Source organism: Panthera pardus, unplaced genomic scaffold (genome assembly GCF_024362965.1).
Source record: "Panthera pardus isolate Hobbes unplaced genomic scaffold, ASM2436296v1 HiC_scaffold_25, whole genome shotgun sequence".
NCBI lineage: Eukaryota > Metazoa > Chordata > Mammalia > Carnivora > Felidae > Panthera > Panthera pardus.
This window is the reverse complement of record NW_026526821.1, coordinates 200343-266181: the sequence shown is the minus strand read 5'-3', so window position 1 is coordinate 266181 and position 65839 is coordinate 200343. Positions and strand designations below refer to the sequence as shown.

At 45.5% G+C, this 65839-nt stretch overlaps 1 protein-coding gene and 1 long non-coding RNA gene across 5 annotated transcripts; both read left to right on the top strand.

Annotated features, from left to right (window-relative positions):
* Positions 1 to 9394: 9394 nt before the first annotated feature.
* On the top strand, positions 9395 to 31322 carry PCMTD2 (protein-L-isoaspartate (D-aspartate) O-methyltransferase domain containing 2). 3 transcript variants are annotated; one of them, XR_008417653.1, is made up of 7 exons: positions 9395 to 9542; positions 14205 to 14535; positions 18213 to 18315; positions 19341 to 19512; positions 25166 to 25289; positions 26429 to 26518; positions 28471 to 28580. XR_008417653.1 is itself a non-coding variant. In XM_019426209.2 (7 exons), the coding sequence occupies exons 3-7, from the start codon at positions 14229 to 14231 to the stop codon at positions 28848 to 28850; spliced, it is 1086 nt and encodes a 361-aa protein (XP_019281754.1). In that variant the 5' UTR covers positions 9396 to 9542; positions 13943 to 14031; positions 14205 to 14228; the 3' UTR covers positions 28851 to 31322. The 3 variants fall into 3 exon arrangements, 2 of the variants coding, with proteins under 2 accessions (XP_019281754.1, XP_019281753.1); XM_019426209.2 differs by lacking the exon at positions 26429 to 26518 and adding an exon at positions 13943 to 14031 and having other exon boundaries at positions 9396 to 9542; positions 28471 to 31322; XM_019426208.2 differs by lacking the exon at positions 26429 to 26518 and having other exon boundaries at positions 9397 to 9542; positions 28471 to 31322.
* Positions 31323 to 41381: 10059 nt separating this feature from the next.
* On the top strand, positions 41382 to 61749 carry LOC128773425 (uncharacterized). Of its 2 annotated transcripts, XR_008417652.1 has the most exons (4): positions 41713 to 42249; positions 48924 to 49080; positions 61241 to 61358; positions 61472 to 61749. It is a non-coding gene; the product is annotated as an uncharacterized LOC128773425 (long non-coding RNA). The 2 variants fall into 2 exon arrangements; XR_008417651.1 differs by lacking the exons at positions 41713 to 42249; positions 48924 to 49080 and adding an exon at positions 41382 to 41683.
* The last annotated feature ends 4090 nt before the right edge of the window (positions 61750 to 65839 follow it).

The window sequence follows — 65839 nt, the reverse complement described above, 5'->3', positions numbered from 1 at the left end:
TCTCTCTTTCCTTTCAGTGTCTACAGCGTGCAGGCCTCTGAGGCCTGGCCTCTTTTCTTTGGGCAACGTCTATGGCTCCCTCCTCCCGTCCTCCACTGGTCCCTCTTCTCATCTGCCTTTGGCCACGGGGCCTATTCTTGGTTTCTGCCCCACCCTGCACCTGCTGTGTGCTGTCCTCCTGTGTGCTCCGCAGAGGCTGCCCCAGTCCGCATCCTGGCCTCTCTCCTTCCCCGAATCAACATCCCTACCGCTCATGTCTGCCGTGTGCAGACTACTCCCACACTGCTTTCCAAGTCTGCTTTTCCCAGTTCTAGAACCTTCTGGGTCTCCACTTGGATGCTCCACAGGCCACAGGACATGTACCCAAGTGACCACAACAGCCCATCTGCTGCTCCTAGCCTGACCCTCCCTGGGCCCAGCAAGATGCCAATCCTCATTAGCTGCCTGTCCTGATTCATCCAGCTGAAGAGATCGTGGCCACATGGAAGCTACCAAGAGGGGCCACAGTGTCTGTGGTGCCACATGGATGTGGATGTTACCATGGAGCACCAGTCGGGTCGTGTGTGCCCCCCAGACGGGGCCACCCAGGGGTGCTGCCCTAATGAGGCCAACGTATGACTTGATGAAGAACAGGCGGGTATTAGGGCTACATCCAGCTGTGCAGGGATGCATGCATGGTGGCATCAGCCATGCCCTGCCTACCACAGGGGACGGGGTGGACTCAGTGACTACTGAACTCCAAGGGAGGTCCTCCACAGAGGTATCCATTTGGGCTGGTTCTGGCTCTGAGGGTTGCTCACACCCCCAGCAGCTTCTTGAGCCAGTATAGGTCTCAGGGGCACGCCTGGAGCCCCAAGGAATCAGAGGAGCTGGTGCAGTCTCAGCCCTGTGGGGCCATCCCCAAGCCTCCCGCTTCCAGGATGAGGGGCCTAGGGGGAGGGGCAGGGGAGCCCACGGAGCAACCCTGCTTCTCACATAGGATCCTGGAAGTGGATGTGGAGGACACAGGTGCAGCTCCCTCTCCAGCGCCATGCCAATGGACCCCCTCGTTGGATCCACCCATCTCTGCTCACTGGGTACCTTCTGCCAGGCTGGACACATTTCTGCCCGTGTCTTTCACACACTGTCAAAAATGTTTTCCTCGTGTTCAATTCTGTCATGGCTCTCTCTGTGGCAGTTGTCAAAACAGCAAAGGAGAAACCTGGTGCTGTTTATGACTAAAGATGGTAAGGAGTCCACCCAAGGCTCACCTGCTGCATTGTGAACAAGCAGAAGAGCTTGTAAGTCCTCCAACACGCCTCCCAGGGCCACTGCTTGCGTCCCCACACAGAGCTCGATAATCCAAGACACCATCAGGCACCAAACATAGAAGGGCTCAGTCACAGCTGAGTCACCCCACATAAAACCCTACCTGGATCAGCCCTGAGCAGGTACAGGAGAGAAGTAATGACAAACCCACCTCTTGTCAACGACTGTGGTGCAGGCACTAGGATTGTCCCTGTCATACACACCAGAAGGCTGAGGCCCACCAAGCTGCTCAGGGTCACACAGAGGACTGGCTGTGTTGCCAGGATTTACACCAGCCTTCTGGTCCCTGGGGTCTGTCCTCTTCAAGAAGAGGAAGGGGTGCCAGCTCAGCTGAACCCCATGTAGCAGTCAGACCCAGTGGGCACAGAGGAGCCATAGGAGAAGGAGCTACTATGATCCCCAGGCCAGTGGACAGAGAAGGAGCCACCAGGAAGAATCTGTCCAGGCACAGCATGGACAGATAGGTCCCCCAGTCTCGGGAGAGTCGTATTGGCAGATACCATTGCCTCCCAGGATGCTCTGACCATTCCCTAAGGTAGCTGGGACTGGACAGAGACTCTGAAGCCTCCTTGAGGTGGAGGGGGTTCTCCAGCACTCCTATGGCTCCTCCTGCCTATGGGGCTGAGCAAGGTATACCTGTCCCCGAGGGGACCTCTCCTTGCCCCCATCAGCCTGGGCTGGCCTGCCTGGATGATTCACTGTCACTGTGCCAGCCAGTGCTTTCCCACAGGGCAGTTAGGCTTATCCAAGATCCGTTTCCTACACTCCTAAAGGCAGTTTCTTCCCATGTATACATTTTCAGTCCATAGCAGAAAGAACTAAGGTGTGGTCCTTGTACTGGGACCACAATCTCCAGAATATTCCTGATCATTCCCTAGCCATCACCACGCTTGTACCCTCCCTGGAGGACCTCTTACCCTCATATTGTTCCCAGAGGGTATGACAGCTAGCTGCCTGACCCCATCCCATGTGCTGGCCCTCTGTGTGATTTCTGCTGAGCTCAGGTCTGAGGGGGGCCCTGGAAGCAGGTCTGGGATCACGGGGAGAGACCCCCAAGCACATTTCCTTCTTGTAGAGCTGAATCTGTGGGGGCCTTTTTGGAGTTTGGAACCCCTTGACATTGTTTGAGAAATTATGTGTGCATGTGCAGTGACGGGATTGGCGGGGGATCTTTCTCCTGATCCACAGCCCTCCCACACTCTTGAGCAGTGGGGAGACTTCTCAGCTCACAGTCCCAAAGTGTCCTATGAATATGATACTCCGGTGGCCATAGGTTAGGGGCCACGTCTCGCATTGAGTAGCCCCTGACAAGTTGACTCTCTGTGCTACAGTTTCCTAGTAAGTACAGAAGGAGGGGCATATGAAGACTTGAGACATGTGCATTCACCACAGTGGGGACCCAGTCATTCTGAAACAGCTGAAGCATTTGAATGCCCCCACTCCCCACCAGCTCAGGGTCCCTGAAAAGCTGTGTCAGAGGCATCAGTGGCAGGGGCTCATGATGATGGTGGTCTGCTTCAGGCCTCAAGGCTCACTCCATGCTCACAGAATTCTGATCCAGACACCATCCATTTGCCACCCTACCATGCTCAAAGTGTCCTGGGGAAGCTTTCAACGGTCCTAGGGCACCCCTGGGTGGCTACTGGTATGGGGGGAGGGGCTGCTGCCACCACCCTGCATTTTGAAGCCCTGCGTCAGGACTGGTGATCTCCAAACTTTGTTCAAGCATGTAAACTGTTTAGATGGAATGTCACACAGAGTCCCTGTGCTATTCTGGCCAAGGTTGAGGGTCAGAACTGGTGTGGCCTGAGGGAGATGTCCAGCCCCCTGGGGTAGGTTCAACCAGATGTCCCATCAGAGGGTCTCTAGCTACCTCCCTCACCAGCCAAGTACAGAGCCTAGGAGACCAAGTGGGGAGAAAGGGCCAAATACAGGATGTGTGCTCTGTTGGGTGGGGGGTGGGCAGGAAGCATGTCTGCAAAAGGCAACTGCGTGGACGACAGTTAGAGGTGCTGGGCAAGTCCCCTTTGTGGGGGCTCCCGGTTTCTGACACAGTAGCACTGGCAGCAGCTTTGTTTGAGTCAGAGGCCATCTCACGCCTGGGAACCTTGAGCATGCCACTTCTGTGCTTTGGTTTTCTTCTCCGTAAAGGGGTCCATAGCACATGCTACTGAAGGAGGGGAGGAGGAAGGTGGAAAGGGTTAGCCCAGGCCACAGGTCATGCACTATCCCCTGACGCTCTGAGGACACCCTTGAACCCACCTCCTCTTCCCTGCATCTCCCCATTTATACCAGTCATCACTCCCAGCTCCAAGATCTGCCTCTGTTAGGTGCTAGCCACCCCCCAGGGCCCTCCAAGTCTAGGTACCTCTCACCCGGTGCCCGAGGATTGAATACATCTGCTGCTGTCACCGCTGTTAGCAACTGGTCTGGCCTGCCAACAGCTGCATTCAGAAGTTCTGAAGTTTGGTCTTTCCAGACTGGCCTTCCTTCTCCAAGGCTGCTGCCCACCCATGCTTTCCCCTGATGCCTTTCCTCTCGTAAGTCACAGGAGCCAGGGAGGAGAGTCGGAGGGGCTGGCAAAGGGGGAGGAGACCCTTGAACCCTAGGACTCATAGCTTAGGAAATGTGGCTGTCCGCTCCTCAGGAAGCTTCCACCCCAGGTGCCCTGGAGGCAGGGCTCTGGACCCTGGGCTGACACTGCTTCTTCATGTTATCTATCATCTATCATCTATGTATGTATGCATGTATGTATCTATCTATCCTCTATCTATCTATCTATCTAGAACTGGGGTGGGGAGGGGATTTATTTTATGGAATCTGCTCACTCAATTGCAGTGGCTAAGTCTGAAATCTGCAGGACAGGTGGCAGACTGGAGACCAGGAACAGTTGATGCTGTGGTTTGGTGTCCAAAGGCCATCTGGAGGCAGAATTCCTTCTTCCCTGGGGAATCCCAGTCTTTGCTCTTAGGGCCTCAAGTGCTTGGATAAGACCCACCCCACATTATGGAGGGTAGTTTGCTTTACTCAATGTTTGTTGATTTAAATGTTTTTTTAAATTTTTTAATGTTTGTATTTATTTGAGAGAGAGAGATAGAGAGCGCAGAGCGCATGCGCACAAGCGGGGGAGGGGCAGAGAGAGAGAGAGAGGGAGACAGAATCTCAAGCAGGCTCTGCACTGTCCTCGTAGAGACCAACACCTGAGCTGAAATCAAGAGTTGGACGTTAAACCAACTGAGCCACCTGGGCCCCCCTGATTTAAATGTTAATCACATCTAAAACATCCTGTCAGGCATCTAGACTCTTTACCCAAACATCTGGGCACCACATCCTAGCCAAGCAGATACATAAACTTCAGCGTCGTTCTTCATCAGACCTCTTCCCTGTGCCCACACATTACTAACTTTTTTAAGGTGGTTTGTTCTAAGATGACAAATTATCTTTAGGCCCCTTCTCAATCATTTCACATCTAGGAATACATTGGAGTTCACCAGCACTTTCAGATAACCTCAAAGTGCGCTCACCTGCACAGCACACGTAGCAGAGAAGCCGTAAGGTGTGTCTGAAACTGGTTAATTCCACTTGCTGGCCACAGATGGCTCACTGTGAGGAACAACGGTGTTTGCCCTTTTTGGAGGAGAGTGTGGATGCTTTCAACACAACAGCTGTGCAGGGGCGACGCCTTGTGGCATCTTGTGACCTGCCATCAACCTCGTCTGTACTTCTTTGTTTATAACGTGTCTTTGTTATCTGGGTGTTTAAAATTTTTCTTCTCTTCATCATTGGTTTTGAGCAATTTGATTATACTCTGCCTTGCTCGTTTCCTTCATGCTCCTGTGCTGGGGGTTCATTGAGATGTATAGTTGTCAACAGATTTGGAAAATTTTCAGCCTTTACTTTCTGAGCTATTTTTTCCTGTCCCATCGTGTCTTTCCTTCTTTCTGGGACACTAATTACATGTATTTCAGGACACACGAGGTCACCCCACAACTGCCATTGGTGCTGTTCGTCTATTCTCTTTTCCCTTTTTATTTGGGAGAGTTCTTATTGCTGTGTCTTCAATCCTTTCTTTAGCAACATCCAGTCTGTTGCTAATACCATCCACTGTATTTCTCAACTCAGACATTGTAATTTTTATTCCTAGAGGTTATATTTGGGTCTTTTTAGGTAAGCTCTGTGTCTGCACTTAACTCCTCATTATGCCTCGCCTTTATTTTCCTGACAATTCTAGGAGTGCCTGGGTGGTTCAGTTGGTTAAGTTTCTGGCTTCTGTTCAGGTTGTGATCTTGTGGTTCATGAGTTCGAGCCCCGCATTGGGCTCTGTGCTGACAGCTCGGACGGAGCCTGGAGGCTGCTTCGGATTCTGTGTCTCTCTCCCTCTGCCCCTATTCCACTCAAAATTAAACCCACATTAAAAAATTAAATTTACATTCCTCACAATTCCAGAGTGGATACCAGACATTGTGAATTTTATCTTGTTGAGTGTTGGACATTTTGTTTCTCGTGAATATTCTTGAGCTTTGCTCCCGGACACAGTGGCCAGGACACATTTTGATCTTTCAGATCTTTCTCTGATATGTTAGGAGGGGTCTGATCAGCGACGGGTCTGCGGGGAGCTCTGACTCACTCCTGAGGCAAGATCCTCCTGTGTACTCTTCTCACTGTTCCAGAGACCAAGAGGTTTTCCAGTGTGGCTGCTGGTAACCGACATTACTTTCTGCCCCGCTCAACTGTGGGCAGTGTCACCTCTAACCCTTTTGGACAGTTCCTTCCCTGGCCTTGGGTTGTTTCTGCACACACGTGTGCTGATTAGTTCTCTAACTGAACACTTGATGGGGACCTGCTACAGGTCCCCAAGTCCTCTATGTATCTTTCTCCCCACCTGTAGTCTGCCCTGGGACCTCTAGTTACCTTGGTCTCCCTGCATTCTCAGTTTCGTCTCCTCAGCTCAGGGAGTCCTCCCGGCTCCGCTAGGGATCCCCTCCTCCCTGCCACTGCAGGCTGAAGACTCTCACAGCAGTGAGATGGGGCAATTGTAAGGACTCGGCCCTTTGGTTTCTCGTCTCTCAGGAGTCACTGAGGTTTGTTGCACAACGTCCAGGTTCTGAGAACCGTTGCTACACATATTTGTCCATTTCTTGGTTGTTTCAGGCACGAGGGCAAGTCCAGTCCATCTTGGTCAGAGTTTCAGAGTTTCTTGGCACATTTCAGTTAGGGATGATGAAAAAATTCTGGAGATGGATAGTGGTGATGGTTGCACAACCCTTAAAATGCACTTAATGCCGCTGAACTGTGCACTTGAAAGTGGCTCGAATGATAAATGTTATGCTCTCTCTATATCACCACAATAAAAACATTTTTAAAGCTACCTCAGCCAAAGGAAGTATTAGTACTGTACTTTGAAGATAACAACACAACCCACTGCCTGTGGCTCCAGCCGCAAGTACCCAGGTTCACCCCTGCCTCAGGCCTCTACGTGACCTTCCCTGTGCCAGGGGACCCCTCCTCTAGGTATGCTAAGCACGAGTGGCCCACAAATCACCCATCCCAAGTGCATACCCTTCAGTAAGCCTTCCCAACACCTGTCAGGGACACCCCACAGCTCCCCATGGTAACATCCTGCACACTGGAAGAAGAAAGACAAGCTCATCCAACTGTAGGTTGGTCTGGTGGCCTTTGCAAGGCGCTGACACCTCCATTTTACAGATGGGGAAACTGTGAGTGGATTGGATGCTGTCAGGAAGCAGAGGCATCTCAGAGATATGTGTTAGGAGGGCAGGGCAGGGGGAGGCTCATCTGTAAGTGATGAAGGAGCAGGGGTCACTGGTATTGGTTGGGACAGAACATATTGAGATTCTGTGGGTGACACAGGGGCCTTGTTTTGGTCTGTGCTTGGGCACAGTTACGTTTTGTCTCACTGTATCATAATGGAGCTCCTCTGCAAGGTTGTCTGGGTCCAACGGGAGAACACACGGCCTTGCTGTGAGCGCCAGGTGAGCTTCCAGTGTCAGGGACTGCTCTTGTCATTCTCAGAGATCATACCAGTATCTGCTTCACGGAAATAATCCACATAAAGTGCTTAGCGTGACACCCTATGAAGATTAATCCTGATGGTATATGGATGGTGGAGTTGACATGGAACGGGCAGGGAATGATCCTGGAGAGCCAAGCAGATGGGTCTTATGGCTAGGTAGAAAAACAGAGGGCTCACGTGATCAGACCGTGCTTTAGGAAGACCACTTGGAAGAGAACAGGGAGGGGTGGTGAGAAAGCAGGCACGAGGCCAGTTAAGACATCATCCTGGTGACAGGTGAGACATACAGGAGACAAGACAGGGTGGAGTATATGGAAGGTGTGACCCCTGACAGTGGGGAGAGGGTCAAGGAGAGCGGTGGGACCTCTGTAATTTGAAGCCAGGGTCAAGGTTGTGAGGCTGGTGGCAAGCCCTCTCCTCCATGGCAGCGATGCTTGTAATTGTTACATAAACGGGGTGGCTTGCAAGGCTAGGTTCAGAGGAAGGGTCTGCTGCTCAAAGCTCATTTGGAAAGGCACACGTGAGGTCGGGCTGAAGTGAAAGGAAGAGTGGGAGGAGTGTCGCAAAGCTTACTGGGTAGCTCTGCAGGTGGCTCACAAAGGGACACGTGGCATCAAGGTGGCAGAAGAGGACAGGCCCCAGGGTGGCTGGGGCTGGTGAGGGGAGGCAGCGTTAAAGAAAGTACTGCCAGTGGATCTGAACACAGAGCCACGAGGTCCCTTTCGAGATGCAGAAGGATCTTGACTCGTGTTCGGCGAAGGTATCTCCGGCTATTCTCACGTGGAGGGCTTATCGGGCAGCCCGTGCAGGGTCCGTGTCCCTGGTCAACAACATCTAAAGCATGATGCCGTGGAGCACAACTTCCCTGCTCCGAGATCACGTCCACCTTCAACCCTCAGCGGCTTGGCCGCCTACGTGGTGTCCCACGGGCCCCAAAGCTTAGGTTCACGAGGACAACCTTGACTCACCTTGAGACAAACAGAGGAGACGCACCCCCACTCTGCGCTTTCTGTGTGGGACGCACATGTGGGTGCACACACACCCTGACTCCTCCAGGTCTGCAGGGTCTGCAACCACACTCTCCTGTCATCCAGCACATGGCCCGCCCAGCATGCTTTCCTAGGGGCAGCTTCCTCCTCCTTCCTCCAGTGCAGTGGGAAGTTCATATTGGCATAATGTTCCCTTTGATATCACTCCTATTCATATTACTCAAAAACAGTTCCCTTTGCCTCGAAGGACCCAAAGAAATTTGACCAGTGTGCCCCCTTGCCCAAACTCCATCATCCTCTAGGAATGAAAACCTTATGACAGTAACTTTCATTTCTTGAGAATCTACTGTGCTGGGTCTTTGTGTCATTTGGGATGTCTTCAGTTGTCTGTTATGGAGATTGCTATGTAAACCAGCTCCACAACATGAGAATGTACGGGTTCACGGTTCACTTTGTGGGACAGAACTTACATGGGGTCTGTTCCAACTCTGCGTTTCTCTGCGGAGGCCCAGAAAAGAGGTGAAGGGTTTGCCCAGGTGCAGGTGTGGGAGTTGGCAGCCTACTCAAGAGGAGTAGGGGTGGGTGGGCCGGGGGCCCGCTGTGGCCTCCTCTCAGGTGTGGGCACGGCAGGCGGCTCCTGTCCACGTCTGCTTTCCCCGATCTGCAGCCATCGGCCCCTCTGTTGGCACAGCTGGATCCTTCTTGTCCTGCAGACCTTTGCTCCAATGTCCCTTCCGTGTCCCCCAAGCAAGAGTAGTCACCGCCTCGAGTTACTGTGCATCACACAGCGTTTTCATTTCTTCTTCACCGGTTAGCCCTTCCTTGCTGGGTCCCTGCATGGTGGAGCGCGGACCTGCACTGTCCTTTGTCCTCACCTGCAGCTGTCCTTTGACCGACCCCTCCCCAATATCTTCAGGCCCTGCGTCTCTCTCCTGCCTCGCACGCGCCTCGAGGTCAGTCTGCTGTCGGTCGGAAAGTCTTCCGGCGGAGACTGTGCCTGGGCCCACCAGCCTCGCCGTCGCCCCTTTAAGCGCCAGGCGGGGGCGCACGCGCAGTCGGGCCGTTGCGCGCACAGGCGCGGTGGGGCGGCTGATGTTTACGGCGGCAGAGGTCGGGGCAGCGCAGCCGGGCCGCGGACGGGCGAGGGGCGCCCGAGGAGCTGCTGGTCGCGGCCCAGGCGGCCTGATCTCGCGGGCCGGCCGAGCCCGGAGGTAGAGCCGCCGCCACCGCCGCCGCCCTTGGCCCGGCCTGCGGCCTGCGGCGGGCGGCGGCGTCTCCCCCCGGCCCCTCCCTCCTCTCTGTCTCCCCTCCTGGCTCCCGGCCCCGAGCGCCTGGACCCCTCCTCCGGGTGGCGTCCCTCTCCGCTCCGGCGTTCTCCTATCCTCTCCCCGCCTCCCCGGCCGTCTTCCCTTCCTGTCTCCCCTCTCCCCGCTCCTCCGGCGACTCCCCCCCGCCCCTCCGCGGGGTGTCTCCTCCTCCCCCCAACCAGCGTTCCCCTCCCCGGGGTTCCCCCTCCCACATCTCTTCCTCCATCCCCCAACCCGACCCGGCACCTCCCCTCCAAGGAGCCCAGGTCCCTTCATTCCCCTGCTCCGCTGCCCGGGCGGGTGGGCGGGTGGGGGGGGGGGGTTGTCTCGGGGTGAGCCTTGCGGTTCGCCCTCCAGCGTTCCAGGGCTTCCCGGAGGTCTCCCACTGCCCGTTGCTGGCGCGCTTGGATTTGCTTGACTCTACAGACGTGCAATCTAATCTGTCCCTAGTTTACTAAGCAGCAAGCGCTTGTAGTTCTAAGGCAAGTCAAGGTTTATCAGGGTTTAAAACAGATTCTACCTTGGAGCTTTTCAGAAGGTGATCGTCTAGGGGCGTCTGGCTGGCTCAGTCAGTTGAGCATGGGTGTAGAGATTACTTAAAATTAAATCTTTAAAAAGAAAAAAAAAGGAGGTGATAGTCTGTGACATGGTTGGTTGGCCTTTCCAAGCCTTGGGGATGCTAGAATTGGCACAGAGCCCTGGGACTTCAAGGCATCTGAAGAAGGTCTGTAGCTGGGGAGGGAGAACTTGCTTGGGGTGCCCGAGTTTTGTTTTCTTCCATGGGATGTGCCTCTCAGGTGGATGTTTGCTCGAGTGTTGTCCTCAAAAAAGCTATCTACATCTCTGTCTTTCCCCTTTGTTCGTCACAAACCTGTAATGGTTTTCTTCTTTCTTTTTTGGCAGAGGGGTGGCTGAAGTAAACAACTCTGTTTTGGGTGTTGAGTAGACCGTCCTTCAAGAATTAGTGAAGTCAGGTTCCTATAAACAACTCCCAACTTGTGGCTCTGCTTGGGTGAAGTAGAGCCTTACAGGTGGAATGAGAGGGGACCTCTGAGGTGATGGGGTCAGTGCCTTGACCTCTTGGACCCCCCTCAGCTGTACCTAGCCTGGGATGTCTCTGGGGGTGAGAGGCTCTCCAGGTTCTGAGAACAGTGCAGTACTTGGAATCTAGTTGTTAGAAAGCTTTTCTGTGTGTTCAGTAGAAATGATCTCCATCTGATGTGTTCTGCCCCAGTTGTTATCGGTCCGTGAATATTGTATATGTGGCAGCCTTTCAAGTATTTGAAGAAAATCCCTCTGTATGTATTCCTTTCGAGAGTTTTAGTTTTCAAGATGAGAAATCTGTGTTTCTTTCATTATTCCGCCAACAGGAGGTGTGGTTTTAGGTCTGTTTTCTGCTGGTCTCAGCCTATTAATAACCAACGCAGTTGGACTGGCCCTTGTGGTTATTACGATTGTAAGACACCTTTCAGTAATAACCATCAGGAAACTTTGAAAAAAACAAAGGTTTATTACTTACAGAGCCTGGAAATTTTGTAGCATACCTGGGGCCGCACAGTGAAGTGGGAGGCTGTGAAGAGAGAGATTGAGGGAGCACAGGCCTGGGTTCTGCTTTTATTGGAGTCGAGGGTGAGGGCCTAGGGGTTTCTGAGGCTTGATCTTTATTGGGGAGTTTACAACCAAACTTAAAGCCTGGGAAGAGAAAAGATAAGTGGCCCAAAAGGTCTCATCAAAATCAACTAAGAGCTGATCTCAAATAGAGGATACTCTGGGAGGAGGTGTCCTGGTTCTACCTCATTGAGTGGCAGGAGGCAAAATGTTTATTCCTCACCAATCTAAACTTAGGCACTGGCATTACGGACAAGAAAAACCTCTCACGGCTTACACTGCAGGGTCCTTTTCCTTCGCTCATTTTGCGTATGACATTACCGTGTCCATATTTCCCTTAAGAAGGGATATTCAGGTTGGAACACGACTCTCCATGTGTAGTCTGACAGACCCAGTGTAGACTGGAATCCTGAGCCCCCATCACAGCTGTGCAGCTGTGTTGACCCAGCTATAGCCTCCTTGGTTGTCAGTCACGAGACCTTCCCATGCCTGCTGCTGCTTGAACCATCTTCCTCGCTGTCCACAGGCAGTTGATTTTGGAAGGAGCACTAGGAGAGTAAGGTTGTCCTGTTGGCCATTTACCCCAGAGTAGTGAATTACGTTGAGAATTGCAAGTCACCTGGGTGGTCAGTAATAAGCAGTGATTGTATCCAGTGTGAGGGAGGCAGGTTAGCAATATCTAACCCCATATAGATGGTCCCATGCATCCTGCCGGTGACAACAGGTAGGGTTACCCCATAGTTTTTAGTCTGTCATCTGGGGCAAAGATTCAATGTGTTTTGTGTTAAAGAATGTTTCTCCCTTGAGAAGTTTTAAAAGCCGCTTTGGGTGTGGGGTGACAAACGTAGGCCTTTGGCTAGACAGTCCTGAGTTTGAATTCTGGCCTTCTTCTCACACACGGGTGTGTGATCATGAGCAAAGTAGCTGCTCAATTTGCCTCATCATGTTGTGAAACCAAAAGGAGCTCCAGTGGCTGGCAGGTGGTACCTGTAAAAAGTTGTAGCTCTTTTTAGTAAAAGGCTAGCTTTTGCATACTTTCAAAGTGAGGAGAAGTTGAAAATAAATGATAGATTACTTAGTGGGAAATAAAATATACCCAATATATAGTTTTTGCTTTCTGGAGATAGAATGATGATACTGAGGTAGAATGATAGAACATTGTATGCAGGGTTAGAGTCACCGTGGAGTATATGTGGTTTCCAGGCCTTTTCCTAAATAGACCTTTAAGCAGCAAATGCAACTCCACTTTTAAGCAGTGACCCAAATTTTCAGATGACTGCCCCAGACTAGAGGTGTAGACTGTCGCCTCAGCACTAAGTGGCTTATCCAAGATTAAGCATGACCTCATTAGCACTCTCCCTGCAGCTGACTTTGCTGGCTGTGGACCCTAACCCTAACAGTGGCTCTGAAACGAGTTGAAATGGGGTGAAAGTCTAGTAATTGGACCACCCCAGTGCTTTGGAAAGTATGACCTTCAGCTCTAAAATCTTGATGAAGACGAATGATCCCAACCATAAATGGAAGAGCGTTTGTGCTAAGCCCCATGTTTTACATATTTTGTGTGTGTGTTGTGAGAAGCGGACGATTCGTTGTGTGGTCACTTGTTTTTATTCCTGGAAAACCTCTCCCGGCGCGGTCGCCAGCAGTGTGCGTGTGCGTGTGCGTGGAGTCTCTACTGCTGATGGTTGTCGTTCTGCTGTTAGAAATGCAGACGACTGGGGGGGTGGCGGGAGGTGAGGATAAACCTTGTGATCATAAATTATGATATAGTATCAGGAAGTTGTCCTGATGCGGAGAATGATGTGGAGAATGTGTCTTCGCGAAGTCTGGTGGTTTCTGTTTTTCCCAACAGTTTTATGTCAGATGTTTTGTAAAACGTTACCATTTTATGTGACGTAAAGTCATTCTTTTCAAAATAGTTACGTGGAGTAAGTATAAAATTGGAGAAGATATTTTTTGTGGTTGGGAAAAGTAAGACCTCCTCAGCTGGGAGAATGTTATCCCTGAATTAGATGGAGGAACATGGTATGTAGGGGGTCACGCTTTTGTCTTCTTGAAGGCAGCTGGGAGGAAAGTAAGCAGCGGACCTTCTGTTGGTCCGAGGTGGAGAGGTTGCCGAGCATCCACTGCCAGAGGGGGTGTGGGACTTCTAGTGGCAGCTGTAGCCTGGAAACAGATTTTGTACTTGTTACGATAAAATGTCACCATTCATCCAGTCGGGTGAGAGAGTTTTGTTAGTGGTGTTTTTGCCTGGAATTTGTACATCCAGATATCCGAAAGAACAGACTGAATGGATCGCTTGCCTTGATGTTTCTGTGTATGTGGGGGTGTAGAGTTGTCAGATAAAAATAGGACACCAGTTAAATTTTAATTTCAAATAAGAATGAGTAACTGTAGTATTTGTTGTTCACCTTAATTTCATTCTTTTTTGCTTTTAAAGAATGATTTACCAAAAGTGATCTACAACACTTGAAATATTCAAAGAGAAGCTGATATTAGTGTGATTTTTTTTTTTTTAGACATATCTGTGTTCTTTTGTGTTTATATTCAGTGACTTTGTCTTGTGTCCCTGTTAGGGCAGATCTATATTCAGGATAATTTCAGTCCTAAATAGCTGACTTTGTAGATTGACAATTTGTACTGAAGTATCGAATTCATACTTAAATGATGTTTTTCAGTGGTCAAATATGTTTTAGGTACCTCAGGGTCATTTGGATTCATTGGATATTATGAACTACAAACTTACTTCTGGATGGATACAATGGAATTTCATACATAACTTTTGGTTTGTTTTTAACCTTCTGAATTTGGCATCCTTGGGGTGGGGTGGTGGGTGGGTACCGACAAAATACATTCCACGTGTATTATTTTAGAATGCGAAATTGGTGTGTTATTGGAAACTCTGTTGGGCTTTTACCTGTTCCGTAAACAGCTCTTTGGGAACTTTTTCCGTTGCAGTATTGCCTGAGTGTGGTCTTGACGATGGGAGGTGCTGTGAGTGCTGGTGAGGACAACGATGAACTGATAGACAATTTGAAAGAAGCACAGTACATCCGGACTGAGCTGGTGGAGCAGGCTTTCCGAGCTGTCGACCGCGCAGACTATTATCTGGAAGAATTTAAAGAAAATGCGTATAAAGACCTGGCGTGGAAGCATGGAAACATCCACCTCTCAGCCCCGTGCATCTACTCAGAAGTCATGGAAGCTCTGGACCTGCAGCCAGGCCTCTCCTTCTTGAACCTGGGCAGCGGCACTGGCTACCTCAGCTCCATGGTGGGGCTCATTCTAGGTAAACCTGGAGAGAGTGTGGGGCCTTGTCTCCCGGCACTTGGCCTTCTGAGCACTCCCCCCCCCCCGCTCCCCGGGATTGTTGACGCACAGCCATTGGCCGGGCTGGTGGAGGGAGGCCGTTGAGTTTTCTGCGGGGACCCCTCCTGTTCCCATCCCCTCCCACCTGAAGCTCCGCAGTCCGTTCAGCGCACCCTCCTTCTGGACAGCACAGGACCTAGAGAATTCCAGTGGGACCTTACAGTGATTTCCTGATTAACACAGTCACACAGCCACAAGCCTGCCTTGTCTCTCTGTCTGTAAACTGAGACTAATTAAGTTTAAAGTTCCCTGGAAGTTAAAATTGTTCCAAGCAGTCTTGCTTTGCTTTGTTTTAATGCTAAAAGAGTTAATACCTGTAGGTTTTTCTTTGTAAATAAATTCCAGGGATGGGAAGGACAAGTTATCTTATTTGAAGACATTTTGCCTCTTTCTCCAAACAAGTTGTGAGACTGCACATGGGAATTGGCATTTTTGTTGTTGAAACAACAGGGCTGGCTGACAGTTGAGGGCTCAGGTGTGGGTTTTTTCACTCTGAGTGAGGTGGAATGAGTAGCGGGAGCTAACCTCGCTTTAAAAGATTGCTGTGAAGAGGGGCTGGGGCTGGAGGGTGGCATCTGGACCACAGGCCCCAGGTGCCAGGCGTCGTGACGAGACCCGCTAAGGAATATCAGGAACGTGCCTGTGCGCACACACCTCTTGGTCAAACTGGTGTGAGATTCTTAGTTGGAGATTTCAGGCGAGAGCCATCGCCGTGCAGGCCACAACATTGTTTCTTTGCGGTTGTTACAGACAATCTTAGCAGTAACAGTTGGTATTCACGGGTATGGAATGAAATTTTTGTTTTTTGGTTTTTGTTTTAAATGTTTATTTATTTTTGAGAGCGGAGTGGGGGGAACCGAGGATCCGAAGCAGACTCTGCTGTCATCATGGAGCCTGACGTGGGGCTTGAACTCACAAACTGTGAGATCATGACCTGAGCCGGACTCAGATGCGTAACCAACTGAGCCACCCCGGCACCCCAAGATTTTTGGTATCTTTGTAAGTTTATAGGCTTGGGAATTTGGTGATGTTTTGAGACTGATCATTTGACTTCAGGCTATAGATTGGTATCTTCAAATTTTTAAATGTGGTTTTTTGTTTTTGTTTTTTTCCTTTTTTAATGTTTGTTTATTTTTGAGAGAGCATGTGAGTGGGGCGGGCGGTGGTGAAGCGCTCTGCGTTGACAGCATGAAGTCGTGAACTTTGAGATCGTGACCTGAGCAAGTCTGACCCTTAACTGACCGAGCCACCTAGGCGCCCCTTGTTTTGTTCTTTAAAGCTGAATGATTTTTGCACGCACTTTGTCTTGGATTTAAACTGCTTTGCACAGGACCCCGGGTTATGTGTCATTCTGGTATTATGAAGGGCAGTTCCCTTCAGTGGAGCAGAAAATGGGGGAGCTAAGGATGATACGATATTTGGCGGAGAGGGGGATGGGGTATCATGTTGACTAGGTTAGAAACGCCATTGAAAATAACTAAGAGCCTCAGGAAAAGAGGGCATATGGTAAGCCTGAGGTGACCTGTTGCACTGGACGTTCCCTAGAAGTCATAAAGAAATGGCTTGTGTTCTCTGAGTCCCCCGTTTGCTGGGAATGTAACTAGATGTCGCAGTGGGGAGAGAGAGACCTGAAGGGGGGGGGGAGTTTTGGGGGGCTGTAGAGGACACTGTGTACTGCTTGGATGTATCTGAGGGAGGTGACTGGAGAGTTTCCTTTGCTGCACAGACATCTTGGATCTGCAGGGAGGAGGCTGCGTGCACTGGACCGATACCTCTGTCCCGACGGCACGTGTCCTGGGCCTCTCTCCAGCTCATCCGGCCTTTAGGGTTGCTTCAAGCACATCGCTCGAGAGCTGAAGGCCATGCTGGCCACCCAGTACTTGCAGGTGTGAGGTCTGGAGTCTTTCATCTGACGTTTTTGGCCTCAGCTGCCCTTCCACCTGGCCCTGAACTTTCTGCCCTTTCTGCCGCATTCCTGTCCCACTGACCCAAAAGCGCGGTGTGATTAGGGAGTGCAGTGCCCTCATCAGGGGCCTTGTGGTCTGGGTGTAGTGCCACGCCCTCGGTGTGTCGTCCTGACTGTTGCTCTGTGTCCCCCCTCCCCTCTCAATCGTCTTGTTATTGGGGTGGGTCGGGAGCTATGGATTAACACTGTGTTTGGTGTTAAGCTTCTTGGGAACTATGTCCCCTCTGTGTTACTAGAATGAACTACTTAATAGGTGTTGACAGAGGGGCGGATGAAACTAGGACGACTGGGAAGGTAGAGAAAGGTTTTCTTGGATTCCGGTACAATGCTGCCAGCCTGAGAGCAGTGGGGGTGGAAGTCAGCGACTGGGCAGAGGGTCTTGAAGTTAGATAATTTGGATTTGATGTTGTAAAGAGTGAAAATGCGACTTCTCAAGTAAGGTGTGTTTTAATGAGAGAATGTTTTGGCCGCAGCTGTGTGTATGACAGGTGTTGAGAGAAGAGAGTCGCAGGTAAGTTGTCCAGGTGGAGGAGAGGGAAGCCTTGGCTTGGGATGGCTGTAGTGCCGTCAGGGGACCAGGGAAGCCCAGGTGGCAAAATGTAACGGTACGGGTGTGCGGATGGTTGCTGATTTTCCCGGATTTCTGTTGGATTGTGGTGTTCGGTGCTGCACTGTGACTTCAGTATATCTGCCTAGTGAATAAGGTATTACGTGCGCCGTTGGTTTTCACACGGAGGCTTTTAATAATGGCAGTGTGACTTACCTCTGGTACACAAACGGGTGTGAGGTGTGGGGCTTGGTGAACCTGTACGTAAGTATTCACGTTCCTGCAAGCACAAAGTTCCGAATAGAATCGGCACCCGGTGGCTGTCATGCTGCCCCTCCCCCTCCAGAAAGGAGAGCACTCTTTGGCCCTCCGTGATCCCAGATGAGTGTTGCCCGTTGCTGACCTTCCTATAAATGGATTCCCACAACAGAGACTCCCCTAGCTGTCTGTGTCCGTGGATTTCATCTGGAGGCAGTTCAATACGGAGGCAAAAACTTTATCGTTAAGTGGGCGTCCACCTTTTCTTACAGCTTTATTTCCAATTACTGACAATTTTCCTTTGGTATAAAAAAAATGTTTCATTGTGACTTGGTTATAGTTTTATTTTAATGATGATCAAAACCTATTTGTGAGGATTATTAAAATTTTCATGTCTGAGTAGGGCGACCTCTTACGGCAAATAGGCCTGTGTCCAGTTTCATTTGGAAATACATTTTTCTTCTTCAATTCATTAGTGAGATCTTGAATTCCTGGTTGCAGATCTTGTTGTTTTTTTTGTTTTTGTTTTTGTTTTTTTTACATCTTCAAATGATTGAGAGCAGGGAGGCCCAGGCTTTGGAAAGGTGTGGAGTTAGTAATGTCAAAGAAACGAGTATTTACAACGTGGCGAGCATAGTCTACCCTGCATATTTAAAGATTAGCTTTTTGATTTAGGTCCAATAATGTGGCAAGACCTCAAAACCTTGCAAATTTCTTCATGTAATTATACGTGCTGAATCTGGTGCATTGCAATTGAAAAAATAGAAATAAAGAGTAAGAATTTTTGCCCTAGTTCTAAAAGTTTTCTTATTCTGAAACCTTTTAGGTCCTTTTGGTGTGAACCACGGGGTTGAACTCCATTCAGATGTAATAGAATATGCAAAGCAGAAGCTGGACTTCTTCATTCGAACCAGTGACAGCTTTGACAAGTAAGATCAGATACTAACTAGCCTTGGGTTGGTGTGTGAATTACAATTTAAACTTTTGATTCGTTGACAGAAACGAGTTTATTAGTGTTCGGATACCAGCAAATGTGATTCAACTTTGGCAGGAGAATCAGGGGTATATGTATAGCTGTTCTAATTATTTTTTGTTTAAAAAAATTTTTTTTCTTTTAACGTTTATTCAGTTTTGAGAGACAGAGTGTGAGCAGGGGAGGGGCAGAGAGAGAGGGAGACACAGAATCTGAAGCAGGCTCCAGGCTCTGAGCTGTCAGCACAGAGCCCGACGTGGGGTTTGACTCAAACCGTGAGATCATGACCTGAGCCGAAGTCCGGCTCTTAACTGACTGAGCCACTCAGGCACCCCCTGTTCTAGTTGTTTTGTAAATATTTTGTGGTTTTGAGGGCTTTAGGTTTTTTTTTTTTTTTTTTTTTTTTTTTTTAACTATGATACCAGGGCAAGACTGATTTTTCACCAACATAATAAGAGAAAGGAAATAGAATATTCATTTTGCTCAATTTTTGTGTTTCTGACACAGATAACGTTTTCATCTAATAGTTTCTAGAACAGAATTGTTGCATTTGTCTTTAAGTAGTATATATAATTACCTCTTGCCATTTTTAAATAAGGCATTAAAGTTCTTATTTTAGAGTTTACCATTTTTAGAAACACCAAATGTATTTTTCTTTCATTTTACTCGTTTTTAGTAGATCCTAAATAAGGTAGTCTATAAAAACGGAACAAAGACTGTGATGAATGGAGGTTGGATGATTTAAGCTTGGATCGTGCTTATGGCATTCACTTCCATAATATTTTGTTTGGAATTTCTTGGATTCTGTTAATTAAGAGTATAATTCTTTTTGGAAGTCTGTCTTCTAGCTTCTGGCTCTGTGAATTGCATTACCTCACTCTAGGGTTGTTCAATGAAAAACTAATCCGTGGTTAACATAGATTTACTCTGTAGACTTGTAATGTGATCAGTTCAGTTACAGAAAACATTTTTTGCTTCTAGATTTGACTTCTGTGAACCTTCCTTTGTTATTGGCAATTGCCTGGAGATTTCTCCAGATTGTTCTCAGTACGATCGTGTGTACTGTGGGGCTGGTGTGCAGAAAGAGCATGAAGAATACATGAAGAGTCTTCTCAAAGTAGGGGGCATCCTTGTCATGCCACTGGAGGAGAAGGTCAGATCCCTTTCATAACTGACGTGTTTAACTATGGGCCAAGTTCTGTTCCGGGAAGTTTACATACATTTTTCCTTGTATCCCTCAACAATTCCATCCATTTCACAGATGAGGACCCAGGCAGGGACAGGGCATAAAAGCAGCCTAGCTGGGGCCAGGGCAGACCCAGGAAGGCACCCTGGAGCCTGCACTGTAAGCCCTGCGCTCACATCCCTCTGCCTCCTCCTGTTTTCCTTCCTCTCTCCCACCTCCCTTCCCTCCTCCACAGTTATTCTAGTATGCTTATTCTGTTGTTAGGCTCACACATAAAAATTACTTCCGTAATTCTGATTGTTAGTCTGATTGTTTGGTTCTGTGACAGTGAGCATTCTACAGGAGTCTCTTCCTTAGTATGAACCTTGTCTAAGTCTGCTATTTGGTCATGTTTCTGTGTGCTGTGGATATTGTGCTGCACTGAGGCAAACAGATTGTAAGAAATGAGCAAGATTAATCAAACTTGAGTTGGTCCTAAGGAAGAATGTCTCCATCACAAAGAAGTAGGAAAAATGGAAATGATAAAAATGGGAGATCGTGCATTTTTGTGTGATTTTCTGCAATTTTAAAATGTTAGCATTTATTTTGTTTAAAAAGTAATCATTCATTGTAGAAAATCCAGAAGATATGATAATTAAGAAAAACTGCTTACAATCCCACCCCAAGTGCTGTTAGTGTAGGATTCAGTAATTCCTGAAATTACGATCAAGTAATTCTTAGTGTTTTCGGATGGTCAGCTGGTGTTCAGATTTTCCTGATTATCTCAGAATTTATTTGAATGGTTTATTTGAATAGGGTTTAATTTGATTATATCTTTTTTTTTAATTTTGTCAGTTTTATTAAGGTTCAATTCACATAGAATAAAACTGAACAATTTTAACTGTATAATCCATTGAATTTTGACAAGTGACGACAGAGGTAGCATACAACGCAAACAACATATAGAACATTTTCTGTTGCTCCCCCAAATTCCCTCTTGCCCTCCTTTTTTTATTGAGATGTAATTGATGTATTAGTTTCACGTGTGCAGCATCATCATTCAACAAGACAATTATGTTTTCATACTGTGCGTTTGTAAGATATATTTGAATGTGCTCCAGATCCGTTTATCAGCTTTGGGCCACGTACAGAGCGTTGTGTTCTCCAGCAGAGCAGTTCAAACAGCAGAGTTCCCAGACCTGTGGTATCAGTAACTTTTCTGGAGGCAAAAATCAACTTACAATGCTGATGGAATTTGTGAGAAACATTTGATTTGTGTCTTGCATTTGGTTGATATCTTGCTCTCTCCTTTTTAAAGATTTTAGTTTTACGTAATCTCTGCACCCGACATGGGGCTTGAACTCACAACCCTGAGATCAAGAGTCGCATGCTTCACCGGCTGAGCCAGCCAGGCACCCCTGGTTGATATATGTCTAAAGTGTTTCTTATCTATAACTTTTTTTTTTTTTTTTTTTTTAACTTTATCCTTGCATTTGTCTTATAGAGTTTCCTACAGCCTGGATTTGGAGATTACATATCTCTGTGGTGGTATCTTACATATTTCTTCTCTTCTCTGTGTTCGCTGTAAATTGCTAATTGGATCCAAAGACTTGCTTAGTTTGCAGTTTGACTCAACTTTTGGTGGGGAGGGAGGGTGCGAGAATACTTACCAGGTATTACAGTGTATGTCCATATACACTCACATCATACCCGATGCCAGCAGTGCAAATGTGGTCCTGATCCACTATTTCGTTAAGGGATACAGGATGGTAAATTCTGCTCCCATCATTTCTCATCATTTAGTACCTCGAATACTTTTTTCTTTCTTTTTTTTTTTTTTTTTATTATTTTTTAATGTTTGTTTATTTTTGAGATAGAGCGTGAACGGGGGAGGGGCAGAGAGAGGGAGACACAGAATCCGAACAGGCTCCAGGCTCCGAGCCCTCCGCACAGAGCCCAATGCGGGACTCAAACTCACGAGCTGTGAGATCATGACCCAAGCCGAAGTCGGACCCTCGACCGACTGAGCCACCCAGGCGCCCCACTTTTTTCTTTTTAATTTTCATTCTAATATAGTTAACGTAACAGTGTTACATTAGTTTCAGGTGTATGATACAGTGATTCAGTGGTTCATACGTCACCCAGTGCTCCCTGAGATAAGTGTACTCTTCATCCCTTTCACCGGTTTCCTCCGTCCCCCACCCACTTCCCCTCTGGAGACCATGAGTTTGTTCTCGAACAGCCTGTTTTATATCCTCCCCACCCCCTTCCTTGTTGATTTGTTTCGTCTCTTAAATTCCAGATATGAGCGAAATCATGGTATTTGTCTTTCTCTGACTTGGCCAGATCTCATTCTTCTTCATGGTTGAGTAATGTCATTTGCAAATACTATCTTCTCCCATTCAGTAGGTTGTCTTTTAGTTTTGTTGGTTGTTTCCTTCCGTGTGCAGAAGCTTTTTGTTTCCATGTAGTGCCAACAGTTTATTTTTGCTTTTGTTTCCCTTGTCTCAGGACATGTATCTAGAAAGAAGTTGCTGTGGCCCACATCAGAGACGTTACCATCTGTGCTCTCTTCTAGGATTTTTATGGTTTCAGGTCTCGTGTTTAACTCCTTAATCCATTTTGTGTCTTTGTGTCACCTTCAGTTACTTTCATCAGTGTTTTATAGTTTTCAGAGTACAAGCCTTTCACTACCTTGGTTAAGTTTATTCCTAGATATTTCATTATTTTTGGTGCAATTATAAATGGGATCATTTTCTTAATTTCTCTTTCTGCTTCATTGTTATTAGTTTTTAGAAATGCGGCGAATTTCTGTACATTGATTTTGTATCCTGCAACTTCATAGTACCTGGAATACTTAAGGAGAAACACCCTCATCATTTATTTGGTTACCCTAGGCACACTGTGGAGGGAGAGGCTGATACATTCTGATTCTTGACTTTTGTTTACTAGTTTCCTCAATAATCTGGTTCTCCAGCATCTGCTGAAGGTGGTGACTGGTAAGATTTTATTTGGTTTTTAGTGTCGGTGTGAATTAATGGATATAAACGTACTTAATATCTTACTCGTGCCACCATTCTCAGTGAAGCTTAACATGTCCTGTCTTGGCCCGTGGGGACCTCTCCAGCTTGGCTCCTGGGCTTGGATACAATTTCAGTAGTCTGTGATAGTTTGTTACTTTCTGGTAAGAAAAGATGTTCCACACCCACTTTGTACACATATGTATATTTCTTACAACAAAGTTGGAGCTAGCCATTTCTGAGGATCTCTGTTAATTTTAAGTTCAGTGGGAATTGGTGTTTAGAGAACACAGGTGGGGCCTTTGTGGGAATCTTTGATGCTGGGCGAGTTTTTCGGTGGAACTCTGGAGCTAGGAAGTTCTCTCACACACACACACACACACACACACACACACACAATCTGATGTTTTTTGTTGGTTTGGTTTTTTTGGACATAAAATACACCATGGATTTATATTGGTACTTCCATCTTGAAGTCAGGGTGAGAGGGTTTTTCTGACTTCTTCGGTCTGCCATGCTTGAAAGTCCCAGTCCTCGACTACGCGGCTCCTTGTTTATCCACAGCATCGGCACCAAGAATTTGATTTCTGAAACTGGGTCAAGATGTGGGCGGGGGCTTGGGGGGTGGGGAGCTTCTTTGGCCCTTATATTACACTAGGGATGTAGAAATTAACATGTTTTAAAGTCACTGGAAATAATGCTTTCCTGTGAGGTTATACCATCAGCCTGACTCACAGCTCATTTGTTTTCAGTTTTTAGGGATTGCCGTTTTAGGTTTTGTAACTTGGTAAAACATTTATAAGATTCCAAAGTTTAAGTAATGAATACTCACAGAATTTTTTTCCCCTCTGTGTTCCCTCTACTTCACCTGTAGGTAACCATTTTGTTTGTTTTTAGTTTATGTGTTTATGCAAAAACTATATAAGCAAACACAATTTTTCATACGTGAAGATATGCACACTTTTTTTCCATCCCTATCCAGACATATGAAATGGGAGTTGATAGTTTGTAAGTTTTATACATCATTTATTGTTCATTTTAGGTATTTGGTGCTCAATATAAGTACAAATTCTTTTTTGTCCTTATTTTGTTCATTTCAAAATGTTTCTTGGTGGCGTATGAGAATGTGATTTTTTGATGGCCAGTTCGGTTCTTTCTAGCTTCTTGCTGTTTCCAAGCAGTGCCGCTGTGACGAGGCTGTGCATATCCATGTTTGTGGATGTTCTTAGTCTTTGTCTATACCCATTATACCCATGACCTCTTCCGGGTGCTTGATTGGAGACTCTGTGTTTTGACTTTGGCCAGCTGCCTTTCCAGCAGCTTCGCTGTCAGCAGCAGAGGAGAGGAGCCATCCGTCCCCTTGCTGACAGTCCCACCTGCTGTTGCTGTCATTGCTAGTAGATTGTTGTATGTGGCAGGGCTGGATGTCCCCATTTTTGCTCTTCTTTCTCAGAATATTGTTTTAAGTACATCTTTACTTATTTTAGAAATCTTTGTTGCATCACAGAAATACTTCAGACCTTTTATCGGAATTGTGTTACATGTTGAATAATTTGAGGATTATGGACATATTTTCAGTATCTGTCTCCTCGTCTGGAATGTAGAACATGGATTTACAGTTTTCCTGAAGGGTTCACACATTATTGACGGATTATATTTAAATGTTTGGTGTTTAGCATAACTGGAATTTCTCCTTGAAAAAAAGTTTTTGAAGAAGAAGTTTATGCTGGGGTACAGGAATGTGAGCGACCTGTTTACCCAGTACATGGCCACTTAATGCTTTCAGTTCCCAGATTCATGACATAGAATCTTAGTTTTCAGAAGCTTTGCTGGCTTAGATATTTTTAGACAAGAGAGCATATAATCTCAGCATGCCAAAGCTGGGCAAAAATAGTACTGTCACCTGTTTGGGTCGTTAGAAACTGGTTACACAGAACACACAGGAGGGCCACGTGGTCTAATTAGGCTCTTCCTGTGCTTCTAAGACTGCGATTCACTGCAAATCTGTGTGTTTTGGTGGTGATGTCACATAGAAATTTACATAAACACCGTAGTGAGGAGAAGCTCCAACATACCCAAGGTGGCATGGTCCCTTCAAGGAAGTCCTGGCAGAACTGTAACAGTAGCTTTTGTTTTGTGTGTGGTCATGTTGCAAGAAAGTCTTTTTATTGTTTCTGTTCTGGAAACAACAGCCTGGTATCCAGTCTAAACTGAAGCATTATAGGTGGTCATGAGTGTCTGTAATGACTTTGACTTTAGGATGTTCCCCACCCCCCCTCTGCCCTACTTTTGCCCCCAACAGGGACTCTCGCAGACAGCCCTGGGAAGTCATCTCATCTGATTGTCTCTTCTTGTTACCCTTTGACTTCTTTTCTCTAACGTATGTATTTCTTGTTAACAGAAATTCGGTCTAGAAGCTTTGAACATATTCAGGCGAAACATATTTGCAAAGATTTTAATAAGTACTGTGTACTTCCTGCCACATCACATTAGGGGCCCCTGATGTCAGGTTCTTTCATTGTTAGCGTATCTGTGTTTTTTTAGTTTACGTGTAGGAATGATTAAATATAAACTAACAGTAGCCAAATTTTTTGAATATTCTCATTTTCTCTTTGGGATAGTTGACTAAGATAACACGAACTGGTCCTTCTGCTTGGGAAACCAAAAAGATTCTGGCTGTTTCTTTTGCTCCTCTGATCCAGCCCTGTCATTCAGAGACAGGAAAATCAAGACTTGTCCAGTTACGTAAGTACAAAGATCTTCACTTAACCTTTCAGATCTTTTAAAAAATCTCGTTAGAATTTGAAGAGAAAGAAAAATTTTAAGGAGGCTTTTAATATTAAAGAGGATTCTGAAGCCTTACAGTTTTACAAATGGTTTTTTACGTATTGTAAAAATCATGATCTGTTTTTAGCCTGTTTTAGGTTATTTTGGCCTTCTTTTAAATCCACAGGAGTTATTTCTGGTCATGCCATTGGAAGCAGAAGACTCCCACAAAAGGGAGTTAATTCTGCTACGTGGAAAGCTCTTCCAGAGAGAGTGTGTTCCCAGTACCGTCGAGCCAGAGGGCTCTTGCTGAGTCATGGGACCTTGTCCTCCTTGGGCCCACCTCATGGGCACACGTCTCAGCCGGCTGGCTGGTGTGTGGTGGGAGGCTTGCTGAGGAGCATTGACTTGACTAGGCCTGTGCCTGCAACTCCTTCAGGATGTAGACCCAGAAGGAGCAAACATCGGGGCTGGCGTTCATCCAAATACTGTTTTCTAGTTTAAACAAATTTACATAGCAGTGAGAATTGCAAATGACTTATTTAAAATGAAACTATTCAGCATGGTTTCTGCATTCCGATCATTTAGAAAATTCGGAAAATGTACAAAAAGGAAAAATAGTAACCATGATCTTACCACCCAAAGGTAATACATGTGTTGGCAAATTCCTTGCAGGATTTTTTTATTTTTTATTTGTGAGGAATCGTTTATCGAACAGTAATGCTCCGCCTTTGTCTCTGCTAAGTGGAGGTCACATGCCATAGATGCGGTCCTTGAAATGTAACAAACAACAGTAGAATATAGACAGTGCCTGAGAGGGGCCAGGGAGGGTTTGACAGAGGATGGGACCTTTCTTTGTGCTTGGTCTTTCTGGGTGAAAATGAATTCTCTGAAGAGAGAAGAAAGGGAGAAAAAGCATGAGCAGAGGCCGATGTGGCCCACTCCCCGGTGTGGTCTGAGTGAGGGTGTACAGGAGACGCCAGCCCAGTACGTAGGTTAGACCTGAGTTTATCATGTGGGCTGTGGCGAGCCACCAGATAGTAGAACTAAGAGATGTGGGGCATCTGCCTTCTTGATTACCCTTGTGGCCGGCTGCAGGGTGATTTTGTCACATGCAGGCTCTCTGAAAATCCCACCAGGATAAGCTAACATTGCTCACAGTTGGCCGGAGCACTCCCTTCCAGAATGCTACCTGAGTAGCACCAGAGGTGAGGGCATAGTTGGAGTATCTACGGGACCCGGGGTGGGGGTGGGGGGGGGGCAGGGGCGGGGTGTTGAAGACAAGTCTCTTGGTGTGAGGGCTTGATCCGATCTGGGTAAGAGTTGTGGTGACACGGGGGCGTCTGGGTGGCTCAGTCGGTTAAGTGTTCGACTTTGGCGCAAGTCATGATCTCACGGTCCGTGAGTTCGAGCCCCGCGTCGGGCTCTGTGCTGACAGCTCGGAGCCTGGAGCCTGCAGCCTGCTTCCGATTCTGTGTCTCTCTCTGCCCCTCCCCTGCTCATATTCTGTCTGTCTCTCTCTCACAAAATAAGTAAACAGTAAAACAATTCAAAAAAAGTTGTGCCAACATGGAGGGCACCCTGAGATGCCAGCTTTGAGGCTAGCGCTTCAGAGCAAATGCTGGATGACGGGTGATCACGTGATGCTTAGGGTTCCTGAAGCGAACAACCCAGTTGTTTGTAACTGCCTCTTGCGGGCTGGAGTTTTCTGGACTCATAAAGTTGTGTCGAGGGAGACCGTGGCCTCTAGAGTGGAAGGGACTCAGGGGCAGGCACACAGGGCCTTTCCGAGGAAGGATGTGGAGCCTGAGGTGTCCGGCATCTGTTGTAGATGTGGGTCTGTGGGAGGCTTGGGACCCCAGTCAGGACTGGAGCAGAGCCCTAGGAGCCGTTGCCCAGTCTTTGTTACTCGAAGCCACAGAATGGATGCCGAAACAGAGATCGATAGGCACACGGAGAGGGGGAAGTGGTGGGAATCAGGGAACACCACTGGCCTGGGTGGAGGAGGGAGCTCACAGGAGAGGCTTGGGCCTAGTTAGTTCCCTGCAAGTGGGCGCCTCGGGGGGGGGGGGGGGGCGGGGAGCCAGGGAAGCCAGAATGTGAGTCCTGGAGGTCTGGTGACCTGTGAAGGAGTCCGTTCAGCAGACTGAGTGGCAACAGCCCGTGAAGAGGGAAGGGAAGGGAAGGAAAGGCAGGACGCGCTGAACGGAAGGTCGTGATTTCGGTGTTGCGGAGTGGGGCAAGTGCTGGAGCCTGTCCCGGACGAGAGAGGGGACAGTTGAGCAGGAGAGGAAGCCTGGTGTGGACAAAGGGGAGAAGGTGCTGAGAGCCTCCAGCAAGAGCACTTTCCAGGGCTCCTGTGGAACAGTGAGCCTCGCATGGAATTGTGTGCAGGCCTCTCTGATTTGGGTGATAAATGTTACAGACAATCTAAGAGCCCCCTAGATTGTAGGGGGCCATCTCTTTTGGCAGAAGCTAGGTACTGGAGGGAAAAAAGTGACGCTGCCTTTCAGTATAATGTACTTAAACACACAGCCCCTCATTCCTCTCCCTTTGAGAAAAAAGCTCTCCTGTTGCCATGTGCGTACTGCCTGCGTTAAATTGAGCATTAAATTGAGCCTGCGTTAATCACCAGATTCTGTTTTTCCTCAGTATGCTTTGGAGTTTTTGTACTTACTAAAAACGTTTGGATTTGCTGTTCTCTGCTTAAATCAAAAAAGAGGAACTAATACTCAATTTGTAAAGTACTGTGAAAATATTAAGATAGACAAAAGAATTCTGGAGCCCTACATCCTCTGTGTTTCCACTGGATGAGCTAGAACCCACGAATGAATACGTAAATAGAATAATGAACCTGGCTGTCCAGGAAGCAAAACACCGTAGCCCAGGGTTTTCCCTTGCTTCTGACTGAATAGCCAAACAATCTCGATCTTGCTTCTGTAAGTTCAGGGTCGATGTATTTGAAAATATCTTTTGAGAAGGACCACATGCATGCACACTAGAGCACTAACTAATTGACTTTGCCGGGAACGCTCTCTCGTGCCTGTTCTGTGAATACGCCAGTGAATGACAGTGACGTGAAGACTTCCCAGGGTTAGGGCTCTGTGCTGTCCCGGTCACTCTCAGACAAGGTTGACACGTCTCCTCCTTTGCTCCGCAGCGCCGCTGGCCGTGCGGAGCCTCCAGGACCTGGCTCGCATCGCCATCCGGGGCACCATTAAAAAGGTCATTCGTCAGGAAACGGTGAGCAGCAGCGGAAACGGACTAAAGAACACTCCGGGGGTGAAACGAAGGAGAGTGCGCCGCCGTCGAATGGAAACGATCGTCTTTTTGGACAAAGAGGTTTTTGCCAGTCGGATTTCCAGCCCCTCTGACGACAACAGCTGCGAGGACTTGGAAGAGGAGTCGCGGGAGGAGGACAGAGCCCCCCCGCCCGAAGCCAAGCCAGCCCCACCGGTGAACTTCCTACGGGAGAAGGTCCTGAGCCTCCCTCTGCCAGACCCCCTGAAATACTACTTGCTCTATTACAGGGAGAAGTAAGTCTGTGGGAACAGGGCACCGAGGCAGAGCTGATGCTGTGCCTGCTGTCCCCGAGGGGTCGCCCGGGCCCGTGCTGTGGGGAAGGAAAGTGCTCTCCTCTCGACCTTCCTGTCTTTAGTTCGTTCTTGGTTTTCCTGTAGAATCTCCATTCAGTGGTATCATTTCGGTAAACATAATCTGATAAACATAAAGCGCATAGGAGAAGGTTTTCTCAGAAGGGAGAGCATCTCTTGAGAAGGGTGTTTGCTTTTTGTTCTGATGAAACTCCGACGTCTGCCTGCAGAGACCGCTTTGGTGACCGTCTCCCACTCAAGGTAACCTACGAAGACTGAAGTTGAAAGGAACCTGTGTTGCTTAGAAAAAGTGAAAGTGCAAGTTTGCAAGTGTGTAAATCTTTTCTGGGTGTGACGCACCTGTGTCCACGTTAGCACTTTATGGTGTCAGCCTCGTAATTACTGGCGCTGAGCTCCCCTAACCCTTTTAGTTCTCTGGATGGGGGGAACGTTATTGAAAAGCGCTCCCTTATTTTAAATAAATGTAATTAGATTGGATGTGGGTTGTCCATTGTAGTTTTAAAAGAGAGAACTTTGTGATGGGGGAGGAGGAATAAAAGTATCAAACTGCCAGATGTCTTTCTGGGATTCCAAAATGATTCAAGGGATATCTTCCTGACGCCTTTTCTTACCTTTAGAAGAACCAGTGTCAGATAATCCCTTAAAGAAAATACTCGAGAATGAAACGAGCGTTGTGCGCAGTGAGCTGCCTTACTTTCACTCCAACGCTGGGGATGACCGTTGACGCAACCTTGAGTATGTTCATGGGTGTCTAGGGCACGGATGTGCTCGGTCCTCAAAACAGGTGGGAAGCATCAAGGCTGCAGGAAATACATTGCAGACAACGTCACAACAACCTGTGCTGTGTTTTCTTTTTTCCTTCAGTTGGCTACTTTTCTGTAATCACATTAATGATTAACAGATTTTATCTTTTATAATTCTGGAGAAGAAGATGTGTTCGTTTTCTCATTTTTCTTAATAACAAATGTATGTATCTTAGTAGCTCCATTGCATTAGAATAACAGTCTAACCCCAGGGGCTTGTGGGTTCTACCTTCTCTAGGCCCTTTGTGTTGACAGGTTTCTGTGTTTACCAAGTTCCAAAACATTGGTTCTTTTCAAACTTGCTTTTTGTGCCCAAAGAAGAAAACAGTGGTATCAAATGTTAACAATAGACCCAAACTCAGAGTGCTGCTGTGGGATCAATCATCCAGATTTTATGACTGATTTTATCCGGTGTTGCTGAGCTTGAGTGTGTCTTTGTGGTTTCACCAGCTGAACTGAGTTCTGCTTATTTATTTATTTATTTATTTATTCTTAAACTTCTCTTCTTTTTTAAGTAATTTAATCATTTTCTACAGGATACTGTGTGCACGCAGAGCTGGGAAAATATGTCTGTTGCCCTAGATCTGGAAATGTAATTTTTTATAAAGACAGTGACTTCACAGTTGTTCTCAACCTGGCTTCTAACGGAAGGCTGGGCATCGCTGTCTCAGAAGCGCCCAGTTTACGTTTACTTGAGGACTTGACATCACTTAGTGGTGCGCACATCTGTGCCGACATCACGCTGACCGGAGTGTACTGATCTCTGCGATCCACGGACATTCGGAGCATAAGGTCAAATGCATATTTGTGAAATCTGTCACACTGGGTGGCTTGACTAAGTTCTTTTCCTATAATTGTACATGGGTTTTATTTATTTTTTAAATCACATTTGCCTTCACGCTAGACTGTAAAGCCTCTTCACCGTGCATAAGACATGTTTTTCCCTACGTAGGTTAGACCTTTGCTAACATTTGTGTTCGTATTTACATGTTGTCTGTTTGCGATACTTAAACCAGAATTTGGTTAAAAATATATATATAGATGTAATATATGTGAAATAGTTTGGTGTTTATCTTATACACGTAGAGAAGAATTGTAAATGGGTTTTCCCGGGCCGAAGTGCCCCTCCCCAGGGTCCAGGATGATGCACTGCTGTCTGTTCCCCGACAGATGGATTATGTATAGTCTGTGTGGCCTGTAACCTCTGTATTGTAAACCACGTTCTAGACAGCTGTGGACTTTTATGTTCTGAGGAGTATGTATTTCTGTGTGTGATTTGTGTCTTGAAAGTAGTAAAGCCACAGACACGTACACAGCAAATGTCAAATTTATAAATATCAAGGATGCGGTGTAAAAATCAACTGTGTATGTAAGAATGCTTTTGCCAGTCTGGACCTTTCAGGGAATTAATGCCAGAAGTTTGAAACCAAGATTTTCATGAGCAGATACACATTGGGTAAATACAAAGGCTATCAATAAACCTCGTTCAGGCACTTCAGCCTTCTTGGCATGGCTTGTGTTTCCTGTGTGGGATTGAAATTCTTGACTACATGTTTTCCAAAAATCTTTAAAAATAAACCTTTTCTTTATTAGAATCATGTGTTTTCTTTCACTGTTGTGTTATGGCTTCATTCTGTACCATGGTAGTACACTTGGGGAAGACGTGATTTTAAATGAAGCACACTTAGGGGCGCCTGCGTGCCTCAGTCGGTTGGGTGTCCGACTTCGGCTCAGTTCATGATCTCACGGTCTGTCAGTTCGAGCCCCACATCGGGCTTTATGCTGACGGCTCAGAGCCTGGAGCCTGCTTTGCATTCTGTCTCCCTCTGTCTCTGCCCCTCTCCAGCTCGCACTCTCTCTCTCTCAATCTCTCTCTCTCTCTCTCTCAAAAATAAAATAAAAAAAAGCACACCTAGTTTGGATGGCGAAAACAGAAAAGTGACAGCTACGACTCCATGAGAAAGTATGTGTCTGAAGCATGTTTGTGGTTAGTTTCTTGGCACAGTTTTCCTATTTTGTGAAAATGTTAAAAGATAATTGGGTTAATGGTCACATATCTTCCATGGCAGCAAGGGGTGAGGGTTAGGGTGATGGTGAGAATTTCGGGTTTAGAGTTAAGGTTTGGGGTTGGGGTGCCAGGGCCATGCGCTAGAGTTGGGGCCTAGTGTCAGGATCTAGGGTCAGGGTGAGGGCCAGAGATCAGAAGTAAGGGCCCAGCGTTCAGGGACAAGGTTAGGGGTTAGTATTCAGGATCAGACTGGCTACTGACCGTTGTCCATCTGGACTGCTAAAATGGAACCGTATTTTGGTATTTTTGGTGGCTTATAACCAGTAGAAATCGATGCCTTACAGTCGTTGAGGCTGGAAGTCTGAGATGAGGGTACCAGCATGGTCAGGTAAGGGCCCTGTTTGTACTGGCATACTTCTCCTCTTTTAACATGTAGGGGATGGGTTAGGGTCTCTTATAGGGGGAGTAATCCCATTCGTGAGGACCCCACCCTCATCACCTAATCACCTCCCAAGGGCATCCTGTTCTAACATCATCACACCAGGCATTAGGATTCCAACAGATGAATTTGGGGGGAAACAAACATTCAGATCATAGCACTGATGTAGGAGATAGATGGAATTTTTTTTTTTTATAATTGACCTTTACTTAAAAAAAAAACAACAACAACCTCTTTTCCCAGTCAAGGTACCAGAATGATGGGCTCTATCTTAGTTGGAATTTCCAAATCGTGGCACTGAATTTCAGAGATTAACTGGATGTGCCACGAGGGGCTAAACTGTGAGTCGGGTGTTCCCTGTGCCACAGCCCAGCGGACAGCAGGGGGCACCCTAACCTGGCTCTCTGACCTGAAGGAGATCATAACGTATCCTGGCCTCAGAGTCAGACCCACATCTTGATGGGGATGATGGGCTCCAGGATGCTCCTGCAGCTTCGGGACAATTTGGGGCAGTGAGGACAAGGCTAGGAGATGGTTTCTGTTGGCATCTCCAATGAACTTTAAGAAAAAAATGTTTAATGTTTATTTATTTTTGAGAGATTGACAGAGTGTGAGCAGGGGAAGGACAGAGAGAGTGGGAAACACAGAATATGAAGCAGGCTCTAGGCTCTGAGCTATCAGCACAGAGGCTGATGGGGGACTCGAACTCACAAACCGCTAGGGAATGACCTGAGCCGAAGTCGGACGCTCAACGAACTGAGCCACCGAGGTGCCCCAGTTAAAAAAATTTTTTTTAACGTTTATTTATTTTTGAAAGAGACAGGGATAGAGTGTGAGCCGGGGAGAGGCAGAGAGAGAGGGAGCCACAGGATCTAAAGCAGGCTCCAGGCTCTGAGCTGTCAGCACAGAGCCCGACGCAGGGCTTGAACCCACAAGCTGTGAGATCGTGACCTGAGCCAAAGTCGGAGGCTTAACCGACTGAGCCACCCAGGGGCCCCTATGTTGATAGTTTTTATGTATCATGGGGAAGAATGTTATAGAGCCCACTGTCTATGTGCTTTCAGTACACATTTCATTCATTCCCAAAGCTGCTTAGGTTAGCACTTTCTGCCCCGGCACCTACAGTGAGTTTCTTCATACGTTTCTAGTACAGTTAGATCATGTATCACATTCTGTATTATATCTTGTGACAATCCCACATCCTAAATAATTCAGTTGGATAATCATGATGTAGTCTTTGGGCTGGAAACATCTGAGTTTTGCCAAATGCGTAGTGGCACACACCTATCACTAAAATATACGGAATACCTTGAACTCTAACTGCATGATCTGTTTATCATCTCTGTAGTTCTGCCGTTTCCAGAATGTCCTATGAACGGGGCCATACAGTACGTAGCCTCTTCAGACTGGACTCTTTTACTTCGCAAAATATGTGTAAGATTCATCCATGTCTTTGTAAGGGGTGATGGATCATTCGTTTCTACTGCTGAGTAGTAGTGCATTGCATGTATAGGTGACTAAAAATAATTTTTCTTTACTTTTCTAGGTTCTTGGCTGAGACTACTTCTTGTGATAAAAGATTAACAGGAGAAAAACAGAACTGTAATTGCGTGTATACATCTTGTATACGTGGGACATACTCAGGAAAACTGATTAACTTCCCAAAATGGCTGAAGTAATCACTTGGAATGTTTCAGTAGTCGGAAGGCCAATTAAGGGAGGCTATCAGACCAAGCAAGAGTATATGAGGGGTAAGGTTGTTAATCAGGTTTAAGTCCAGAGACTTTGTTACAAATGGAGCGTTCCTTTGTAAATGTAAATTTTTCTCACTAAAGGACAACTTTTATTCGGTTTTCAGAGATTCTCCTCTGTCTTCTGTCTGTTAAAATCGATTAGCCCCAAATAATACTTGTGCCCAAGAGACTTATCTTGGGCATGGTGGCATATTCTGCTTCCTGTTTGCTTATGGATTCATATTTTGAAGGACATCCTGATTTCTTGAAGACTTTTGCCATTACGAATAGAGCTGCTGTGCATAGCTGCATGCGAGTTTTTGTTTGGAAATAGTTTTTCAAAGCAGTTGTGTGAGTACCTGAAGTGTGATGATGGTTGAATCTTAAGGCAAGACTTGTTTAACTTTGGGGAAAAATGCCAAACTATTTTCTGTTAAACTTAAAAATGAAATCGCCAATTATTTTGCCAGCAAAAATGGGTTTATTTGGGAATAGTTGAGAATTTCAATCCAAGACAAGCAAGCTTAGGCAAAACCATAAGCAAGCACACGGAACAAAGCAGAGGAGCATTAGTCTTCTATAGAGGAAACCGAGGAAGTTGGGAGGCACTGTCCTAAACAGAAAGTTCACTGGCGTAAACTGGGGGCTTGATGTGTAGTGGCTTCTCATTGGCTGACCTGTGACAGTCTGTCATTGGCTGAGCTGTTATCTGGGGAGGAGGAAACCTTTCTTCCTCCTGCTAGGATAGTAAAATGGTCCCGTTGGGTCTGCAATTGATGTAGAGTGGTAGGTGTGAGAGTCTCTCCTGCCAAGCCTTCCTAGACTTCATTTTAGTGAGGTTTCCTGTTACTAGTTTTCACTTCCAAAGTGGCTGCACATGCATTTCCCAAATGAAGGAGGGTTCTTCTCATTCTGCACTCTCTAACAATTGGCATTGTCAAAATTTTTTTGGAGTTTAGCAGTTTTAATAGGTGTGTAGCAATTTGGAATTTCCTAATGATACATGGATGTAGAGCATACTTTTGTATGCTTATTTACTATCCGTCTATTTTCTTTTTGGCCAGGTGTCTCTTCAGATCCTTACCCATTCTCATTTAGGTTGTGTGTTTTCTGATTGTTGACTTCTGAGAGTTTTCTGAAAGTTCTTAATGTATTTTGAATACAAATCTGTTATCAGATGTGTGTTTTGCAAATATTTCTTGCAGTTCGTAGGCTTGCCTTTTGGGTCTCTGAACAAGGTCTTTCATGGAGTAAAAGTTTTAATTTTATAAAGTTCACATTGCCAGTTTTTTTCTTTTGTGGATTGGTTTTGGTGTCTTAAAACCCCAAGGTCATGTAGGTTTTGTTTTATGTTTTCTTTTTGATATTTTGATAGTTTTGCACTTCTAAAAAAATATTTATTTCTGAGAGAGCGCAAGCGGGGGAGGGGCAGAGAGAGAGAGAGGGACAGAAGATCTGAAGCGGGCTCTGTGCTGACAGGCTACAGCAGCGAGCCATATGTGGGTCTGGAAGTCACGAACTGCCAGATCATGACCTGAGCCAAGGTTGGACACTCAAATGACTGAGCGACCTGCCTTGACAGTTTTGCACTTGAAATGGATCTGCAATTTTGAGTGAAATCTGGTGTAAGTTGCGAAGTTTGTGTTTATATTTCATTTCACCTTGTCTTGTTTCGTTTCATTTCATTTCATTTCATTTCATTTCATTTCATTTCACCTCGTTTCATTTCATTGCGTTTTGTTTCCAATTAGTTGTTCTTTAAGTATTCCTGGAGAAGTTGGGGGATATTGGGCTCCGTTTCAGTTTGAGTTTCCAAAGTTAACGGATTCACCTAGACTAGAGGTAGCCCAGTGAATCCTGCACTGCCTTCACTGCCTGCAGGGGGCGCCAGAGCTCAGCTCCCTGACCTGAGTGGCGCATGCGCCGCCAGCCGGCCACCTTACCACCGGCACAGACTGGTGTTCCTCCTCCTCGGGACCCGCTGCGGGGTGGGTGGGCGGGTTTCGGGAGGGGAGAATGTGGGGACTTGTCCATGCTGACAGAAGCCGGGTTTCCTGAGGACCTGCTGTAGGGGATACGGGCTGTGGAAATGTCACAGTGCAGTTCTGGGTTTGTCGCTGAATAATTCTGTACTGGACATGAGCCCCTATGTCATTTATTCTTCAGACCTAAGCAGTGGGCCCTACTCAAGCTAGAGCCATGGCTAGGATCAGGGATCAATTGAGCAGGGTGGCAGTGGCCAAAATGCCGGCCAGTGCAGTGATCTGCCCAGAGGGTTGAGTGGAGTTCAGTTGTTAGGGTGTGCATCAGGCTTAGGAGTTGCATTTAGGAGCCAGATGATGGGGTGGACCAGGGTTAGGTTTGGGCTCAGGATCCCCTCCTGCACCTCCATCCCAGCCTTGGAGATATAGCAAAATTCTGGGTTCCTCTCTGAAATATTCTGTGCTGGTCATGGTCCCTAAATCTGTTCTTTCCTCAGACCTAGGAGGTGGAACCCCTTTAGGGCCAAGCCATGGCTAGGGTTAGGGTGAGGTCCTGGGAGGTGGCAGGGGCAGAACCGACACCAGTTCAGTGGTCTCCACGGAGGGCTAAGTTGAGGGCGTGAGTTAGGGTGTTGGACAGGCTTAGGGTTTGTGACCTGGGAATGGCTGATGGTATGTGTATTCCAGGTTCAGGTTTTGGCACAGAATCCCTTAGTGCAGCTCCATTCTGACCCTGGAATTGTCATGGTGAATGCCTGGATTCCTCTTGGATAATAGGCCCCAAATTCATTCTTTTCTGTGCCCTAGGAGGTGGGCCCCTTTAAGTCCAGAGCCATGATTAGTGTTAGGGTTAGGTCCCAGGACCTCAGAGTCTGACCACCAGGGGCTCAACCAACAGCACTGCAGTGATCTCCCTGGAGGGCTGAGTTGAGGGCACCTGTTAGGGTTTGGGTCAGGATTAGGACTGGGTTCAGGACCAGATGACTGAATGGGCCTGGGTTACGTTTTGGCTCCACATCCCCATCTAAGCTCCATCCTGGCCTTGAAAATGTTACTGTGAAGTTCTGCATTCTTCACTGCAATATTTTGTTCCAGTCATTGGCCCCAAATCTGCTCTTACCTCAGACCTAAAAGGTGGGCCCCCTTAGGGCAAGAGCCTTGGTTATGGGTAGGGTTAGGTCCTGACAGGTGGCAGGGACAGAACTGACACCAGTTTAGTGATCTCCATGGGGGGTTGAGTTGAGGGTCCCTGTTAGGGTATGGGACAGGCTTAGGGTTTGGGATCAGGAATCAGTTATTTGTGTGTTCAGGATAAGGTTTTGGCATAGGATCCCCTTCTGCAGCTCCATTCGGACTCTGGAAATTTCATAGCAAACTCCTGGATTCCTTGCTGAATGATGCTGTGCCAGTCATGGGCCCCAAATCAGTTCTTTTCTCAGACCTAGGAGGTGGAACCTCCTTGGGACCAGGCCATGACTAATGTTAGGGTTAGGTCCCAAGAGGAAGTAGGGGCCCAACCACCACTCATTCAGTGATCTCCTCAGACAGCTGAGTTGAGGGCACATGTTAGGGTGTGGGTCAGTCCTTGGCTTTGGGCTCAGGGGGAAACCTATTGTTTGGGCCAAGGTTAGGTTTTGGCTCAGTATCCCCATCTGCAGCTCCATCCCAGCCATGAAAATGGCATGTCAAACTTCTGTGTTCCTCGCTGAATAATTCTGTTCAGGTCATGGTCCCCACATCCGGGGACCCCACAACCAGTTCTTTACTCCTCTCCTCCCCGTGTTGTAGATATGTAGTGTTCATATTTCAAAACCTTTCATATTGTGAATACTTTGATGTTTTACAGATATACTCATTTTTATTGCTTTTGCGTTTCACCCTTTAATACTGTCAATTTAGGTGTTTCTTTTCCACTTAAAGAGTCCCTTTTAACATTTCTTGCAGGGGTGGTTTGTTGGTTGTGAACTCGCTTAGCATTTATTTGGGAACCTCTTGATCTCTCCTTCCATCTGAATGATAGTGTGCTGGATAGACTCTCTTTGGCTGCAGATGTTTTCCATTCAGCACCTTTACCATACCATGCTGCTTACTTATGGTTTCAAAGTTTCTTCTGAAAAACATCCAGTGATAATCTTATGGGGTATCCCTTGTAGGTAACTGTCATCTTTGGTTTTGCTGCTGTTAAAATTTTTCTTTATCATGACATTTTGCGTTTTAATTACTATATGACTTGGTGTGGATCTGCTTCTGTTGAATATATTGGGGGTTCTTTGTGCCTCCTGCTTCTGGATCTGTTTCCTTCCCCGCATTAGGGAAGTTTTCATCTATTGTGTCTTCAAATAAATTTTCTGGTTCTATTTCTCAAGTTCTGAGAATGACAGGACAGGAAAGACCTGTTGAAGGTTCTCTGATGAGTCACTGGATTTGCATGTGTGGAGGATAGATTTGGGACTCAAATGAACAAACTACTTTTAACTTCAAAGAACTAGAAAAAAACAACAATCTACGTCCAATGTTCTCAGAAGGGAGACAGTAATACATATGAGAGTGGAAACCAATGAAACTGAGACCATGAAATCAATAGAAAATATGAAGAAGACCAACAGTGGGTTTTCTGAAGAGTGAAACAAAATTGACAATACTGTACATAGACTATGCTAAGACAGAGAGAGGACCCAAATCAAAAGAATTGTAAATGAAAGAGAAGACATTACATCTGGTACCACAGAAACATAAAGGAGACAAAGAGGCGACTATGGCCAAATTAGAGGCCAGCAAACCGCCTACCTAGAAGAAATGAATAGGCTCTTAGAAACACACAACCTACCAAGATTGTATCAGGAAGATATAGAAGGTTTGCGCAGACCCATTAAAGGAAGACTGTATCAATACAAGAAGATAACCAATGCAAGTAAATTGAATCAGTAATCGAAATTCTCTCAGGGGAAAAAAGCCCAGGACCAGGTGGATTCACTGGTGAATTTGACCAAACGTTTGTAGAAGAAACTAACAGCAGTCCTCTCACTGATTCAAAAGGAATGAACACCACCAAACTCATTTCATGACACTGGAATTGCCCTGGTAGGAAGCCAGAGAAGGATACTACCTGAACAGAAAACTATAGGCCAGTATCCCCGTGATGAATATAGATGAAAAATTCCCAATAATGTATAGGCAAACCAAATTCAGCATCACATTAAAAGGATCATTGACCATGATGAAGGGTTTTTTCCCTGTAAAGGAAGGATGTTTCAGAAATGCAAATCAATAAATGTGTCCCCTCACATAATTGAATGAAAGAAAAATGAACCAGAAACCAGACTCTTAACTATAAATAGCAAATGGAGGGTTACTAGAGGGGAGGTGGGCAGGGGGATGGGTTAAATGGGTGATGGGCTAAGGAGGGCGCTAGTAGTGAGGAACACTGGGTGTTGTATGTAAGTGATGGATGACTACATTCTATACCTGAAACTAATATTACACTGTATGTTAACCAACTGGAATTTAAATAAAAACTTGAAAAAATAAATACTAAAGAAATACATAAATAAATTTAAACTAAACTAAATAAATACATTTAAAAAATTAAACAGAAAACTCATGGGACAATGTCAATAGACACAGAAAAATGTTCTGAGAAAATTTGGTATCCATTTGTGCTAAAAAAAAAACTCTTTAAAAATTCAGTGTAGAAGGAACATATCTCAACATAAGAAAGGCCATGTATGTGAAGCCCACAGCTAACATCATGCTCAATAATGAAATTGTGAAAGATTTTCCTCTAAGATCAGGCACAAGACAAGGATGCCATAGGTATGTGAAAGGGATTGGGTGATGCAGGCTTCTGGTTATGGAATGAATAAATCACAGATAGAAGATATAGCATAGGGAGCATAGAGAATGGTACCGGAATAGTGATACATGGTGACAGATGATAGCTACCCCTGGGTTAGCAGAATGTATACACTTGTCCAATCACTATGTTGTTCATCTGAAACTAATGTAACATAGTGTGTCAGCTATTCCCAAATAAAATGATTTTTTTTCAACGTTTTTTATTTATTTCTGGGACAGAGAGAGACAGAGCATGAACGGGGGAGGGGCAGAGAGAGAGGGAGACACAGAATCGGAAACAGGCTCCAGGCTCCGAGCCATCAGCCCAGAGCCTGACGCGGGGCTCGAACTCACGGACCGCGAGATCGTGACCTGGCTGAAGTCGGACGCTTAACCGACTGCGCCACCCAGGCGCCCCTAAAATGATTTTTTTAAATAAGGTAAAAGAATGAAATAAAAAGTTTAATGTAAAAGAATCTGTTAATATCTAATCAAGAAATGCAGTAAAGTTGCAGAATAGAAAGTCACCATATCAAATACTGTAGCATTCCTATACACTATTATCTAAAAAGATTATCTAAAAAGAAGTAGAGAAAACAACCCCATTTACAACAGCATCAAAAACAATAAAATATATAGGAATAAATTTAGCCAAGGAAGTGAAAGATCTTTCTACAGAAAACTATAAAACCTGTGTGCAGAAATGGAAGATATTCAGTTTGGGTGAAAGAAACGGGAGAACACACAAGTCAGTGAAAAGCCATCCCATGTCCATCTTTTGGAGGAATTAATATGGATACAATGTCCATACTACCCAAAGCCATCTAGAGATTCAGTGCAATCTCTATCAAAACTCCAATGCAATTTTTAGGCAATTAGAAAAACATATCCTAAAATGTATTTGGAACCACAAAAAGACCCCAAGTAGCCAATGCAAGAAAGAACAAAACAGGAGGCATCACACTTCTTGACTTCAAGCTGCATTCTGACACAAAGAAATCAGTTATGTCACTGACATAAGCACACACACAAGACAATGGAACAGAAATTGAGAGCCCAAACTAAACCCATGCATGCACAGTCAACTAGTATTTGACAAGGGAGTCAAGAATACACAGTGGAGAAGAGTAGTCTCTTGAATAACTGGTGCTGGGAAAATTGGATATTCACATGTATAAGAATAAAGCTTAGCACCTTATGTTACACCACTCCAAGAATTAACTTGAAATGGATTCAAGATGTAAATGAATGATACAAAAACAAAATTCTTTCTCATCATTTCAGCTCTTATTATGCCAAGACAGAGCTGTTGAGGTGGTGAAGGGCTGGGTAGAGAGTCGTCCTGGAAATAGAAGCCTGTGTGTGTGGAACAGACTTTCTTTAGTAGTCTGGAATTATCCCTCTGATCCTTTAAGACTAGCCATTTCCTTCCCTACATTTGCAGACACAGCTAGTACCATGCATGCTGCCAGCAATGCACTGCTTTGTCGCCTCAAACTCCTAGAAGCTCTAGGTGGCACCCAGTAGGAAGGGTGGAGTTTTGTGGCACTGATGCTGCCCTGTTGAAACCAGGGGGAGGGGAAGGAGACAGGTACCGTTCCGGCTTCATTGGTGTTCAGCTATGTTAGTGTTGGTGTTGGTGTTGGATTTTTCACCTTTTACCCTACCAAATCTCAAAAGTTTAATTTCTGTCCTGCAGGTCAACGTGTCTTCCAGAACATTTCCTCCTTTCCCAGAAGTGCCCTCCATGTCACACCCCATGGGCTGCCCTTTATCACCATCTGTGGGCTTTGGGCTACCCCCATCTTCTCCAACCTGGTGGCCTCTGGGACCTCACCCTCCACCTCCACCATCTGGAAAGATGATCTGAACAGTATGAGTTGACTTATAAAACACGTTTTGTCTTTTTACTTGTTGAGTGTTTGGAGAAGATGCAGTGATGGCACCACAGGGCTTTCAGGTCAGCCTGAGTGAGGACGTTGGAACGTTCTTCAAGTTTCTCAGGGCATGCATGAAATGGGCAGTCATTTCCACATAGTGAGCTGGGCAACACGTGCCTCTGATAGAGAAGGAAGGAGGCCTTATACAGGCTGACAGACATAGCACTCCCTAGGATGTAGCTTGTACAGAGACCATGTGCTGGGCTCTCTGAGGGATGAGATACATCCCTGACTTTATTTCTAGCTAGTTGACACCTGAGCTGTTCACAGATGCTTGATTAGTTATAAAAACACCTGAACCAGGGCCCTGTAAACCTTCCTCAAGGGACAGGATCAGATCTCCCTCTTGTCCTCAAGGGTCATCCGAGGCACCAGAAAAACCCTCTGCCCCTGGTAAGGGACTTGAGAGTGTGAAAGAGTTGAATATAATGAAACATGTGGCGGACGGTTTGTTTTTCTTCCACACAGTCTATGAAAGTCAGAATCAGCCTCCATCCACCTCCAGCCTTTATGAGACCCAGGACGTGGTGCAGCTCCCATGGGGAATATCAGTTGTGTCTCTACCAAGGATGCAGAGAAAGACAAGGTAAATTCTATTGCCCGTTTCAGTTGCAATGCTTTCTGGAAACTTTTATCTGGACTTGTCTGGTTTTCTATGTCCTCTGGTGTCTTTACTGTTTGATTTATGTCCTCACAAGCCTCCAGGCTTCTCCAGTTTAACATCATCATGTTAGCTGGCGCTTCTGGAAGCCACAAGTGAGTGGAGGCTGAGGACCACGTGGGTCTCACTTTGTGAAAATAACTTGAGGAGGATGACACTTCCCTGCACCCTCAAGTCTTCTGCAGCGTCTGACTCCTTCCACACCTTCTTTACATGGGATTATCCTTATTATTTTCATTTTTTCCTATTTCAGTGTAGGCGATGAAATTGTTCCGAATGTCTGCGATGAGCCTCGTGACTGGAAAAGATGAAAACTCTTTCCAACTTTATATTGTGTGCTTTGTGCAGTGCTGAGTGTTCTTAGGTAAATTTCAGAATTCATTATTGATCTTTCTGTGTTGGTAAATTTGCGATAGAGAATTTCTCCAGTCGTCCCCTAGGTGGAAATACTCTGAATTTTCAGAAGCGGCACGTGTACTCGAAAATGTACGTGGAACTGCAGTCGTGAAGGGAGAGAATCAGTGATTACCTGCAGGGCCAGTACCTCACAGAGTTCTTCAGTTGTGTTTATATGTGCAGGTTCTCTTGTGTCCCGGGAGCAGTTGTAACTGGTACTTTGTCTCATGATACCTTATGGGAGTTTTACACCTGAAATCTAGACCTGTTTCTGTTCATTCTTTTATGTGGAATTTCAACCTCCCTTTTACAATGGGACAAAATAGCTCTGCAACTCATATTGTATTTAAAAGCTGAATTACCTGTGAATTAAGATAAACATACCTGAGACCAATGAATGTGCACAGGTAATGTGTTTCTCTCAGAAAACACATTTCCAGGCCCCCTGCAGGACTCCAGGAACCCCCATCTCCTCAGAGGTCTTTGTGGCCTTGCACAGATGTCTTTGTCAGGGAGGGAAGCAGAATGAGGACAGGCATGGGATGGCAGGTTGAGCTTTGACCCTGGGGTGGCCCTGAATCTCTGTGTGGTGCTGGGCTTTTCTTTCATTCCTTCATGTTCTGTCTGTTCTCAATGTGCAAATAAAAAGTCTTCAGATCTGGTGGAAGAGGACACCAGAGGGGTCTTGGACATAGATGTCTGCCTCTCTGGAATGCGTTCATTTATTAGACTGGCATTAGTGTCATCAGTCTTCTAGAATAGGACTCCTTGGCTTTCTTCATTTGTAAACATGGGCAGTGATGTGTGGTAACAGTAGTTTCTCCTTGTGGCATCTGGTACCTTCAGGTCATAGGTGGGACCTCGTGGGAGGGTAGAGTTTTCTGGCACTGATGCTCCATTCTACTAGAACCCATGAATGAACAAGGGGCCAGGTGCCAACACCTGCTTCATTGTGTTTCAGCTCCTGTGGGCATTTCTGCTTCTCTGTCATACCAACATACCTGTCACTTCTGTCCCGTAGGTCCCTATGGATGCAAGAGGACCTTCTTCTTTACCAGGTCCACCCTACAGGCCCTTCCCCACAGATCCCCTTTATCACTGTTCATGGGCTCTATGTGCCACCTCCAGCTCCTTGGTGTTCTCAGGGACAGGACCCACCACCTCCACCTCTACTATTTGTGAGGTGATCTGAACAGTATAAGTTGATATGTTCAGCATATTCAGCTTCTGTGTTGTTGAGTCTTTGAGAAGATGTAGAGATGGCTGCACAGGCTTTGCAATGCAAGGGTGCTGCTGGCTGAGGACACTGTTAAGATTCTTCAGCTTTCTCAAGACATACATATGTTGGGCTGTGTCATTTTCCCTTACTGAGCTGGGCTGCAGGTGTCTCTTGTGGAGAAGGAAAGAGTCTCTTCATAGAAAAGCAGGCGTATCAGTTCTGTAGACATGCCTTGTACAGAGTCCATGTTCCTGGCCCTGTGAGAGATGAGGCACACCCCCCTCAGGGGCTTCAAGTGTCCTAATGCGGAGAGAGTAACATGTATCAAATGACATGGAGCTTCTGATCTACAATAGTGGCAGCTCCAGTAATGGGTCCTCAAGTACAAGAGATGGAGACATGAATCTCATGGTAATGAAATGGAGACTGTGCATGAGAAGGGATAGCTGAGATGGTGCAGAGGGGAGGGTGTTGGACTCAGTGAGATGGAGTTGGAGGCCATTTCTGGCAGGGCCCACAACCTGGGCAGGGAGAGCGAGAGCAGCGTGAAGTCCACAGAGATTTGCTGCCTGGGTTCAAGGACAGTTCATGCAGGTATCATCTCTGAAATGTCGTTGTGGCCAAAGTGCGGCCAAATTAGTTCATTATCTAAATAAAGACTGTTGTTTCCCTTGGTTTTCTGAAGGTTCTGGATCTGTGTGAAAGAATGCCCTGGAGATTTGTAGTTTAACTTGGTTCTTATGGGATGCTTGTCTGCCTAAGTTTGTGTGCCTCTGTGAGACTAAGTGTGACGAAAGGTTGTAGATCAGCTTCCTTGGCCTTCAGCCTGAGTCAGACTCTTAGCGGGGAATTCAGGGTTGACCAGGAAGCGCCCCTGCTGGACTCTTGTCACCGCACCCCTGCACCTGCTGTCACCACCCTGCCTGAAGGTTTGCATCTCCGAAACTTCCCTCACAATTTCCTGAGGCTTTGCCTGTGTTCCTGCTGTCTCAGCCTTAATGCCAGCTCTCAGCGGGGCCATCTCAGAGCCTCAGCTTTGTAATCTGAGAAGCAGGGACAATGTTGATCTCTGAGGTCAGTGCGATGAAGAGGTGGTTAAGCACACAAGAAATTTGTAAAATGTATGGGATGAGTGGGCATTCACCCTTCTCAGGGTGGAAATGAATGTATCTGCACACAGAAGATCATCAACAGATGTTCATTCAATTTCCTGAAACTAAGGGTATAATACCTGAGGCTGGGAGATTGGCAATTCCTGTTTCAAAAGATACAACGAAGACCCCTGTGTGTTTTCTATTAAAATTCAGGTCCTTCTTTACAAAGAAGGAAAAGATAAGTATGAGAATGTGTACACCCAGGGATCTAACTCTAAGATCTGAAGATAATCGTCTTCCATTACAGGCACACACACAAATGCAGCCACACAAATATGTGCTCATCCAAGGCCACAGATGTATTGTAGAAGACCGAATGTATAGAGGAGAACAGAAGATCCCTTTGCAATAACTCAAAATCACTTTGACATAGAGGGCAATCAGTTTGAAATTTGAAGAGGACACTGAACCATTACAAACCAGCTATGGGTATTATATATTTAGAGATGGTGTCTAATCTGCCCCTTGGTCTGAATGCTTTCCCTGCCCACCCCGTCCCCTCCACATTGTCCTTCCTAATGTCCCCAAATACACTTGTCATAGTTGTGTTTCTGTGTCAGCGTCTGCTTCCAGTAAATCGACACTCCTTCCCCATCAAGTGTACACTTTGGGGTTCCTGTATACGCAGTTAACCAACAGGTAGAATGTATAGTGTTGGTGGAAGAAGACAGATCATTCTTTGGGGTTGTATTGCCTGGAAGGGACCTATAGTTCCATCTGAGGAGTTGGGTACATCCTTTAGGGAGCTCTGGTGGTGGTTGTTAATTCTGTACATAGATACTCATGAGCACACAGCGCACGTGCTAGTTGATGGGGTTTGTGCTGATGAGCAGGGCAGGTCTCCAGGAAAGGGTCTATTCTGATGGTGAGGAATGGATTCAGGAGACCAGTAAGGAGGCCCTGCATTAATTCTTGGCCCTTGTGCACCTTACCAGCTGCCCCCAGTAGCACCAATCCAGGTGGCCTCCAAGGGGGCAAATGGCGCAATTTTTGTGGCGAGTCACACGATGTCCCATAAAGCTCCCCCTGTTGCCATATTGAGCCATGGGGAAGGCAGAGGTCCATGGTCTGAGATAGGTTCCTTTGACATCGCCCAGGAGAGTTGTGTGTAAGCATATGGCTCCCTCTACATCGGCCAAGCCAATCCACTTTTCCCCAGGGACCCTGAACCCTGTGAGCCCCTTTTTCCTCCCAGCTTAGGGAAGCAGCCAGCCCTCCAGCAGCTTTTGGGTCATGGCTGGGCCACCAAGGGTAAATATCTGGCTGTCCACATGCTGCCAGCATTGCTATAGCAAATGTCAATATGGGCAGCTGCTGTACAGGGGATTCTCCTCCATTGTGATCAGGGCCCGGGACAAAACATGACAGGAAAGGGGGAGAGGCAGGAGTGCCCTGTGCTCCTGGACAGGGCTGCATGCACAGAGCAGATAGCCTGAAGCCTGGGGAGACGTGGAGAAAGAGACAGGTAAGGAGAGAGACACTGGATGAGTGATAGGGGAATTGGGCAAATAGAGAGTGAAAGGAAGAAACAGAGAGATGTGGTTAGAGGGAAACAGAGACAAAGAGGAAGTACAAGGAGGAAAGTAGAGACCTGGTCCAGGTATGTGGACGGGGTGAGATGGGTCAGGGGAGAGAGGATGTATGAGTGACTCTGAGTGCAGGGGCAGAAAGGGCTGGTATCATGGGCATCAGAGTTCCGTGACTCCAAGGCTCCAACATCCCTGGGGCCAAGCTTTGCAGAGGCCATTGCATTTGAAAAGATGTGTATCCCCCATTTCTCCTGGGATTGTGGGACTCAGCCTCATGTTCTGTCACGGAGAGGGATGTCTTGAGGGTGAGTGTGCTGCTCTTTAGCAGGTAGACACCAGAGCCTGCCCTATGGGGAGGTGACCCAGAGCCATCTCCCTCACTGCCCCAGGCCCTGTTGGATTTCCCCCCTCCCCCCACCAGCTGGCCTTCCTCATGTTCTGAACCCAGGCATCAGTCATTGTGTTGCCCCCAGGTGCTGCAGTCTGGACCTGGCAGAGGTGGACTGCTCATACTGATAAAAGAAATATTTGACAGTAAGGTCCATATTCTCCCTCTGGAACTAGCTGTGTGCATCAAAATAGTGGGTTGCTATCCTCCTGTCCACAACCAATCTGAGGATTCCAGAAGGTAGGTGAACACTTTAAAACACCATAGTCTTCTCTTACATCAAATTCAAAGACATTTTCTTGTCCCAGCTTTCTTTTAATTCTGAAGAGATGGCAATTAGTAATTGAAGGCATAATGGTCCTATAGGAAATTGACCTATATGACTGATGGACATTATTTCATCCATCTGTATCCCTAAAGCACATTTCATTGGAAATATTAGCCAAGGATACATACCGTGAATTCATAACAGATGTGTAGCTACCTGTAAGTTGCATTCTGACCTTGTCACATATGTGTCATCAAAGATAGTATTAGTGACTTTTCAGATAAGTTCTCAACATCAAGATGGTAATTTTAGAGAATCTGGTATAAATGGAATTTCACAGATTCTAAATTAGGAATTATTTTTCATTTTTAATGTTTCTTTTTTTCTTTTTTTGAGAGAGCCCGAGCTGGGGTGGGGGGAGAGAGCAGGAGACACCGAATCTGAGGCAGGATCCAGGCTCTGAGCTGTCAGGACAGAGCCTGATGTGGGGCTCAAACTCAGGGACTGCAAGATCATGACCTGAGTGGAAGTAGGACGCTTAACCGACTAAGCCACCCAAGCGCCCCAGGAATGATAGTTTATTGGCAAAGGAGGAGAAATTAAAGATAGTGTAAAGGGTGTCTATTTTTAATTTAAACATTGTTCACACATTTGTTGTATTAGTTTTAGGCACACATTGTAGTCATTCCATATGTCTATAAATTATGTTGTACTTAAGCACAAGTGTAGCTATCATGTGAAAGCATGCAACAGTATTATTACAGGATTGACTCCATTCCATTGGCTGTCCCTTGTATCCCTAGGACTCATTCATTCCATAGCTGGACGTCGGTATCTCTCTCTCTAAGGTGTCAACTCTTTATCTAACCTGGGTATTTTGGTGGTAAACACAATTACCTCTTATTCAGCATGTGTAAGTTGGCGGTCTATTTTTCTGTGAACATTGCTTAAAGCATGACAAATGATGTCATTACGTTAATAAATTCGATTTCATTCTCCACTCACCAGAAAGGAGAAGAAAAAGATTTCTTTGTGTCTCAGGCCCTGTCACTAAGACCCTTCCCAGTGTGGAGAACAGGCTTAGTTGCCCAGAGCACCTCGGTCTCTCAGCTGAGCGACCAGAACCTTCAACATCGCAGGAATTCCCATGGTGGCCAGCAGAGAGAGCTCGAGTACCACAGATCCGGAGGGGCGGGTTGCTCTGCCTGGGCAGTGATGGCCAGCAGAGGGCGCACCATCGGCTTTTCTGACCCAGGGCCCCTGAGAGCAGGAAGGGCTTCTGTTGCTCCCAGAGGACGCAGGGCCTCTGGTGCTGCCTCAGGACAGAGAGCAGAGCTGCGTTTCCAGCGGGTTCTGCCGCCCGCCCCAGGGGAGACCTTGGGAGCTTTGCAGCAACTTGGCATCTCCTGAGTCGCCAGAGAGAAGCTGCAATGTTGTACTGAGTGCTGAGGAGGGGGCGCTGGGTGGCTTCCCTGGTCAAGCTGGTTGCAGAGCAGCACAGGCCCTTGCAATTTCGCGGCTGTTCCCGTGTTTCCTTCCTCCCCTTCCCGGACAGTATTTGAACAAGACGTATTTTACTAAAGGACTCCTGAATTGCGGGGTCCCACGACATCACCTCATAGATGCAGTCGATGGTTTGTTCCAGATTCAGGCTTGTTTCCGGGAAGAAACCCTGACAGAAGTTCAGAAGAACGGGAGCTGCATTCCGTTAGGACGTGGATACATGAAATGCTCCTCTCACGACCTTCTAGAAGAATGAGCTGGGACCCAGTTTCTGAGTCCTGCTGGAACCAGAGACCGAGGTAAGGGCACAAACTGTCTCCCACATCATACATGCTTTTTAAAAAATTTCATGGTTATTTTTCCAACCTAGTGAAGTGATTGAAAACTACAGAAAACCTGGTAGGTAGCGGTCATTAACCTTATGTTATCTTTTAATTTAAATTGCAGGGAGTAAAGATACAGTGTAGTATTAGTTTCAGGTGTACATTGTAGAGCAACCCTTCCACACGTCCCCCGGTGCTCATCCCAGGTGCACTTCTTAATCCCCAGCAGCTGTTTCACACATTCCCCACCTGGCTGTGGAAGCCCTCAGTTTGTTTCCTAGTTAACAGTCTGCTTGTTTGTCACTGTCTCCTTTCTCCCCCACCTCTTGTTTTGTTTTGTTTTGTTTCCATGGGTTAGTGAAATCACCTGGTATTTGTCTTTCTCTGACAGGCTTATTTCACCCAGCATAACATTCTCTCGCTCCATCCACCTCGTGACAAATGACAAGATTTCATGTTTTTAGGGCTAAATAATATTACATTCCATATACTACATCTCAGTTTATTCATCAGTTGATGGATGCTTGGGCAGTGTCCGTAATTTGGCTGTTGTAGAAAATGCTTCTGTAAACATCAGGGTGCATGTATCCCCTTGAAGAATTATTTTTGTATTCTTTGTGTAAATACCTCCTAATGAAATTGCTGGATCGTAAGGTAGTTCTATTTCCAGTTTTTTTTTCTTTTGACGAATCTCCATGATGTTTTCCAGAGTGGTTGCACCAGTTTGCATTTCTCCCCACAGTGCAAGAGGGTTCCTCTTTCCCCACATCCTTGGAAACACCTGCTGTTTCATCCTTCATTGATTTTAGTCATTCTGACATGTGATATGTTATCTCATTGTACTTTTGAATTTAATTTCCCTGAAGATCAGTATTGTTGAGCATCTTTTCATGTGTCTCTTGGCCACGAGTATGTCTTCCTTGGGAAAATGTCTATTCGTGTCTTCTACCCATTTTTAATTGGATTTGTCATTTTTTGTGTGCTGTATAACTTTATATATTTTGGACACTAACCCTTTATCAGATGTCATTTGCAAATATCATTCTATAGGTGTTTTAGTTTTGTTGATTATTTCCTTGGTGACGGAAGCTTTTTATTTTTACTATGTCTCATTATTTTTGCTTGTGTTTCCCTTACCTCAGGAGATATATCTACAAAGATGTTTGTACAGACAATGTCAAATAAGATACTACCCGTGTTATCCTCTGGGATTTTTATGGTTTCAGGTTTCACACATAGGTCTTTATCCATGTTGGATTTATTTTTGTGTATGTTGTAAGAAAGTGGTCTGTTGTTTTGTTTTGTTTTGCAGGTTGCTGTCCAGTTTTTCCAAAACTATATGTTGAGGAGACTTTAAGTTTATGTATTTATTTTGAGAGACAGAGAGAGCATGCAAAAGAGGGGCAGAGAGAAATGGAGAGAGAGAATCCCACGCATGCTCTGCACTGCCCTGAGATCAAGACCTGAGCTGAATTCACAATCACACGCTTTGGTGACTGTGACAACCATGTGTCCCAAGACTATGTTTTTTTTTCCCCATTGGATATTCTTTCCTGCTTTGTTGAGAATTAATTGACCATATATGTGTGAGTTCATTTCTGGGTTTCCATTCTATTCATCTATGCCTCTGTGTTTTCTTGTTGTTGCTGCTGCTGTTGTTGTTGTTGTTGTTGTTGTTGTTGTTGTGGTTTTGCCAGTACCATACTGTTCTGATCAGTACAGCTTTGTAATATAACCTGAAGTCTGGAATTGTGATGTCTCCAGCTTTGCTTTTCTTCTTCAAGTTTGTTTTGGCTGTTTGGGGACTTTTGTCATTCCATACAAGTTTTGAGATTATTTGTTCTAGTTCTGTGACAAATGTTTTTGTTTGTGTGATAGGGATTTCATTACATGTGTAGATTGTTTTGAAGAGTGTAGACAATTTAACAGGATTTTGTGCTTCCCATCCATGAACATTAAATGTATTCCCATTTCTTTGTGTCCTGTTCCATTTCTTTCATCAGTGTTTCATACCCTTTAGAGTACAGGTCTTTCACCTCTTTGGTTAGGTATATTCCTGGTATCCTGTGGTATTTGTGAACCTGTCAATGGGATTGATCCCTTTCTCTCTGTGTTAATTCATCATTTGTGTGTAGAAATGCAATACATTTATGTACATCAATTTCTGTATATTGTGACTTGTCGAATTCATATATCAATTCTAGCAATTTTTATGAGAGTCTTTCATATTTTTTATAGAGCACATCATGTCAGTTCCAAATAGCAAAAGTGCTACTTCTTCCTTGCCGATTTGGATGCCTATTTCTTTTTGTTGTCTGATTGCTGTGGCTAGGATTTCCCGTGCCATGTGAATAACAGTGGTGAGAGGGGTCATCCCTGTCTTGTCCCTGACCTTGGAGGAAAAATTTTCAATTTTTCCCCATTGAGGATGAGATTAGCTGTGGGTTTTTCGTAGATGACCTGTATTATGTGCAGGTAGGTTGAGTCTCAATGTACTTTGCTGAGGGTTTTTATCATGAATGGATGTGACATTTTGTCAAATGGTTTTCCTGCATCTGTTGAAAGCATCATATTGTTCTCATCCTTTCTTCTATTGCTCTGGTGCATCATGTTGATTGATCTGTGAATGTGCAACCACCCTTGCAGCCCAGGGATATATCCCACTTGATTATGGCAAATAATTCTATTAATGTATTGTTGACTTAAATTTGAAGGTATTTTAATGAGAATTTTGGCATACATAGTCATCAGGCTATTGGTCTGCAGTTTTATTTAAAAATTTTTAAACATTTTGTGAAATGTTTATTTCTTTACTTAGAGTACATAACAGTGAGGGAGGGTCAGAGAGACAGGGAGAGAGAGAATCCTGGCCATGCCCCACACTGTCATGGCAGGGTCCAACGTGGGACTCGAACCCACACACCACAAGATAATGTCCTAATCCGAAATTAAGAGTTGGACAGTAAACCGACCGAGCCACACAGGCGCCGCTGCAGTTTTCGGTTTTAGTGGAGGCTTCATCTGGTTTTGTTATCAGGGTAATGATGGCCTCATAAGATGAATTTGTAAGTTTTCCTTCTTTTTTATTTTTTTGTAATAATTCGAGGAGAATACATATTACCTCTTCCTTAAATGTATGGTAGACTCATCAATGAAGCCATCTGGCCCTGAACTCTTGTGTTGGGGGGAAATTTTTTTAATTACTGATATGGTTTCTTTCTATTTTCAGATTTTAGATATCTTCCTGTTTCAGGTTTGGTAGTTTGTGTGTTTCTAGGAATTTGTTCGTTTTTCTCAGAGTGTCCAATTTGTTGCATATAGTTTTTAATATTATCTTCTAACTGTATTTTTGTGGTGTTGACTGTTATTTCTCCTTTCTTATCTGTGATGTTATTTATTTGAGTCCTTTCTCTCTTCTTTGTTAAAAGTCTGCCTACGAGGTTTTCAAGTTGATTACTGTTTTCAAAGAACCAGCCTCTGGTTTCATTGATTTGGTCTAGCGTCTTTTGGTTTCTATATTCCTTATTTCTGCCTTAATCTCTATTATTTCCTTCCTTCTTCTGTTCTTCTTCTCATTCCTTTATTTGTAAGTTAGGATTGTTTGAGATTTTTCTTGCTCTTTAAGGTAGGCTTGTATTGCTATATACTTCCATCATAGACTGCTTTTGCTGTATTCCAAAGGTTTTTACCAGTGTATTTTCATTTTCATTTGTTTCAGTGTATTTTCTCATTGATTTCCTGTTTGACCCATTCATTTAGTAGCATGTTATTTAACCTCCATTTATTTGTGGCCTTCCCCCCCTGCCCCCCGCCCTTTTTTTGCGGTTGACTTCAAGTTTCCTATCTTTGTGGTCAGAAAAGATGCTTGGTCTGATCTCTGTCTTTGGGTACCTGTTGAGGCCTGATTTGTGACCTAGAATGTGATCAATTCTGGAGAATGCCCCATGTGCGCTTGAAAAGAATGTGTACTCTGCCATTTTAGTATGGAGTGTTCTGAATATGTCTGTTAAACCCATCTGGTCCAGTGTACCATTCAGAGCCATTATTTCCTTGTTGATTTTCTGTTTATAGATTCTGTCCATTGATGTGAGTGATGTGTTAAAGTCCTCCATTATCATTGTGTTATTATAAATGAGTTCCTTTATGGTTGTTGCTAAATGTTTTATATACTTGGTGATCGCATGTTGGGTGCATCAAAATTTACAATCATTGGATATTCTTGTTTGGCTGTCCCCTTTAGTATGAAATTGTGTCTGTCCTCATCTCTTGTTATAGCTTTATTTATTTATTTATTTATTTATTTATTTATTTATTTAAATTTAAGTCTTAGTTGACATACAGTGCATTCTCGGATTCCAGAGTAGAATTCAGGGATTCATCCCTTACATACAACACCCAGTGCTCATCACAACAAGTGCTCTCCTTAATACTCGTCCTCTGTTTAGCCCAGCGCTGACCCATCTCCCTCCATCAACCTTCAGGTTTTTCTTTCTCTAACATTACGATACTCATATGGTTTGTTACCACTCTTCTCTTTTCCTGCCCCCTTCCCTAGTTTTCATGTGTTTTGTTTCTTAAATGACACATGAGTGAAATCATATATTTGTCTTTCTCTGATTGACATATTTCACTTAGCATAACACATTCTAGCTCCATCCACATCGTTGCCAATGGAAAGATTTCATTCTTCTTGAAGCTGAGTTATATTTCATTGTATATACGTATGTATGTGTATATGAACATACACATACGTACATATGCGTATATATATGTACACATACACAGGCACACACACACACCACAACTTCTTTATACATTCATCAGTTGATGGATGCTTGGGCTTATCCACAGTTTGGCTACTGTTGATAATTCTGCTATAAATATTGGGTGCATGCAACGTCACTATTAGGTATTTACCCAAAGGGTACCAAACTACAGTCTCGGTTTTAAAGTTTATTTTGCCTGATATAAATATTGCTACTGGCTTTCTTTTGAAATTATTGGCACGATAAATGTTTCTTCATTCCCTCACTTTAAATCTGCAAGTGACTTAAGTCAAAATAAGGCTTTGTAGGCAGCATCTATATAGGTCTTGTTTCTGTTTGTTTATTTGTTTGTTTTGTCCATTCTGATGTCCTATCCAATGTCTTTTGATTGGAGCATTTATTCCATTTATATTCAGAGCGATTATTGATAGGTATATATTTAGTCCCATTCTACTAGTTGTTTTGTCATTGTTTCTTGATGTTTTCTCTGATCCTTTCTTGTCTGTAACACTTTTAGTCTTTCATTTCCACTCAAGAGCCTGATTTAAATATTCTTTTCTTTTGACTGGTAGTACATTTCTTTACTTATTTTTAATATTTCTTCTTTTTTTAAATATAAGCCCAAGTTAGTTACCTTATAGAGGAATACAGTTTCAGCAGTAGAACTTAGTGATCCAAGTACAAAATATACCCAATACTCATCCCAGGTGCCACCCCTATTGCCCATCACCCATTTAGCTCATACCCCTATTCAGTAACCCTCCAGGAACCCTGAGCTTCTTCCCTCTATTTAACAGTCTCTTATCATTTGACTCCTTCTCTGTTTGTATCTTATTTTTGCTTTCACTTCACTATGTTCATCAGTTTTATTAAATTCGACAGATGAGAGAAATCATAGGATGTGTGTCTTTCTCTGACATATTTTGCTTAGCATAATAAAGTCCGGTTCCATCCACGTTGTTGCAAAGAGCAAGATTTCATTCTTTTTGATCACCGAGTAATAGTCCATCGTATGAATATACATATCTTCTTTATCTATTCATCCTTCAATGGCCATTTGGGCTCTTTCCATAATTTAGCTATTGTTGATAGTGCTGCTTTAAACATTGGAGTACATGTGCCACTTCGAGTGAGCGTTAGTGTATCCTTTGGATAAATACCTAGTAGTGCAATTGCTGGGTCCTAGTGTAGTTCTATTTTTTGTTTTTGTGACGAATCTCCATACTATTTTCCAGAGTGGCTACACCACTTTGCAGTCCCACCAGCATTGCAAAAGAGTTCCCTTTCCCTGCATCCTTGCCAACATCTGTCATTTCCTGAGATGTTAATTTTAGTCATTCTGATAGGTGTTAGGGGATATCTCATTGTGGTTTCGATTTGTATTTCAGTGATGATGAGTGAGATTGAGCATCTTTTCATGTGTGACCAATCTGGATGTCATCTTTGTTAAAGTGTCTCTTCATGTTTTTTGCCCATTTCTTCACTGGATTATTTGGTTTTTGGGTGTTGAGTGTGATAAGTTCTTTATGGATTTTGGATACTAACCCTTTATCTGATTAGTCACCTGCAAATATCTTCTCCCATTCCATTCAGTTGCCTTTTAGTTTTGTTGATTGTGTCCCCTGCGGTGCAGAAGCTTTTAATCTTCAGGTCCCAATAGTTCATTTTGGTTTTTATTGCCCTTGTTTCTGGAGACATGACAAGCGAGAAGTTGCTGTAGCAAGGATCAAGGAGGTAGATTGCCTGTTATCTCCTCTAGGATTTTGATGGTCCCTGACTTACATTTAGATCTTTCATCTATTTTGAGGTGTGTGTGTGTGTGTGTGTGTGTGTCCTTTAAGAAGAGTGTCCAGGTTCATTCTTCTCACTGTCCAGTTTTCCCATTACCATTTGCTGAAGAGACTCTTTTTTTTCCATTGGATATTCTTTCCTGTGTTATCAAAGATTACTCAGCCATATGTTTGAGGGTATATTTCTGGGTTCCCTGTTCTGTTCCATTGATGTCTGTCTCCATTTCTGTGCCTGTACCGTACTGTCTTGATGATTGTGGCTTTCTAATACACCAAAAATCCAAAGTTGTTATGTCTCCAGCTTTGTTTTCTTTTTCAATATGACTTTGGCTATTTGGTGTCTTTTCTGGCTCCTTACAAATTTTAGGGTGGGTTGTTCTAGCTCTGTGAAGAAAGCTCGTGTTATTTTAATAGGGATTACATTGAATGTGTCCATTGCTTTGGATAGTATTGACATCTTAACAATGTTTGTTCTTCTAATCCATGACCATGGAATTTTTTCCATTTCTTTGGGTTTCTTAAATTTTTCTCATAGATGATTTATGGTTTGTTCCTTGGGTCTCCATTGGAAGAGAGTCTGAGCTAGGGTTAGGGTTTGGTCCAGGACATCACCAGGGCCAAAGCGACTCCAGTCTCGTGATCTCCCTCGAGGGCTGAAGTGAGGGACAAGGCAACGGTGAGGCTCAAGTGTTTGACTAGGTTTCGAGATCAGGTTAGGTTTCAGTTGAGGGTTCTGGTTAGGGGTAGGGTTAGGGTTAGGTTCCAGGAGGCTCCAGGCGCTGAACCCACAGCATTGCATTTGTCTCCCTGATAGGCTCAGTTGAGGGTACAAGGGTGGGTGCCGGTCAGGATTAGTCTTTGGCTTCCAAGGCCAAACAACCGTATGGGCCACTATTCGGGTAGACCTCTGGAATCCTCTCTGGAAAGTGCAGCCGGCCCTGGGAAAAGACATGCTGATGTTCCAGGTTGCATGCCCAGTATTTCTGTTCCAATTCTCCAACCCGTGTGCGTGCTGTTGTCAGACTTTGGAATTGGGTCCCCATGGGGTCAGAGCCTTAGCTAGGGTTAGGTTTAGGGTGCGGTCCAGGGAACTTGTCAGGGCCAATGCGACTCCAGATTCCTGATCTCCCTCAAGGGCTGATTTGAGGGTCCATGCGAGGGGAAGGGTCAAGTGTAGGTTTAGGGTTCGAGTTAGGATTAGGTGTAGTTTGTGGGTTATGGATAGGGTTAGGGTTAGTGTTAGTTCCCCCGAGGCTCCTGGCACGGACCCCACAGCAGAGCAGTTATCTCCCTGAAGGGCTCATTCTAGTCCACAACTGAGGGTTCCAGAGAGGATTAGTCTTTGTGTTCCAAGGCCAAATGTATAGGCCACCCTTCTTGAGGGCCTCAGGAATCCTCTCGTGCAGCTGCAGTCATGCTTTGGAAATGACATGGTGATGTTTCAGCTTCTATGCCGAGTATCTCTGTACCATTTCTTGGACCTGTGTGCATGCTATTGTCAGACATTGGAATTCGGTACCCAAGGTGAGAGAGCCTTAGCTAGGGTTAAGGTTCCGTCCAGGGACATCGCCAGGGCCGTAGCGACGCAGTTTCATGATCTCCCTCGAGGGCTGAATTGAGGGCCCATGCGAGGGTGCAGGTCAAATGTAGGGTTAGGGTTAGAGATACAGTCAGGTGTACATTGTGAGTTATGCTTAGGGTTATGGTTAGGGTTAGTGTTAGGTCCCAGGAGGCTCCAGGCCCTTCCCCCAAAACAGAGCAATTGTCTCCACGAAAGGCTGAGTGGAGTTCATCAGGGAGGGTGCTGGTCAAGAGTATTCTTTGGGTTCAAAGTTCAGACAAATATATGGGCCACCCTTTGGGTAGGCCTCAGGTACCCTCTCGGGCAGCTGCAGTCACACTTTGGAAATGACATGGTGATGTTCCAGGTTGCATGCCGAGTATTTCTGCACCGATTCTCCAAACCGTGTGCGTGTTGTTGTCAGACTTTGGAATTGGTTCCCCATGAGGAGAGAGCCTTAGTTAGGGTTAGGGAATGGTCCTGGGACGTCGCCAGGGCTGATGCGACTCCAGTTTCGTAATCTCCCTCAAGGGCTGATTTGAGGGCCCATGCAAGGGTGCGGATCAAGTGTAGGGTTAGGGTTCGAGTTAGAGTTAGGTGTAGGTTGAGGGTTATGGATAGGGTTAGGGTTATTTCCCACGAGGCTCAAGGCATGGACCCCACAGCAGAGCAGTTGTCTCCCTAAGGGCTCACTCTAGTCCACAAGGGAGGGTGCAGGAGAGGATTAGTCTTTGGGTTGTGAGGCCAGACAATTGTATGGGCCACCCTTCTGGGAGGCCTCAGGAGTCCTCTAGTGCAGCTGTAGTCGTGCTTTGGAAATGACATGGTGATGTTCCAAGTTCCAAGCTGAGTATTTCTGCAGGGATTTTCGACCCCGTGTGCATACCGTTGTCAGACTTTGGAATTGGGTCCCCATGGGGGATGGGGCAGGGGGATGGGTTAAATGGGTGATGGGCTAAGGAGGGCACTAGTAGTGAGGAACACTGAGTGTTGTATGTAAGTGATGGATGACTACATTCTATACATGAAGCTAACATTACACTGTATGTTAACCAACTGGAATTTAAATAAAAACTTGAAAAAATAAAATACTAAAGAAATACATAAATAAATTTAAACTAAAATAAATGAATACTATTTTTAAAAAAAATTTTTAATGTTTATTTATTTTTGACAGAGAGAGAAAGAGAGACAGGGCCTGAGCAGGGGAGGGGCAGAGAGAGAGTGAGACACAGAATCCAAAGCAGGCTCTAGGCTCTGAGCTGTAAGCACAGAGCCCGATGTGGGGCTCGTACCCACAGACCGTGAGATCCTGACCTGAATCCAAGTCGGACACTCAAGCAACTGAGCCACCCAGGCGCCCCATACATTTTAAAAATTAAAAAGAGGGGTGCCTGGGTGGCTTGGTCGGTTAAGCGTCCGACTTCGGCTCAGGTCATGATCTCACCGTCCATGAGTTCGAGCCCCGCGTCGGGCTCTGTGCTGACAGCTCAGAGCCTGGAGCCTGTTTCAGATTCTGTGTCTCCCTCTCTCTCTGCTCCTCCCCTGTTCATGCTCTGTCTCTCTGTGTCTCAAAAATAAATAAACATTAAAAAAATTAAAAAAAATTAAAAAGAAAACTCATGTGACGATGTCAATAGACAGAGCAAAAAAGTTCTGAGAAAATTCGGTATCCATTTGTGCTAAAAAACTCTAAAAATTCCATGTAGAAGTAACATATCTCAAGATAAGAAAGGCCATGTATGTGAAGCCCACAGCTAACAACATACTCAATAGTGAAATTGTGAAAGATTTTCCTCTATGATCAGGCACAAGGCAAGGATGCCCTCGATATGTGAAGGGGATTGGGTCATGCAGGCTTCTGGTTATGGAATGAATAAATCACAGATAGAAGATAGAGCATAGGGAACATAGAGAGTGGTACTCGAATAGTGATGCATGGTGACAGATGATAGCTACACCTGTGTTAGTGAGCAAAATGTATACACTTGTCCAATCACTATGTTCTTCATCTGAAACTAATGTAACATAGTGTAACAGCTATTCCCAAATAACATGATTTTTTTAATAAGGTAAAAGAATGAAATAAAACGTTTAATGTAAATGAACCTGTAAATATATAATCAAGAAATGCAGTAAAGTTCCAAACTAGAAAGTCACCATATCAAATTCTGTAGCGTTCCTATATGCTAACCAAATTATCTAAGAAGGAAAGAAAACAATCCCACTTACAGTAGCATCAAAAACAATAAACTTTATAGTAATAAATTTAGCCAAGGAAGTGAAAGATCTCTCTACAGAAAACTATAAAACCTGTGTGCAGAAATGGAAGAAATTCAATTTGGATGAAAGAAACAGGAGAACACACAAGTCAGTGAAAAGCCATCCCACGTCCATCTTTCGGAGGAATTAATATACATACAATGTCCATATTATCCAAAACCCTCTAGAGATTCAGTGCAATCTCTTTCAAGACTCTGATGCAATTTTTATGCAATTAGAAACACATATCCTAAAATGTATTTGGAACCACAAAAAGACCCCAAGTAGCCAATGCAAGAAAGAACAAAACAGGAGGCATCACACTTCTTGATTTCAAGCTCATTCTAACACAAAGAAATCAGTTATGTCACTGGCATAAGCACACACACAAGACAATGGAACAGAAATGGAGAGCCAAAACTAAACCCATACATGCACAGTCAACTAGTATTTGACAAGGGAGTCAAGAATACACAGTGGAAAAGGGTAGTCTCTTGAATAACTGGTGCTGGGAAAAATGGATATTCACATGTGTAAGAATAGAGCTTAGCACCTTGTTATACCACTCCAAGAATTAACTTGAAATGGATTAAAGATATAAATGAATGGTACGGAAACAAAATTCTTCCTCATCGTTTCAGCTCTTACTATGCCAAGACGGAGCTGTTGAGGTGGTGAGGGCTGGGTGGAGAGTAGTCCTGGAAATAAAAGACTGTGTGTGTGGAACAGACTTTCTTTAGTATGGAATTATCCCTCTGATCCTTTAAGACTAGCCACTTCCTTCCCTACATTTGCAGACACAGCTAGTACCCTGCATGCTGCCAGCAATGCACTGCTTTGTCTCCTCCAACTCCTGGAATTTCTAGGTGGGACCCAGTGGGAAGGGTGGAGTTTAGTGGCACTGATGCTGCCCTGTTGAAACCAGGTGGAGGGGAAGGAGACAGGTACCATTCTGGCTTCACTGGGGTTCAGGTATGTTAGTGTTGGTGTTGGTGTTGGATTTTTCACCTTTTACCCTACCAAATCTCAAAAGTTTAATTTCTGTCCTGCAGGTCCACGTGGTTTCCAGGATATTTCCTCCTTTCCCAGAAGTGCCCTCCATGTCATACCCCATGGGATGCCCTTTATCACTATCCGTGGGCAGGGCCACTCCCACCTTCTCCAAACTGGGGTCCTCTGGGACTTCACCTTTCTCCTCCACCATGTAGAAGATGATATGACCAGTATGAGTTGACTTATAAAACACGTTTTGTCTTTTACCTGTCATGTGTTTGGAGAAGATGCAGTGATGGCACCACAGGGCTTTCAGGTCAGCCTGAGTGAGGACATTGTAATGTTCTTCAAGTTGTTCAGGAAATGCATAAAATGGGCAGTCGTTTCCCCATAGTGAGCTGGGCAACACGTGTCTCTGATAGAGAAGGAAGGAGGCCTTATACATGCTGACAGACATAGCACTCCCTAGGATGTAGCTTGTACAGAGACCATGTGCTGGGCTCTCTGAGGGATGAGACACACCCCTAACTTATTTTCTAGCGAGTTGAGACCTGAGATGTTCACAGCTGCTTGATTAGTTATAAAAACACCCGAAACAAGGCCCTGTAAACCTTCCTCAAGAGACAGGATCAGATCTCCCTCTTGTCCTCAAGGGTCACCCGAGGCACATGAAATACCCTCTGCCCCTGGTAAGGGACCCAAGAGTGTGAATGAGTTGAATATAATGAAACATGTGGCGGATGGTTTGTTTTTCTTCCACACAGTCTATGCAAGTCAGAATCAACCTCCATCCACCTCCATCTGTTATGAGACCTAGAATGTGGTGCAGCTCCCATGGAGAATATCAGTTGTGTCTCTACCAAGGATGCAGAGAAAGACAAGGTAAATTATCTTGCCCGTTTCAGTTGCAATGCTTTCTGAAAAACTTTTATCTGGCCTTGTCTGGTTTTCTATGTCCTCTGGTGTCTTTACTATTTGATTTATGTCCTCACAAGCCTCCAGGCTTCTCCAGTTTAACATCATCATGTTAGCTGGCGCCTCTGGAAGCCACAAGTGAGTGGAGGCTGAGGACCACGTGGGTCTCACTTTGTGTTTGTGGAAATAACTTGAGGAGGATGACACTTCCCTGCACCCTCAAGTCTTCTGGAGCTTCTGACTCCTTCCACACCTTCTTTACATGGGATTATCCTTATTATTTTCATTTTTTCCTATTTCAGTGTAGGCCATGAATTTGTTCAGAATGTGTGCTATGAGCCTCGTGACTGGAATAGATAAAAACTCTTTCCAACATTATATTGTGTGCTTTGTACTGAGGGTTCTTAGCAAAATTTCAGAATTCATTACTGGTCCTTCTGTGTTGGTAAATGTATGATAGAGAATTTCTCCAGTCGTCCCCTAGGTGGAAATACTCTGAATTTTCAGAAGCGGCATGTGTAATCAAAAATGTATGTGGAACTGCAGTCATGAAGGGAGAGAATCAGTGATTACCTGCAGGGCCAATACCTCACAGAGTTCTTCAGTTGTGTTTATATGAGCAGGTTCTCTTGTGTACCGGGAGCAGTTGTAACTGGTACTTTGTCTCATGATACCTTACAGGAATTTTACACCTGAAATTGAGACATGTTTCTGTTCATTCTTTTATGTAGAATTTCTACCTCTCTTTTACAATGGGACAAAATGGCTATGTGACTCATATTGTATTTAAAAGCTGAATTACCTGTGAATTAAGATAAATATACTTGAGAACAATGAATGTGCACAGGTAACGTGTTTCTCTCAGAAAACATATTTCCAGGCCTCCTGAAGGACTCCAGCAATCCCCATCTCCTCAGAGGTCTCTGTGGCCTTGCACAGAAGATTGTCAGGGAGGGAAGCAGAGTGAGGACAGGCATGGGATGGCAGGTTGAGCTTTGACCCTGGGGTGGCCCTGAATCTCTGTGTGGTGCTGGGCTTTTCTTTCATTCCTTCATGTTCTGTCTGTTCTCAATGTGCAAATAAAAAGTCTGCAGATCTGGTGGAAGTGGACACCAGAGGGGTCCTCGACACAGAGTCCTGCCTCTCTGGAATACGCTCCTTTATTAGACTGGCATTACTGCCATCAATCTTCTAGAATAGAATTCCCTGGCTTTCTGCATTGGTAAACATGGGCAATGACGTGTGGTGACAGTAGTTTTTCCTTGTGCCATCTGGTACCTTCAGGCTGTAAGTGGGACCTTGTGGGAGGGTAGAGTTTTCTGGCACTGATGCTCTGTTTTGCTAGAACCCATGAACGAACAAGGGGCCACGTGCCGACACCTGCTTCATTGTGTTTCAGCTCCTGTGGGTGTTCTGCTTCTGTCTATCATACCAACATACCTGTCACTTCTGTTCTGTAGGTCCCTATCGATGCAAGAGGCCTCCTCCTTTCCTAGGTGCACCCACTACAGATACCCTTTATCACTGTTCATGGGCTCTATGAGCCACCTCGAATTCCTTGGTGTTCTCAGGGACAGGACCCGCCACCTCCACCTCGACTATTTGTGAAATGATCTGAACAGTATGAGCTGACATGATCAGCATGTTCAGCTTCTGTGTTGTTGAGTCTTTGAGAAGACGTAGAGATGGCCTCACATGCTTTGTAATGCAAGGGTGCTGCTGGCTGAGGACACTGTTAAGATTCCTCAAGTTTCTCAGGACATACATATGTTGGGCTGTGTCATTTCCATTACTGAGTGGGCTGCATATGTCTCTTGTGGAGAAGGAAAGAGCCTTTTAATAGAAAAGCAGGCATATAAGTTCTGCAGATGTGCCTTGTACACAGTCCATGTCCCTGGCTCTGTGAGAGATGAGGCAAACACTTACCATGAGGGGCTTCAACTGTCCTAATGGGCAGAGAGTCACATGCATTAAATTACATGGAACTTCTGATCTACAATAGTGGCAGCTCCAGTAATGGGTCCTCAAGTACAAGAGACAGAGACATGAATCTCATGGGAATGAATTGGAGGCTGTGCATGAGAAGGGATAGCTGAGATGGTGCAGAGGGGAGGGTTTTGGACTCAGTGAGAGGGAGTTGGAAGCCATATCTCGCAGGGCCTACAACTTAGGGAGAGTGGGCACAGCGTGAAGTCCACACAGAGCTGCTGCATGGGTTCAAGGACAGTTCACGCAGGTATCATCTCTGAAATATCATTGTGGCCAAAGTGCACCTAGTTTATTATCTAAATAAAGATTGTTGTTTCCCTTGGTTTTCTGAAGGTTCTGGATCTGTGTGAAAGAATGACCTGGAGATTTGTAGTTTAGCTTGGTTCTTATGGGATGCTTGTCTGCCTAAGTTTGTGTGCCTCTGTGAGACTAAATGTGATGAAAGGTTCTAGATTAGCTGTGTAGCTTCCTTGGCCTTCAGCCTGAGTCAGACTCTTAGCGGGGAATTCAGGGATGACCAGGAAATGCCCCTGCTGGACTCTTGACACCACACCCTTGAATCTACTGTCACTACCCTGCATGAAGGTTTGTATCTCTGAAACTTCCCTCACAATTTCCTGAGGCACTGCCTGTGATCCTGCTGTCTCAGCCCTAATGCCAGCTCTCAGTGGGGCCATCTCAGAGCCTCAGCTTTGTAATCTGAGAAGCAGGGACAATGTTGGTCTCTGAGGTCAGTGCAATGAAGAGGTGGTTAAGCACATAAGGAATTTGTAAAATGTATGGGATGAGTGGGCATTCACCCTTCTCTGGGTGGAAATGAATGTATCTGCACACAGAAGATCATCAACAGATGTTCATTCAATTTCATGAAACTGAGGGTATAATGCCTGAGGCTGGGAGATTGGCATTTCCTGTTTCAAAAGACACAACAAAGACCCCTGTGTTTTTTTCTATTAAAATTCAGGTCCTTCTTTACAAAGAAGGAAAAGATAAGTATGAGAATGTGTACATTCAGGGATCTACATCTAAGATCTGAGGTAGACACACAAATGCAGCCACACAAATATGTGCTCATCCAAGGACACAGATATATTGTAGAAGACAAAATGCATAGAGGAGAACAGAAGATCCCTTTGCAATAACTCAAAATCACTTTGACATAGAGGGAAATCAGTTTGAAATTTGAAGAGGACACTGAACCATTACAAACCAGCTATGGTTATTATATATTTAGAGATGGTGTCTAATCTGCCTCTTGGTCTGAATGCTTTCCCTGCTCACCCTGTCCCCTCCATTTTGTCCTTCCTAATGTCCCCTAATGCACTGGTCACAGTTGTGTTTCTGTGTCAGCGTCTGCTTCCAGTAAATCGACACTCATTCCCCATCAAGTGTACACTTTGGGGTTCCTGTATATGCTGTTAACCAACACATAATATGTACAGTATTGGTGGAAGAAGACAGATCATTCTTTGGGGTTGTATTGCCTGGAAGGGACCTATAGTTCCATCTGAGGAGTTGGATACATCCTTTAGGGAGCTCTGGTCATGGTTGTTTATTCTGTAGATAGATACTCATGAACACACAGCGCACATGCTAGTTGATGGGGTTTGTGCTGATGAGAAGGGCAGGTCTCTGTCTCCAGGAAAGGGTCTCTTCTGATGGTGAGGAATGGTTTCAGGAGGCCAGTAAGGAGGCCCTGCATTAGCTCACCTCTTGTGCCCTTGTGCACCTTACCAGCTGCCCCCAAGCACCAATCCAGGTGGCCTCCAAGGGGGCAAATGGAGCAAATTCTGTGGTGAGTCACATGATGTCCCACAAAGCTTCCCCTGTTGCCTTATTGAGGGATGGGGAGGGCAGAGGTCTATGGTCTGAGATAGGTTCCTTCGACACCACCCAGGAGAGTTGGGTGTAAGCATATGGCTCCTTCTACATTGGCCAATCCAACCCACTTTGCCCCAGGGCCCTGAACCCTGTGAGCCCCTTTTTTCTCCCAGCTTAGGGAAGCAGCCCTCCAGCAGCTTTTGGGTCATGGCTGGGCCACCAAGGGTAAATGTCTGGCTGTCCACATGCTGACAGCATTGTTCTAGCAAATGTTAACATGAGCAGCTGCTGTACAGGGAATTCTCCTCCATTGTGATCAGGGCCCGGGACAAAACATGACAGGAGAGAGGAAGATACAGGAGAGCCCTGTGCTCCTGAACAGGGCTGTATGCACAGAGCAGATAGCCTGAAGCCTGGGGAGAGTTGGAGAAAGAGACAGGCAGGAGAGAGGCACTGAATGAGTGATAGGGGAATTGGGCAAGTCCTAGAGAGTGAAAGGAAGAAACAGTGAGAGATGTGGTTAGGGAGAAACAGAGACAAAGAAGAAGTAAGGGGAGGAAAGTAGAGACCTTGTCCAGGAACGTGGACAGGGTGAGATGGGCTGGGGGAGAGGGGATGTATGAAGTGTCTCAGAGTGC

Bases quoted from the DNA above. Each gene is read 5' to 3' on its own strand.
- PCMTD2 (XM_019426209.2), top strand. From the start codon at position 14,229: ATGGGAGGTGCTGTGAGTGCTGGTGAGGACAACGATGAACTGATAGAC. The intron at 18,316-19,340 runs GTAAGATCAGAT...TTTTGCTTCTAG, and splicing joins ACCAGTGACAGCTTTGACAA to ATTTGACTTCTGTGAACCTT. The intron at 19,513-25,165 runs GTCAGATCCCTT...TCTTTGGGATAG, and splicing joins TCATGCCACTGGAGGAGAAG to TTGACTAAGATAACACGAAC.